The sequence below is a fragment of the Triticum aestivum genome, chromosome 2D (assembly GCF_018294505.1).
Source record: "Triticum aestivum cultivar Chinese Spring chromosome 2D, IWGSC CS RefSeq v2.1, whole genome shotgun sequence".
In the NCBI taxonomy this organism is placed as follows: domain Eukaryota; kingdom Viridiplantae; phylum Streptophyta; class Magnoliopsida; order Poales; family Poaceae; genus Triticum; species Triticum aestivum.
Window position 1 is genome coordinate 453,767,734 of NC_057799.1, and position 51,607 is coordinate 453,819,340.

General features: G+C 47.6%; 2 protein-coding genes across 2 annotated transcripts; one reads left to right on the forward strand and one right to left on the reverse strand.

Moving 5' to 3' along the window:
* Positions 1 to 5,845: 5,845 nt before the first annotated feature.
* Positions 5,846 to 9,999, forward strand: LOC123053784 (cell division control protein 48 homolog B). The gene is made up of 12 exons (XM_044477335.1): positions 5,846 to 6,468; positions 6,575 to 6,619; positions 6,707 to 6,762; positions 6,892 to 7,041; positions 7,109 to 7,216; positions 7,360 to 7,459; positions 7,758 to 8,042; positions 8,136 to 8,305; positions 8,651 to 8,779; positions 9,203 to 9,296; positions 9,388 to 9,465; positions 9,536 to 9,999. Exons 1-12 carry the CDS (start codon positions 6,289 to 6,291, stop codon positions 9,845 to 9,847), a joined length of 1,707 nt encoding a protein of 568 aa, XP_044333270.1. The 5' UTR covers positions 5,846 to 6,288; the 3' UTR covers positions 9,848 to 9,999.
* A 134-nt stretch (positions 10,000 to 10,133) lies between these two features.
* LOC123053785 (protein CHROMOSOME TRANSMISSION FIDELITY 7) lies at positions 10,134 to 12,210 on the reverse strand. The gene is made up of 6 exons (XM_044477336.1): positions 12,049 to 12,210; positions 11,587 to 11,803; positions 11,396 to 11,488; positions 11,093 to 11,167; positions 10,645 to 10,997; positions 10,134 to 10,405 (listed from the first exon to the last, which is right to left on the reverse strand). The coding sequence occupies exons 1-6, from the start codon at positions 12,105 to 12,107 to the stop codon at positions 10,270 to 10,272; spliced, it is 933 nt and encodes a 310-aa protein (XP_044333271.1). The 5' UTR covers positions 12,108 to 12,210; the 3' UTR covers positions 10,134 to 10,269.
* Positions 12,211 to 51,607: the final 39,397 nt, after the last annotated feature.

The following is a 51,607-nucleotide window of genomic DNA, read 5'->3' on the forward strand; positions in this document are numbered from 1 at the left end:
GGGCACCCGGGGGTACGGGGTGCGGGTGCCCGGGGTGGTCAGGGGTGGTGGGCGAAAATTGCCTGGGGATGCGGGCACCTGGGGGTTTGGGGTGCGGGCACCCGGTGGTGGCCGATTTGGGCGGAAATCTTTGGGAAATGGCCAAATTCGGTGGATTTCGTGGTGGGAAAGGTGGTGATGGAAGGGGGAAGGCTAGATACACTTGCCAAATAACAGATTTGTAGACCAAATCAACAAAATCTCACAAGAACCAACAAATTGCAAGAACAATTTTTGGGGCTATTTTTGTGGGGATTTTTGAATTAGGACGAAAAAACAACAAAATTAAGCTAGCAAATGGGGGGTAGGGACTCCAAGGTGTGAATCAACCTTGCTCATGATACCAAGATGTTGTTCACCCTAGGGGAGGATGTTTTCACACTTGGAGGGGGAAAAGAGCAAGAACAAAAAAACTCAAGAGAGGAAACACTCAAACAAACCACAATCACACATCCACTAGAGTAGCATACAAGAGATCCACAAGCATACCAGATCAATCCAAGGAAAATAGCACTAGGGTAAAGTTCTTCGTACTAGGTGAGGTCTTGATGATCCTATGATGGGGATCCTTCTCCAAGAGGAGGCCTTGAAATCAACAAGAGGATCTTCTCCCTTAGGAGGTCATGATCTCCAAGAGGAGGAAGATGAGCAAAGCTCTCTCTTTGTGTATCCAATACTTTGCTAACCCTAACAATGAACTAGGAGAAGAGTACTTATAGGACGAAATTGGGGGAAAACGGGGGTACAAGGGTCAAATGCCCATAGTGCATGCAGGCACACCCGGAGGGGTCCGGGCACCCAGGGTAAAGGGGTCCGGGCACCCGGACCGGTCAGAGGCGGGCGCCAAGAAGGGGGCCGGGCACCCGGGGGTTGGCGGCCCGGGCACCCGGACAGGTCAGAGGGCTAGCACCCTTAGCGGCTAGTGGGGTCGGGCACCCGGGGGCATCTCCAGTGCCCAGGCGGGGGAGGGCCGGGCACCCGGGGATAGATGGTGCGGGCACCCGGGGGTCCAGGCACCCGGGAGTGGAGGGTGCGGGCACCCGGGGGTGGATGGTGCGGGCACCCAGGGTGTCCAGAGAGCCTCCGGTGCTTCATGTCTTGGAGCTCCTTCTTCTCCTTGGGGCTCCATGTGGACTTGGTGAGCCCTCCATGCTTCCTCACGATCTTCTCCTCGGTACCTAAGAATGCATAACATTTCCGATTGAGGTAGAAGCCGTTTCTTATGTGAATCCAAAGGGAGCTCGAAGAGGAAAGAGGTAACCTCATTCGATATCACGTGCATGGGCTCTCGTTATTGGTCCACTTGGTGTTCGAGGTGATGATGAAATGTCCTTGGGGATGACCGTAGGATGCTCCGCATCAACGAGCCAGAAGAATAACCTGCACTTTGTCTCCGCCTGAATGTTAGAGACTTTGTTAGTGGAGAGCTTTAAATGGGATCCAAGGAATTTCACCTCGTAAGTCGACCTGGACGAATATTCTCCACTTTGGTCTCTAATCCAGCGGATGGAGTCTTGCACGAGTGGATCCAAAATTGTGGAGTTGACAACAAAAGCAAGGACAACGAACTCACCTAGCTGCTCAAGGCTGTTCAGCCTAGCCACACATATAATCCAGTTATCATTTAGAAGATCGTCGTCGACTGGTTTGTTCTTTTGGGTTGCGGTGGTGAAAAGGTCCGGATAACGGTGGCACAGGCCCCCCCATTCCTGTTATCCATGCCAAAATGCAGCCTTATGCTCGTCGCCGATTGTGATGACCATGGACGCCTTGAAGAGGGACACATTAGAAGCATCACACGAATCTCGGAACTAGCCTGCGGGCGATGAGGGTCATCCCATTGCAGCCAGAGCCAACACAGCCTTCTACCTCGGCCTCATGTTTTCTCCTATTTGTGTCTTTAATTCACGTGGTTTGAGTCCTTGCGCTTCAAACAGGCCTACATATATGTGAAAATGTAAAGAGATCTTGGTTTCCCCATCAGTTTTTTATGCTCCAAAAATGTTTTCTAGGGTTATCATCTACTACTCTTTTTTGAGTTGAGGTTATCATCTACTACTAGTCTGGTCAACTCCATCTTGGATCAGTCTTAGTCGACTTTGTGCAAATCTGAACCAATCCAAGACGAGAATGAAATGGGCCGGCAATCTCTTCAAATGCAAAGAGGGTTAAGGGCATCTCCAACGCTAACCTGTATATTTGTGCCGCAAATGTCCGTTTTTCACGTCTGGACAGAGGTCCGGACACTGATGCGGAAGCGTGCAATCCAACGCTAGTCGCAAACTTCGACCTTCATCTTTTTTAACATTTTATCAAACACTTGGTGTGCAGCGCCGCGACTTGGGAAGGATACCGACAAGGGAGCTCGGCGAGCTCAGGGGCGTGACCACGACGGCAGGGGCGCCGGGCGCGGCGACGGAGGCCGGTGAGCTCAGGGGTGCGACTACGATGGAGGCCGGCGAGCTCGGGGTCTTCTCTTGGGTCGGCCACAACGGCAACACCGTCGGGACGCGACCTCACCGTGTTGGCCATGCTCGAGAAGGCGGCGAGCCGATTGGGCACGCTGGCCTTCATCTGGGCTCGGCGGCGGCCATGGGAGGAGAGGTAGGAGGAGGCGGCGACGGGGATGGAGGACTTGTCGGCGGCCATGGGGAGGAGAGGTAGGAGGAGGCGGCAATGGGGATGGAGGGCTCATCGGCGGCCATGGCGGATTCCATCATGGTGGCGCCAACGCTCTATGTGTTATCTCTTTTCAGTGTCTTTTTTTAGGATGGAGAAGAGAGAGGGGAATGGATACAGGTTGACTTGTCGTCGGTCAGCTGGATGTCCGGACTCTCTCAAAGCTCCCCTATTTTTGTTCCTAAAATATCAGTCCAGACAGAGAAAAGAGCATATACGAGCCCCAATTGAATTACAAAAGTGATCCGAACATTGCAGTCCGAACATATACGGGAACTACGCGGGTAAATCTTATAGATGCCTAACTACCAGCCCTTTCGGCCAACTCCCCGCACTACTTGTTTGGAGCCGTTGGAGCTTGCCAAGGGTGATCTGAACTATCTCTTTGTTGTGATGACACATGGCAGTATCCGTTCTTTGTGTGACAAAGCCTCTCGCTCTTTATTGAGCCGACGGTTTAGCGACATGGGTACCTTTGAGCCCGCGAGAATGCCCGCTTGCCCTATCACATTATGCTAGGCCTTGTTGGCGTCCACAGCGACACATACACTATGTACTATCATTTATTGAAGGCAATACATAACACTCGCTAACGGGCGACAACTTACATGAGCTGACCCGGTACTGTAAGAGTTTCTTTTCCCCGTTTATTTATTTTGTTTGTGTGAGTGTGTGTTTTTTCAGTTTCTTGTTTCATGTGTCTTTGTGTTCCTTCTGGAAAATTCTATTGCGTGAACATTTGTTTTTCAAAACATGAACATATATTATAGATATACATGATTTTCATATTTAAGAATAGCTTTAAACATACATAGTCATCTATTCACATATAATTTTTTTTCTCGCAACATATGAACTTTTCTTTTCACATAAAACATTTTATAAAATTACACAAACATTTTATACAAGCACATTTTTTACAATAATGCATTTATTTATTTATTCTTAAGGCGGTTACATCAATTCAGTGAAATACAATATTTTCAAGATTTATAAAAATAATTAGTACTACCTCCCTTCCAACTTACTTGAAATTATATGTTTACGTGAAGTCAAACTTAATATTTTTTTACACACTTGGTCAAATTTAAAGAAGTACTTTTTAGGAAAGCCATCATGATGACTCTATTAATTTTCAAACATAATTACATCCTCTATTAGGTTAGATAAAATGAAAGCCGGAGGATCGCCCATCCATACACAAGTCTCGGATCCTTCCAGACGGGCAGCTAACAAATGAGCTACAACATTCCTCTCCCTCAGATAATGTTCCATGATTACACGAGAGAAATTCCTATCTAGGAACACACGCTCTTCATATATTGACGAATCTTATATCATTGGAAAACCTTCATCATGCATAGTTTCAACAACTCTCAAGCAGCCTGAGTTGATTATTATCTTGTCGCATCCAACTTGACCTGCGAGGATGAGCTTGGCTTTCAACGCTCTAGCTTCAGTTGTAGCCATCAAGTTTATATGTTTTCAATTATGCTGTTACTCGCTGCCACAAATTACCAATGGCCATCTCTGATCACAATACCAGTAGCTCCCTTCTCCTCGTGAAGGCAGAAACTAGATATGTCCTATTTTGCGGGTATTGGCTTTCTGCTTTATGATTCTCTTTTGCTTATGTACCTGAGCTGAATTTTGTACTTTGTGATATTTGATTAATAAAGAGATTGTGTGCATCGCTTGATGTAGAGGTTGTCCTCATTTTTGAAAAAGGGAAATGTTAACGTACGGCAGACCGGCCGAACGCTCGGCCGGTCGAGTACGAGTCGCATGATCCCTCTGGATCAAACGACGTGTGACAGCCCACATGGCCACGTCGGTACCGCAGCCTCCTGGTCCACCACCGCTTCCCACCCCTCTCGATCCCTCTCGATGGTCTTATCCGTCTGCTCGTCCACTCATCCCAGTCCTTTCTCATCCCCTACCTCCAGCACTGCTCCTCATCCCCTACCTCCAGCAGGAGCGCCCAAATCAAGTCGCTGGAGAAATCACATCTGTTCCCCACTTTCCTTTTTTGCATCTAGATCGGGTTGAGACGGGGCTCTGCTCTTCCACTCATCCACTACTTTCTGATGTGAGGAGTACTTAGGGGCTGATGCAACCGGGGAAGCCATGGTCGTCCATCTCCTCACCCCCCCCCCCGGCGTTCTGCAACCGGCGAGGTTGGAGGTTGGTGCTGCAATTTGCTGCAACCAGCACCGAGAAAGCTACCACCGGCGCCGGAATTTGCTGTAACCAGGATCCACATTTTTTGAGTGATTTTTTTTGCCGCAACCAGTCCAAAAATTTGCTACCATCGTTTTGCTTTTTGCTACCACAGTTGGCTGTCCGTCTTTTGATTTTTTTGCTTAATCAGATCCATCTTTTTGCTGGAACTACTCAAAAAATTGTTACCATGGTCTTTGATTTTTGCTACCGCTGTCTTAGTTTTTGCTCCCACCTTGTTTTTGAATTTTTGCTGGATCCATCTTATTTTGCTGGAACCTCTCCAAGTTTTGCTACAACGGTGTTTGAATTTTGCTACAACCGTCTTCGTTTTTTGCTACACCCCATTTATGATATTTTTGCTAGATCAATCTTTTTTGCTGGAACCACTCAAAGAGAGAGAGAGAAAGAAGGCTGTAAATGGCGTGGAGGGAGCTGCAAATAATACCAAAAAAATGCTACAACCAGCGTCCTACAGAGCTTCAATCGAAGGCGACGGATTTTGGGGACCGGCCACCACGCAACCGCGAAAGCTGGAACCGTCCATGGAAAAAGCTTCAACCGTTTTGTGAAAAAGCTTCAGCCATAGAAAAGCTTCAGTGGGCGTGAGAAAAAAGTTGTAGCTGACGGCATGGTGGTGCGGCGAGGACAACGACCGGCGGCGAGCTGCTGATGCTTCAAGGCAGGCCTCGGTGCGTCCAAGGCGGGTGTCTAGGACGAACAGCTGGATGCAATTTTTGTTGAGAAAAAAAAGATAAAGAAGGCTAGTCTGACGATGGACAAAAAGACAAACTAACGCCCAAGATGCGACCGGCCGAACCGTTGCACCGGTGCGCCGGCGCCTATCATTCACCTTTGAAAAAAGACAAACTAGAACTTCGAGTCGTTTGAAAGGGAGGGGTACTTGTTAATGTGCCGCACTGAAGGCCGGCCCATCTTTATACCGCTAAGACGAGAGCTGGGCTTGCTGGGCCGCCATCGCCGTTCCACCCGCTCCTCTCCGAGCGACGCCGCCGCCGCCGCCGCCTTTCACCCTCCTCTCCCCGTGCGCCTCCGCTTCCTCTTTCTGGGTTGCAGCGACAGCGGCGAAGGCGAGGGCGGCGCGTGGACCTCCCCGCGGCGAGAGTCGCATCCTCTCCCTCCCCGCGAGCACCGTCGCCGCTCCACGCGCGTGGGCCAACAGTGCCTGCGGCGTCCTAGGGCTCACCAGGGTTTATCCCGGGTTCTCGCTCGCAGCTCCGGCGATTCCCTACGACTCTCCGTTGTCGGCGCGGCTTACCGTCCCGCCGCCTGCACGAGGACGACTTGAAGTCCCCCACGCGGGTCTCGGAGAGCACTGAAATAAGCGTAATGGGCGAGGTAATGGCCGCACGGAGCAGAGGCGGCACTAATGGGGAGGACGGCGAGCCGGTTGCACGTTGGCGAGCGGAGGAGGCTGTCGCTGGGAACCGTATGGCCCTTCAGGCCCTCCGGGAGCTCGTGATTTATCCCTTCCTCTACGCTCGCCAGTCCCGCCTGCTCGGGCTTAAGGTGCTACCTCCTGCCCCCTTCTCTTCAACCCCCAGCAATTTCATCGTCTGACGGGCCTTCTTTAACCAATTTGTGCTCCTTGTGCTGCGTGTGCTTGCGTCTGCAGTGGCCCAGAGGGTTGCTGCTCTACGGCCCCCCTGGCACCGGAAAGGTACTGCATTAGCATTGGCATGTCTTGATCGTCCTACAAATGTTGACCAGTGTGGTTCGTAGGATTGATTCTTGTTCTTCTTGTCAGACAAGCCTGGTTCAAGCCATTGTTCGAGAATGCAGTGCCCACCTGACAATGATCAAGTACTACCTCAGCTTGATGGCATCCATACCTACAATTTTAGTCTTAATCTGCCAAATAGGAGTACCATTTGTTTCTCAGTGTGTATTTGGGCATCATCATTAAGTGCTCTAATCTGCCTGTCTTGACAGTACGTATTCTGTGCATAAAGCTCATGCTGGAGAGGGTGAGAAATTCTTGCGTGAAGCTTTCTCTGAAGCGTACTCTCAGGCGTCACAGGGCAGGCCGGCCATTATTTTCATCGATGAACTGGATGGTATATGTCCACGGCGTAACAGTAGGTATGCTTATCATGTTATCATTTTTGGTGCTTGCCCAAATCTGTTTTTCTCATTGTGCTTCTCACAGGAGAGAGCAGGAATCCCGCATTGTTGGTCAGCTGCTAACTCTGATGGATGGAAATAAGAAATTGTCGAAGAAGCTTCCTCACGTAGTTGTTGTTGCGTCAACTAACAGGTTAGAAACGCCAGTTGGAGGATTGTAATTGCTGCTTTAACTGCCATGCTTAAAACCTCTCCAATAGGACACTGGTTGTAGTCTATATATCATCTCACGAAAAGTAGTTGTACTGAAACAATATCTTGTCTCGTAATGTGTAGGGTGGATGCCATCGATCCAGCATTGAGAAGGCCAGGACGTTTTGACTCAGAGATAGAGGTCACTGTTCCTACGGTAGAAGAAAGGCTGCAGATTCTTAAGGTAGCATAAACTTACTATTTGGGTCAATATTGATTTCTTCTTATCTACTATCTTTGTGATGACTTCTACGTTGCATTCTGCTTATTACTCCGGTTGTATGGTTAAATCTGCAAAGTGCTATGCTTTTGGATACACGCCCTAGGATGCCTGCATAAAACTGAGATCACTTGCCACTGCTTGATACTTTTTGTACCGAGCCTAAAATGTTTGTAACATAACGCTGCAAAACCTGCATTGTCTGAATCCATTAACTGATATGACGAATTTGCTTGAAGTCTAATAGGCCTTATTTTTGTAGCTCTATTCCAAAAATCTGCATCTTGATGAAAATGTTGATCTTCAAATTATCGCTGGATGGTGCAATGGTTATGTTGGTGCTGATCTAGAAGCTCTGTGTCGAGAAGCTGCCAGACTTGCTTATCGTAGATTGTCAAACTCATCCGAGGATGGGAAGGTGCTCACACTACTCATGGAAGATTGGGAGTCTGCGAGATCTCAGATCAAAGCAAGCATGATAAGAGGGGTAACTAAAGAAGCTCCAACTGTTTCATGGGATGATATTGGAGGTTTGAAAGATCTAAAGGTGAGATATGTTTTGCTTTAGGCTTTCTTATCATATATGAATCCTATCATATAATACAAACATGTTGTGATGACGATTGTCCCTATGCCGCAGAAAAAGCTTCAGCAAGCTGTTGAGTGGCCCATCAAGCATGCCGCTGCCTTTGCAAGACTGGGGATATCACCAGTTCGTGGTGTGCTTTTGCATGGTCCTCCAGGGTGCTCCAAGACTACCCTTGCCAAGGCTGCAGCACATGCCGCCCAAGCTTCTTTCTTTTCTTTGAGGTTTGTCATAGAAAGATCGATTACCGTGTACATTGTTTGAATCAAATCACGAGTCTATACATTTCTAATCAAGCTGAGTCCAACTAATCCCAGATATAGAGGACGGAAAAAACATGAAGTTTTTCTGGGCACTAAAACATGAAAAAAAAATCACTTCGTATGAGTGTATGACATCAAGCTGGTTTATTAATAGGAGTGTTTGCTGGTTTAGTTGTAGTATGTTTGCTATCCTGCAGTGTGTGCAAGCTTAAACTAATGAATAGAAAAGCTCCACGTAGCCATCTTCTGTTCAAGATGTACACCTCATCGAAGGTCATCTAGGTTTTGAAATATTTTGTTGACCAGTGGTGCAGAACTATACTCGAAATATGTTGGAGAAGGTGAAGCTTTGTTGCGAAGAACATTTCAGAGGGCACGGCTGTCGTCTCCAAGCATCATATTCTTTGATGAGGCTGATGCAATCGCCCCTAAACGGTATGAGATCAATGTGTCTTAAATATAGAACATAAACACTTAAGATCTACATTATGTGATGTGCAATATTAGTAAAAGAGAACTTGTATAGAACTCTTATGAGAATTGGTATATACTTTTCTATCCTTTTGCAACTATCTGATCAAGAAACTTACATCTGATATGGTGCAGATCCATGAAGAAACTTGTTGTATTTCGTGTGTATCTCACAGGTGGATTTTAAAAATTAGGAATTAAGAGTGTTAACATATGTTCTTAGAAACTGTTCCTGAATTTTGTTTATCAGGACCAGAACCGAGATTGATGTGAACTTCAGTTGTGCACTTGCGAATCTTTGCTTTTTTTCAACCGAGTACTGACCGTCCGTCGAGATGCTAGTTTTGCAACGAAATAACTTAGGTTGACACTTGTGTGATCTTGCAGAACTGGTCCTAGTGGGGACAGTGGCAATGCCACAGTAGGAGAAAGACTCCTATCAACTTTGTTGACTGAAATGGATGGTTTAGAACTGGCTACGGTACATCTTAGCTTGCTGATAGTTTTCAACTTGATTCTACTGAATCCCTACTTCTCTTTGTAATAAAAGGCTATCTTGATATATGTTGTAGGGGATTATTGTTTTGGCTGCTACTAATCGTCCCAAGGCAATCGATGCAGCTCTTCTCCGTCCAGGGCGTTTTGATATGGTACCCACCTGTCTCTGTGTCCCTCTCTAGCATGCACATCTGCAGCCACCATAACTTTCTTGAACTGCAGGTGTTGTATGTTCCACCGCCAGATGCGCAAGGCAGGCACGAGATACTACGCATCCATACACGGAAGATGAAGTTGGGGGAGGATGTGGACCTTGGGGAGATAGCGGAGCGCACCGAGCTGTTCACCGGTGCTGATCTCGAAGGCCTGTGCAGGGAAGCAGGAATGGCGGCACTGAGGGAAGACCTGTCAGCCAGTTCAATACACAAGGCTCACTTCGAGGCCGCGATAAGGTCGCTAAGGCCATCACTGACAAAAACAGAAGTTGACGAGGACGCAGCTGCCGCCATCCATGGCCCAGCTAGGAAAAATTAGAATATGATACATCTATTGAGCTTTTGTTCAAGTTCGTGTTACACAAGCATTTTGGATCAGTCAAGCCTTGGATAACGCAATCACTGGGTGATTAAATGATATATTTGTGCGGCTCTCTTTTTTTTTTAATGAAATATGAGAATTCAAGCGACTCTGGCTGTGTTTGCCCACTGCTATTTTTCTCTACAACCGTCTAAACACGACGGCCTTGGCTATATTGACAAACTGATAATGAAATAGCTTGTTACAGAATTACACTATCTTTGCTGAGGAATAACAAAACATGTTAGGAACAGGAACTTTATGTGCATTGAATCATCAGCACTAGGAGAGCAGAATGCCCTATTTAAGTGTCAAGTATTCGACATGACGACTTTTGCAACTGTTCAACACATGGGTTTCCAGTTTTGGGAGCACCTCTCCTATACATCTCCATCCCTGTAGACTAAGAATGCACTGGTCTTGCAGTAGGTCGATGCCAGCTCCTTCCCTTCAGAGGTTGGAGGCGTGAAAGCACATTGTGAGATCCCCAACGTGCCGCCTTCACAGAAGCTTTTCCTGTAGGAGATCAACGGAAGCGACGTCGTCAGGACAGGGGAGGCAAGCTCGATAAACCAGCAATCTATCTTTGCAGGGTGATATCAGTTACAGCTAGTCTAGCAAGAATGTATGCAATCTGGTGAAAAATTGACACATGATGCTATCATGTCCCCTTGTTTAGGAGAAGAGTGCATGCTTCATAGTGATGAGTTTTCAAGGCATGAGAAAGCTGCAAGGAAAGGGCCTGGATAATGTACCTTGCAGCGTCCACAAGCTGGGACGCTATTCCCTTTCTTCTGCGCGATGGCACCACCCAGATTGCCCGGAATCCGCAGAGCGCGGGCACAGCTTCTTCTTCACAGACTATGGCACCAGGGCCCTGGCACTCTTCTTTACTCTTGTCGGGGTGATTATGCCGTCGTAGGACTTCCCTCTTGAAGCTTATTTTCCCAAACTCCAATGTATGCTTTGCCTGTGCTGATTCAGTTTTATTGTCCGGCAAATTGCTTCGGTTTTCCGATGCAGAGCTTGGAATAACTTCGTGTGCTGCTTTTATCGGTTCGGCAACTAGACACCCCGCTATCCTCCCGCCAGATACAAACAGATACACCTATGCAACAGAGATGTTCTTTTTTCAGTAACACAAAACATATTGCATTTATGCGGTTATATCTTATATACACAGGAATTACGACTGTAACTTACCTTGCAGAGCTTATGAAGGAGCTGGCCTTCACCAAACCCCAGCTCCTTCTCCACCACTTTGATCACCTCCTGAACCTGAAATATGTACATGATATTAAATGGTTGCATCCTAAATCTCAAAATCTGTGCAATTTGCATCTGCGTTTCTAATGTCAAAATGTGGATTGATTGTGAAGTGGTTCAGGCTTTCAGCAGTAAGCACAGACGCATACACACAGATTACAGCTACCAGTTAACTTACAGTCTGCACTTCTTCAGAAAGTCATGGATCTGACATGACAAAGTGAGTTTGGCAAAAATTACCTTGCTGTTCCGTATGCATGAGTTTTCACCGCTTGCTAGAATTATCCGGTCACCACCCTCGGACCTCATAACCACGGTTTCCTCGCGCCAACCCTGCAACTCGTCGATCAGAAACTCTCCAACCATAGAAACACAGGAACCAAGGGCAATGTCACTGCAATTCACAAAAGAACAAGCGGGGCCTAATGAACCTTGAACGGGACGCCCTCGAGGTAGCTCTTGTGGTAGGCCCTGTGGACCTTCTCGTCCTCGTCGTTGCCGCGGGCATACATCATGCCGCAGGCCGCGCACATGTGGAGGAGGAAATCAGGCTGCCCCAGCTCCAGGTGGAACTGCCCGTAGTTCCTCTTCTTGTTGAGGACCTTGCCGTCGCCGCAGCTCTTGAGCCTCTTCGCCTCCGTCGCTTCGCTGCCCAAAACAATCGACACGGATCAGTCCAAAGGTGAATCTGGAAGGCACCAATTCGGTGTAGAATACTTCCAAGATTTTGGAAGCATCAAACACCCCTCCACTTGGAAGGAAATGAGAACGAACACAGGTCAAAATTTCGCGTCGGGGGGTAATTCTGCATCAATTGTAAGGCTAGGCTCCGAACCGGCGAGATTTGTGGTACGAGCGGTGGTCGACTTCAAGCGGGGAAGGAGAAGAAGAACCTGTTCGAATCCGGCCCCGTGGCCTGGCGCTTGAAGAACGTGTTGATCTTGGGCTGCATCTTCTCGCGCTCTCGGGGGGGTGTGTGTGTGTGTGGGTGGGTGGGGGAGGCGACGGCGGCCGGCGGAGACGAGGAAGACGGGGAGCAGCGATTGGGGGGGACTGACCGGGGGGCAAGCGGGCAAATGGACGGTGCTGATGAGAGGATGACGCCGCGAGGGGAGGAGATCGGACGGGCAGGGAATGGGAAGGCCGTCGCGCGGGTTTCTAAGATGAAGATGTGGGATTCGGGCGCCAAAACAACCGCGAAAGGCTTTTTTTTAATAGTACATTTATTTATTTTATTAATTTACAGAAATAATACGCCGATTTTTTCTTAAAATAATTTTTATTTTATCTTTATGTAATATTAAAGGAAGGATTGTTTCTCCACTTTTTTTCGTTTGCGGTGGGACCAGATATATTTTCGTCCGTCATGGTACCAATGATTTTCGTTCGTCCAAAAATAATCTGGCCTCGCGCTGAGTTTTTCGTCCTATAAAAAGACGGCTCGGGTGGGAATCGAACCTGCAACCGGCAGCATGTAACCCCGCGCTGCTAACCAGTGCGGCCATATATGTTTCAGTACTAAAATTGCTGCGTGACCTTTAATTAAAAGAAACAACCGGCAGTGGCGAAACATAAAAACAACTAGCAAAAGTCTATGTCTAAAGTGCAATCGAACACAACACCTAGCGCGAGTTAACCACGCCCCTAAAGCAGTGTAGTTCTTCAATTTGATGTCTAAAAATTGCAGCTCCGCTTATATAAACTATATGCATTGAAAGATGTAAACTTTTTTGAAATTCAAATGTGATTTTATTTCAAAAAGAGTAAATAGTTCTGAAAAACAAACATTTCCAAAATACGTTAACAAATTTTCAGAGACTTGAACATTTCTTGAAACTATGAATAAAAACTATTTTAAAATGCAAACATTTATTGAAAAACAGGAACATAATTGAAAAGGGGAACATTTTCTGAAATTATGAACATTTTTTAAAATGCGAAAATTTTGTTAAATTCCCCTAAGAATTTACGAACAAGTTATGAAAACACGATTTTTTTTAATTTATGAGCAAAATTTGAAAACAGAATTTTGTTTCCTAAATAAGTGAAAATATTTTGAAATTGTGAACAATTTTTCAGAACCCAAATTTTTTATGAAATCCCCTGAAATGTTTTTGAATTTGCGAACAAATTTGGAAAATATGGACTTTTTTTAATGATTCAACAAAATTTGAAACAGAAACATTTTCTGAAATCACAAACATTTTTAAAATCTATCAAAATATATAAAAATGCGAATAATTTCAGAAATTTCAAACTTTTTGGAGTTTCCGCAAACATTTTAAATTTTTGAACATTTGTTGAAAAAAGAAAAATATACCTTGAGTGAGTAAATTGAGCTAGCTCTTACTTGTGTCTATCACCTCCGTCCATTATTATTAAGCCAGGTGCAATGAGTAGGTTCGTTGTTTTTGGGTCATTCGTGAAAAATGCCTAATTTAATCTCTTTAGAAAATCGTTACAGAGCACCGGCCAATGTATGCGATGGGTTTTCTTTCCTCCAATTAGAAGTTGCTTCTCCATGCGGTCACCGGTTACAATGCATTTAATCTTCATGCGAGGTTATCACTTGGTCGTAGAGTTTCGGCCGTCAAGCCCTTTAAATCCAAACGAGAGGGTTTGTTTACTTATCAAATTAAATAATCGCCTTCTCATTTTTTTACACTAAATTTCATCAATTTATATACATTTGCAAGTTGTATAGAAAATCAATAAACCGCTCCAGGAATCGATAGAGTGAACAGTGGGTCCTGATTATCCCTAGAGAAACGAACACACCATTGTGTTGTTAAAAATGAGCAGGAAGGATTTAACTCCGCATTTCTCAAAAAGAAGAAATTAACTCCCAATGATTTGGATGCTTTGTACGTGGATTGTAGGTGAACATGAGATAGGCGGTATATTACGGGACAGTGGGAGTATGATATAACTTAACATATAATTGCAATGGGACTGTGTTTAATTTGGCCGGATGGTCAACTTTTCTCCGGTGCAACGCACGGGCATATGTGCTAGTAATAATAATATGGCGTCGGCTCCGACTGAAACTTGTCACCCGACCGGTGGCCGACTGGGCCCCGTCGGCCTATCGGAGGCCGACAGCTTGCCACTCGGCCACGTGGCAGCCGACGAGTGGCCAGGCCACGTCATAGTGCTCACCTTCGGCCCGGCATGTGCTGTTGGTGGCTGGGGCCTAGCCGGCACGCCCATGTCAGCCACCTGCAGGCCGATCGGCTACCTGTAGGCCGACAGGGTGCCATCCCCGCACCAGCCCACTTTTCTTCCCCCTCCTTCCCTTCTCTTCCTCTTCCTCTATTTCTTTCTTTTGTGTTCTTTGTTTCTTCTCTCTACCACTCAGAAACCTTCTCTCATTTGTACATCAAAATCAGTTGTTTTTTTGCCGAATTTCCACCATGGATGCATTGTAGATAGTTGGGGGAGGCAAGGGTGTGACGCCCCCGATTTGACCGTACACTAATCATGCACGCAAAGGTGTACGACCAAGATCAGGGACTCACGGGAAGATATCACAACACAACTCTAAAACATAAATAAGTCATACAAGCATCATAATACAAGCCAGGGGCCTCGAGGGCTCGAATACAAGTGCTCGATCATAGACGAGTCAGCGGAAGCCACAATATCTGAGTACAGACATAAGTTAAACAAGTTTGGCTTAATAAGGCTAGCACAAAAGTAGCAACGATCGAAAAGGCAAGGCCTCCTGCCTGGGACCTCCTAACTACTCCTCGAAGCCGAACTCCACGTAGAATCATCCTCGGGATCTCTAGCTCCTGGACTCCAGCATCTGGTTGCGACAAACAGGTATAGAAAGGGGAAAAGAGGGAGAAAAGCAACCGTGAGTACTCATCCAAAGTACTCGCAAGCAAGGAGCTACACTACATATGCATGGGTATATGTGTAAAGGGCCATATTAGTGGACTGAACTGCAGAATGCCAGAATAAGGGGGGATAGCTAGTCCTGTCGAAGACTACGCTTCTGGCCACCTCCATCTTGCAGCATATAGAAGAGAGTAGATTGAAGTCCTCCAAGTAGCATCGTATAGCATAAACCTACCCGGCGATCCCCTCCTCGTCGCCCTGTTAGAGAGCGATCACCGGGTTGTATCTGGCACTTGGAAGGGTGTATTTTATTCAGTATCCGGTTCTAGTTGTCATAAGGTCAAGGTACAACTCCGGGTCGTCCTTTTACCGAGGGACACGGCTATTCGAATAGATAAACTTCCCTGCAGGGGTGCACCACATAACCCAACACGCTCGATCCCATTTGGCCGGACACACTTTTCTGGGTCATGCCCGGCCTCGTAAGATCAACACGTCGCAGCCCCACCTAGGCTCAACAGAGAGGTCAGCACGCCGGTCTAAACCTATGCGCGCAGGGGTCTGGGCCCATCGCCCTATGCACACCTGCACGTTGCGTACGCGGCCGGAAGCAGACCTAGCCCCCTTAATACAAGCGCGAGCTTACGGTCCAATGCGGCGCGCGCCACTCAGTCGCTGACGTCAAGAAGAGCTTCGGCTGATACCACGACGCCGGGATACCCATAACTACTCCCGCGTAGATGGTTAGTGCGTATAGACCAAATGGCCAGACTCAGATCAAATACCAAGATCTCGTTAAGCGTGTTAAGTATCCTCGAACGCCGACCAGGGCCAGGCCCACCTCTCTCCTAGGTGGTCTCAACCTGCCCTGTCGCTCCGCCACAAAGTAACAGTCGGGGGCCGTCAGGAACCCAGGCCCACCTCTACCGGGGTGGAGCCACCTGTCCTTTCAGCCCCCTCATCAGAATCACTTGCGGGTACTCAACGAGCCGACCCGACTTTAGTCACCACATGTGTCATGTATATAAAGTATATAGTATATACCCGTGATCACCTCCCGAAGTGATCACGGCCCAGTAGTATAGCATGGCAGACGGACAAGAGTGTAGGGCCACTGATGGAACACTAGCATCCTATACTAAGCAGTAGGATAGCAGGTAAGGGTAACAACTGTAGCAACAATGATAGGCTATGCATCAGAATAGGATTAACCGAAAGCAGTAACATGCTACACTACTCTAATGCAAGCAGTATAGAGAAGAATAGGCGATATCTGGTGATCAAAGGGGGGGCTTGCCTGGTTGCTCTGGCAAGTAGGAGGGGTCGTCAACTCCGTAGTCGAACTGGGGGTCGTCAGTAGTCTCGGGGTCTACCGGAAAGAAGTAACGGAGGGGGAACACAATAAATAACAGAGCAATCAAAGCAACACAAAGCGTAACATGACAATACACGGTGCTAGGTGTGCCCTAACGCGGTAATAGGTGATACCGACGAAGGGGGGAAACATCCGGGAAGGTATTCCCGGTGTTTCGCGTTTTGGACAGAGGTACCGGAGGGGGGAAGTTGCGAGTTCGATAGGTTAGGGAGGTGTGGCGGACGAACGGGCTGCGCATCCGGATTCGTCTCGTCGTTCTGAGCAACTTTCATGTAGAAAACATTTTCATCCGAGTTACGGTTTAAAAGATATGAATTTAAAAAGATTATTTGAATTTCTGGAATTATTTGAATTTAGCAAAAATGAATTATGACGTCAGCATGAGGTAACGCTGACGTCAGCAGGTCAACAGGTCGGCTGACCAGTCAAACCAGACAGGTGGGTCCAGTGGGACCCACATGTCATTGACAGGGCACTAACAGTGTTTTATAACTAACTTAAACAAGGTTATTAGCAGGTAGGCCCCACCTGTCAGTGCCTATTTAGATTAATTAATTAGTTTTATTTATAAAAAACATTTTATTTAGTTTACTTACGCGGCGGCGCCCGCATGACAGTGACACTGGGCTGCCCAGTCAGCAGTTGACTGGGGTCAACCCAGTCAACTGGGCCACCAGGACCCACTGGCAGCGACCCAGGGGGGCCCACTTAGCCACATCGGCGGACGGCGCCGGAACAGCTCCGGCGAGCCAAATCGCGGCGGCGCGCGGCGGGCTCGGCTCGGGTTTAGCGCACAGGGGGTCCCAGGGGCCGCGGTTGCTTGCGTTCGACGCGGCTCGACGCCGCGCGTCGAACGGTGGCGGTGCGGGGTGCTGGGGAGGTCGGAGCGGAGCGCCAGGAGCTCGCCGGCGGCGGGGTGGTTCGGGCGTGCGGTAGAGGCGGGGCTACGGTGCGATCTGGGGCAAACCGAAGAGCGGGGCGAGGCCTACACGATGCGGCCAAGGCAACGGAGGCACGAACGGGACCAAAAGGTCGCCGTGGCCACGCCGGCGATGAGGCCAGGCGGCGGAGGGTGCGGCCTAACGCGGCGCGGTGGCTACGGCAAGCTAGCGAGCTAATGGAGAGGGGGAGGAGGAGCAAGAGCTCACAGCGGGCGTAGCCATTTAGAGCGGGCGCGGGGAAGGCGTGGTGCAGTCGGAACCGACGGCGAACGGCGGCGGGGATCCGACGAGGAAGAAGATGGCGCGGGGTCGATGCAGGGTTCCCGGGGCTCGGGCCCGTGGTCGAGGAGGACGGGCTCGACGCGACGGAGCTCGTGGACACGTCGGGGAGGAGAACGGGGCTCGGTGGCCGCGGCTATGGCGCAACCATGGCGACGGCGGCGCTCGGTTGCGGTGGGGAACGAGGTGGAGCTGAGGGGGGAAAGGCGCAGGGGCCGAGAGGGAGAGCGGGTGAGTGGAGGGGAGGGCTCGAGGCGTCGAGGGGATGTCGCCCTTATCCCCTCTCCGACGGGGACGGCGACAGGGTTCGGTGGCGACCGGCGAGCGCGGTCGCTGGGTCGGGGGAACAGGGAGGAGGGAGGCGACCGGGGGAAAGGTGGGCTGCTGGGTTGGGCCGCCCAGATGAGCCGGCCAGCTGGGCCATCTGGCCCAGTGAGAGGGGGGTTAGGTCCAGGAAGGGGTTTGCTCTTTTTTTGTTTGTTTGTTTCTTTTTATTTTATTTTCTTTTATCTCTTTTCTGTTTTATTTCATTTTAATGCATTTAGGCATTTTCTAAAAATATGTTTTCTCCACAATAATTATCAGTGCAATATTTGGCACCCACCGAACATTTTTGTTTAAATTTTTGAAAACTTTTATTATTGACATTAATTTGAATTTAAATTTTGAAACGGTTTCGAATCATCGCGAGGTTAACAACAGTAACCGTGGTGACGTGGCATCATTAGCGTGGGATTACTGTAGCTTAATTATCCGGGCGTCACAAAGGGAACCTCGATCTAGTGATGGGGTAGCTCGCGGTGGTCATGGTGAGCATATTGGTGGAGGTGGTGGTGAGCATATTGGTGGAAGTGGTGGAGGTTGTGTTAGTGGTGGAGGTGAAGCTCCGACAGTGTGGTGGAGATGAAGCTCCGGCTCCGGCTCTGGTGACTAAAGGCCACCATTCGTGGTTGCTTCGCATGCTTCAAGGGTATAATTAAACAAACATTTTTCTGTCGTAGTTGTTCGGTAATATGTTTAGATGTCTAATATTTAGTTATGTGAATATATTTAGTTGCTCCGGTAATATTCGTACTATATGTGGATGTCAAATATTTAGGCCTGTCAGTATTTTTAGTTGCTCTGGTACAATCCGTAATATATTATGTCAAATATGTAGTTCTGTCAATATTTGAAGTTGCTCCGGTAATATCCGTAAAGTCCATTTTACTCCCCTGAACAAAGTGGGTGGTTCGCTTTACCCCCTGATCTTTATTTTCGCTCCTTCTACACCCCAAACAAAACCAAACCGGACAAAAAACCCCCCGACTGGTTTGTCTCCATGCGATGCTGATGTGGCACAGTCAAAGGGCGGTTTTGACCGCGGTGGGGCCTACTTGTCAGGTAGGACTGTTATAGAGCTGTCGTTCCCCGTCGCGATCTGGATCAGAAATCCCCCACTTCCCAGTCCAAATCCCTAACCCTATTCTCCATGGGCGGCGGCGGCGTGAGCTCCAGCACCGTGTCACCGGACGCCGTGAGCACCGCCGACGGTGGAGGCGCGGCCCCGGTCGTCGCAGCAGCCCCGGCGAGCCGTAGCTTGCTGGAACAGTGGTTCTCGCAGGAGGTGTGGCGGCGGGGAGAGCCGGAGCTCCGTCGAGAGGCGAGCCATGTCCTGATCTCCCGCACTCCGGCCATGGATGCGTTGGAGCTGCGCTTCGGGCAGTACGTGCTTCTGGCAACTGCGGTCGGAGACGGCAAGCAAGCAGTGACGCCGGTAGCCATGCTGGCGACCTTGCGGCAGCATTGCGGGGTGGTGCCGTCCGAGGTGGTCATCGAGGGCGCGTGCCCACCACACGACCTGTGGCTGACGTTCTCGACGGAGGAGAAGTGCTCTGAGGTGCTCTTGTCGTCAATGAAGATCAAGTGTTGCCGGCGTTGGATTCAGTTTTCGCGTTGGTGCAGAATGGTTCGTGCTCAGCCAGGTGCTCTGAAGTACAAGAGCAAGCTCGGCTTTGAAGGCCTCCCTAACCAGGCCTGGACGACGGCGTCCGTGAAAGATGTTCTCAAGCAGCTGGGTGGCGAGCTGATCGAGATCCTGCCGCCGGCAAGCCGCCGCGAGCTTGAGGTAATGGCGTGGCTTCGTGACCCTTCGTTTGTTGGCAAGGTGGTGACAGTGGAGATACCTGAGCCGAAGCTGACAAACAAGCCACCCGAGTCCATGTATGAGTATGAAGCAATGCAATTTGAATTGGGTGACTACGGACCGTCGTCGCCGAGGAAGAAGAACAGCTTACTGTATCCTGTCATTTGCCACATGAAGGAGGTTGTCGATCGTGGTCCTCTGCTTGCTGAAGGACTGCCTGATGAGTGGCTGCCAGCAGAAGGCAAGGACCTGACTCGCAAGCGTATCTTCAAGACTGTGCTGGGCAAGATCGATGGCACTGACGGTGCTGAAGGAGTTTGAGTTTGTATCCTGTTATTTGGCACTTGGTTTGTTGTACTATGTGTTAAGAATCTGTAGTGTTGTACTGTGTCTTCAGTTCTTCTTTGTGCTGGTTGTTGTGGTGAAGCAACTGTACTACTTGGTGTGTACTGAATTTGTGCCAAATATTTGTGTGAAATTTCTATTTGTGTAATGTGCTGGTACTATGCTGTCTTGTGAAATGGTACAATTGTGAGCTTCTTTGTTTGTGCCAGAAGAGAACATATTTTGCCAAGCTTCTATCGAAAGGAAATTTCTTTCAACAGAGAACATAGTAAACAGTAGCATTTTGCAATTGAACACAAATTATGCAGCTTAACAGTAACAAACAAGAGTTCATGAAAGACAAGTTCTACAGCTTAACAGTAACAAACACAAGTTCATCAAACACAAGTTCATGCAAGTAGCACATCACCAGCAACCTACTAACAATTTGAAGGCTCTAAACAACATAAATTGTCCTGCTTAACCCCTCAGTTCATCAAACATGCTAACCCTGGTAGATCTCCTCCTTCTCTGACTAGAACTAGCACCAGGTGCTATGTTTGCTTGCTTTGGAGGCCTTCCCCTTCTAGGCTGTGCTGTCCCTCCTATAGCTTGCTGTGAAGACTGGGCTGTAACGCCCCGGATTCGATGCGCCAAGTGTCTTCCAGTTATTCGTCGTTGTTGCCATGTCGTTTGCTTGCGTGTTGCATTTTGCCATGTCATCATCTGCATGTTTTTCAAAACTTGTATCCGTTCGGGTCCTCCCGGCTCTCCCCGTTGTCCGTTCGGAGTCCAGACACACTCGCACGCGCCCGCGGCACCTCCGAAATATTATTTTATAAGTGGCATAAAAAATGTTCTCGGAATGGGATGTAAGTTGGCATGCGGTCTTATTATAGTGTAGGTAGGCCGCCTGCCAAGTTTCGTCGCATTCGGAGTCCGTTTGACTGCCCAACCGTTAAATGTATAGCGGTACCGCTTCCGGTACCTGCGTCGGATGTTTCGGTCTCCGAAACCGTTGCCGGGCTGCATTTCTCCTCTCTCCTCTCAGCCCAAGCCTCTCTCACAGCCCACAAGGTCCAACCTAACCCCCCCTCGCGTCCGGAAACGTCCGATCGAGATCGGAGGGCTCCAAACCCCCCCTAAACCCTCCTAACCCTAGCAAAACTGCTATATTTAGCAGCCCCCCTTGCCATTTTTGGCCTCTCCTCCCTCCTCCTCAAAACTCGCACCCCCCTCCAATCATCAGCCGCCGCCAGCCTCCTCCCTCCTCAATTTCTGCCGCCGGCCACCTCCACCTCGCCACTTGGCAGCGCCCCATTGGTCAGCCGCCACCGCGCCATCACCCTCCTCCTCTCCCTGCGTGCCACGTGTGCCCCAGCGCCCCACTTCGCCGCGGCCCAGATCCAGCCCGCCCCCGGGCCGCACCGGGCCCGCCTGGCCCGAATCACGCCGCCGCACTCTCCCGCTCGCTCTGCCCGAGTCCCGCTCGCCTCCCCGCTCGTCCCGCTCCCCGCACTGGAGGCCGACCCCGCCGCCTCGCCGGAGGACGCGCGCCCCGCCAGGCCTGGACCTCGCCGCCCCCTCTCCTTCCCTTCTTTCTCCCCCTCTCTCTCTCACCATCTCTCTCTCTCAGCGCAGGTCGCGCCGCTGCCCGGAGAAGCTCGCCGCCGTCCCCGTCCTGCCCCGCCTCCGTGCTGTCGCCCCGCTCCGGCGGGATCCGGCCCCTGACGACCAGATCCGCCCTCCCCGGCCTCCTCCGCGCCCCACAGCCTCACCGACGATCGGGCCGCCGCCGGACATGGCTCCCTCGATGGCAACCTCCTCTGCCCGTCCAGTCAACCCCCCCGCGAGGTTTATTTTTGCCTGTCTTTTTCTGAAAACTTCATGTGTGCATGTTTGGATGGGTGAAACTCTGTACATGTGTGACCGTTTTGTGCGTGTAATATATCGAAATGTTCGTCTCGAGATGCTCTTCATTTTGTTCCATTGTGCCATGCTCGTTTGAGTCCATCTTGATGCCCAAATCTCTGGTGCAAGAGTGCTATATGCTGTTAACTGCTGTTACTTATCAGCACTTGGTGATTTGTTATTTTTGTTGCATTTAATGTGTGCATCTTATGAGTATGAGCTCTACATGTGTTTTGATCTATGCCATGCCATCTTTACAGAGGTGTATGACATGTATTTTTGTGATCTATGTGGTGACTAGCACAAGCATGCAAACTAGGCTTCGTGATGTTGCTGATTTCTGTGACTTAGTCATTTCTGCTAAGTCAGAGTCTGTTATATTTTGTTGCCATGTAAACCTGCTGTCACCATGAGTTCTATGCATAATCTGGAGATGTTCACTAAGGATGTTTTGTTATACATGTTATGGTCTATCCATCCATATTCCTTTTTTGCATTTATAGTCTGCTGTAGCTTCTTGTTATCATGCTCCAAACTTGCTAAATAATGTTTCTGTCAGCCTGTTGACATGAAGTTCGTTATTGCCATGTGTTTTGCTAGTGACCCATGTACCCTATGACTATGCTATTGCCATTCTTTGCTTCATATTTATGCCATATTACTGTTGGTTACCTTGTCATGCCATGTATTGCTCTGTGCTGAGTGGTTCAAGCTCACGAACATGCCTACTTATCGTTGTTTCTGCCATGTCCTGTTATTTTCACCAAGTCTGAATCTGTCATATAACTTGCTATGTTTATATGGGTGCCATCATATCTTCTGTGCCTTTTTAGCTCATGTTCAGTAAGAGACTTTTGTTCTATGCAATTAGTAGATTCATGCCAGGCCTTTGTTTGCTATGATCTCTTTCTGTAGCATGTTGTTTGATAGCTCTAAACTTAGCAACCTGATGTTATTTCTGCTATGTCCAGTAATTTCTGCTAAGTCTGAAACTGTTATTATTTGCAATCTTGCCATGTCCTTTTGAGCATGTTCTACTGGTTTCTGGAGATAGCTCAGTGTTCATGTTTTGTAATGCTTTATCTGTACATCATGCCCATGCCTTTTGTTTTCATGTTGAGTTACTGTAGCATATTGTTTTGATGCTTTCTAGATGCCTAGTTGCTGTTTTGGACAGATTGTTGCTATATCTTGTTTGGAGTGTGTGTTGCACCGTTGCTCCATTTTGAGCATGCTCTATATGTGTCGTGGAATTGTCACGGCAGATGTCCTCGTGCAAGGACTTAGTCGTGGAGCCATCGCAGCTAGGAAGCTTAAAGGGGTTAAACGGGACAAGGAACACGAGGGTTATACTGGTTCGGCCCCTTACGGTGAAGGTAAAAGCCTACGTCCAGTTGAGGTGGTATTGATTAGGGTTTCGACGACCAGGAGCTAAACCGTCCTGCCTGGTTATCGATTTGGTCTTACTTGTCCCTAAACCGCCGCCGGGTCGTCCCTTTATATAGAGAGGTTGACACCCAGCGGCTCTCAGAGTCCCGGCCGACTCATAACAGTGTCCGGCTCGGACTCTTAACTATTCTTGCCTTACACTACAAGTTTCACCATAACGACGGTTATCACTACGGGCTTTTAGCCATCTCCGGGTCTTAAGCCCATTATTGACCCGTCGTCTTCAACTTTGGTACTGGGCTTCGCGTGATGACCATTATGACGTAACCCGGCCCCTCCTGGGCGGGTGACTCTAATGGTTATATCCTCAACATTAGGCCGCAGATTGATTTGAACCGGTGCATGTCAATCTTCAATCCTTTTGAGAGAAAATCTTTCGGCTTATATTTGTGTGAAGGTTATAACCCGCCGTGACATCATCTTCTGGATTCCGGGTAACCCGCCATGACGTCATCTTCCATTAAGTCCATTTTTTTATTCTGTCATATTCCAACGGATCTTATCTTTAATGGCTATCCTGAAAATCGAGGCGCTTCTGTAGCGAGATAATCACGCCTTGGCCTCCTCGTTTCTCGCGCCCACTTACTAGCCGCACCTTATAAATAGGCCCGGCCCGTAAGCCTTCATTTACTTATCTCCTCCATCGTCTTCCTCCTCTGACACCCGAGAACTCGAGCTCCGCCGCCGCCGCCGCCGCCGCGCCCCTGGTCTTCCTCAACCTTGGCCGCTGCATCACCCTGAACTGATCCAGAGAAACGGCAGCGACTTCCGCGTCTCATCAGCGCCAGTAAGTCCTTGCACCTCCCTACAGTAGATTCGCATTAGGGTTCCGTAGTTCTTCCTCTGTTCTTCGCAGTTCGTCGCCATTTCTTCACAGTTCTTCCTACACGGCCCCCTTGGATCCAGAAACCATATAGAGCTCGTGCGGCTGTGGTTTCGCACCCATTTTCAACAATAGCATGTCCCCTTTACTTGCAAAGATATCTTCTTAGAGCTCATGAACTTCTCTGTGTCAGCTTTCTAGGTCTAGAAATTTTTTCTTTCTGGATGATTGTTTGATCCAAAATAATTACTGCGATCTGTGAAACTTGTTTATGCCACACTTAGTCAAAAATTGCATCTGTTAGCCACGGCGGCTCATATCTCCGGCTTAAAAGAGGCCAAGCGCCGTGAAATTTCCGGCTCATTTATGATAGAGTTTTAAATAACTTGAATGACTCAGGATGCCCACAACGGCTTAGATAACCCGACACAATTAGCCATATGTCATTAGGCCCCTTCATAAGCCGCCATCTTGAATACCAAACTGTAAACTTCCTCCGGCTTATAGTTGAACCGGACATTTCCTTTTGTCATAGGTTTTCGTCTTTCACAATGCCGCCCAAGGCTCCCAAGGCACCCATTACGTGCAACTGGATGAGATCCAATGTTAGTGATGATACTTTAGCTGATTTCGTGAAGACGGGTTACCTGCCTAAGAAGGAGGTCATGTCTTATCGTGCTCCTGACCCGTCCGAAGAAAGACCTCAACCAAGAGACAGAGAGGTTGTGATATTCGCTGATCACATGAGCCGGGGTTTTGCACCTCCCGGTTCAAAATTCTTTAGAGACGTTCTGAACTTCTTCGATCTGCGACCTCAAGACATTGGACCCAATTCCGTGTCAAACATTTGTAATTTCAAGTGTTCTGCGAAGTATACCTTGGAGAAGAGCCCAGCCTACTGCTCTTTAGGGAGCTGTTTTATCTGAACCGCCAGAATGAGTGCGCCAACGGGCCTAGCTTGGAACTTGGCGGAATCTTCATTCAACGACGAAGAGATTGCCTCTTCCCTTATGCTGAGCCGCCAAGCCACCCAAAGGACTGGAACCAGACATGGTTCTACTGCCAGGATACTTCTCCGGCTGATGAGAACCCTCTGCCCGGCTTTCGTGCTCTGCGTCTGGAACCAAATCACCCCCTGCCAGACAAACTATCTCAAGCTGAGCGTCAACCACTGATCCCCACCATCAACAAGATTAAGGCTCTCCTGGGAAATGGCCTCAATGGCGTTGATCTGGTCCGGGTCTGGATTTCTTGGCGGGTGATCCCCTTGAGCCGCCGCCCCGGCTTAATGTGTGATTACACGGGCTGGAAAGATGACCCTCTGCGGCACAGCCCCAACGATCTACCTGAGGGCGTCGTGGACGACATGACCAAGTCCCTCTTGAACGAGAGCTTAGCAGACTGCGGGAGGACCGGCTTAAGCCCCTTCTGCCAAGCTAACCCGGCTCCGGCGGTAAGCTACCAATCTGAGCACTTTACTTTCCATTCTAACAGTTTTCGTTTTAACCCCAAGGAAACCTTTGTTGCATTTTCCAGGCTAATGACAAGTTCTGGAAGGTCAAGTATGAGCATGAGGCTGCTAAAAAAGCCAGGAAGGCTAAGAAAGCCGCCAGGAGAGCCGCTCCCCGCAAGAAGGGAAGTAGGCCTAGCGCCTCAGAGCTGCTTCAGTTGGATGATAGCTCCGAGTCAGAGGTAGCCCTTGATTCGTTAGGCTCTTCTTTTGTTTTTCGTCTGTTTTTTAACCACCTTATTGACTTGTTTACCCACAGGATGATACCAGAGCGAGTAACCCGGTGACTGAAGAGGTAACTATACTTTCCTCCGACTCGGACCCCTTGCCAAGGCTGAAAGTCCGAAGAGTAACCCGGAAAGTAAGATTTTCGCATCCTTTAGCTTATCAAGATCCTCAATTTCTTTTGAAGCAACAGATTCATAAGAGCCGGAGGCAAACCCGGGCCAGCAAGGATGCAGACCTCTCCTCCGGCTTACCCGAAGCATCCAGAAAACGCCGGACTGAGGTTATCTCCAACTTATACCCTTTTCATCCTTTAGCGGGCGTCACTCGTCAACCACTCAATTCGTCTGATTCAAACTATCAGGAAACTTCACCTTCGTCCGGTGACTCCATGCAATCCAACTTGCCGGCTTTCAAGACCGCACCCGGGTAATGATAACCACCTCATTTTGTGCTTATCTTACTTATGTTTTTTGTACTAACCTTTGACTTTCAGTGCCCAACCCAAGCTCAGCAAGAGGGCCAAGACAAATAAGCCGGTCGAAGAGCTGGACTTAACTGAACCCAATGGCTCCGCCTCTGAGCCGCCATCTGCACCAGCTCCGGAAACCCCCGCCTCAACTGAAGAACAAACCATGGCGGGTTCTGACAACCCAGAGATTCCCAGCTCAGCTCAACCGGCCGATGACCCGGATGTGGTGATTACCCGGACTGAATATGTTGAGCCGGGAAGACCCACTGTGCTGGCCAGATGCTCTACCAAAGAAGAACTGCTGGAGCGCCGCAGGGCTAGACTGGAGATCACTGACTATGCTAACTTGAGCATTGGAGACATTGTTTCTGGTTACATTGGTCAAGTGCACAACAGCCGGGACCTAGAGATTGATATGGTGAAGCAGATACAGCAAAAATCTGAGGTACAACTCTCTTGCTTACTCCATAGTCATCCTTACCATGCTAGCCCCCAAGTCTATTACTTATGATAGAATATGTTGTAGACTTAATTTCCGGCTTACCTTCATGAACCGGCAAATATAAATAGAACCTTTCAGCATACATTAGCCCCCAAGTGCCAAGTGTCTTTGCTTGCAAAGTGCTTGGGACTTTAATGTTGCATAATAATCACTCACACTGTAACCCGGAATTCATATAGGCTGCCTGCAAGAAATTGGAATCTGAAATCTCTGAGCTGAAGAACCGCCTGAAGACTCAGGAAACTGAGACCCGGAAGGCCAATGCCAAATTTGAGTTCAGTGTTGCTGCCCAGGAAAAGCTGAAGAAGAAATTTGAAACAGAAAGAAAGACTTGGGCCGAGGAGAGAACGGCCTTGCTCAGCCGGGCCGAACAAGCAGAGGCTGCTCTGACTGAGAGAACCGCCGAACTCTCCGGCTTAAAACGGCATGTGTCACAGATGGTCTCCGCAATCTTCGGTGAGTCATTTTGCCAGCCTTTAACAAGTTTACATTTTTTATGTCTTATGAGTCCCACCATTGCCATTCAGCTCACCTGACTTTGTTAAACAGGTCCCAGAAGCTCCAACCTTAATCAGAATGTTTTGACCAAGCTGAAGGCCGTGTACACTTTGGTGGAGTAACTCTACACCGGGTCACAGCGTGCGTTAGCCGTCGTGGCTCTGTCCAACGAGGTTCCGACTCACCTGGCGGACGTACTCAGGCGGCTTGCCGTTCTTCCTCAGCGCTTCCAAGAGCTAAGACGGGCCTCTGCAAGAGCCGGAGCCATAGCTGCGCTGAGCCGGGCCAAAGCCTTTCTCCCGGAGCTAGACCCGGCCGACATCGCTCTTGGATACCCCAGCCTGAAAGAAGACGGCACCCCCTTTGACCAGAAAGATTTCGCTGCCTGTGTGAAGAGCGTGCGCCTGGTGGCCACCCTGATTGGGAATGACACCGACCTTACCAAGTATCAGCCGGGCTATGACGCGGAGAATCAGAGGATCCCCACTCCACGCTATGAAGCAATCAGCTTGATCCCTCCAACTCGTAAGCATACCTTCGCCCCAGAAGTTGACCCGGCCGGGTTAATTGATGACGAGGCTCAATTTGAAGCTTTGAGCGGCATTGACTGGAAATCATCAACCTTCCAGGTCATGGAATCAGCCGGAGGAGCGGAGAGGGATGAGCCGGAAGCTTCGACCCAACAAGCACCTTGATTTTTAGGCGGCTCATGGCTACACCTTAAAACAATGCCTCACCTTTTGGACTCGGGGAGTCTTGTAATAGAGTAGGACAAACACTTAATTTTGTCGTGCCATCGTGCACGTGTTGAATGCTTAACTCCATTTAAGCTTGCTTCTTCATATTCCTCCGGGTTATAATTGATCATTTATTTTCCTTAAGCTTGAAGAACTGTCTTTAATTGTTCTGCATAGAAAAATAAATCACAAGTCTCTAGGCGGCTTACCGCATGGAGAGTCACATATCTTACACTTAACCCGGAACATAACCAAGGTCATAAAGACCGGCTCCGGCTCTCAACCATATCTGGTGCTCCGGCTCTCAACCATATCTTCAGGATAACCACAATAGCCTACCTGCAAACTGTGCAAGTATATGTCAGGTTTATGTAACCCAAATAATGAGGTTGAGAACTCAACTCCGGTTCACCAGCATTGATAATGCTTTATTGTGTGCTAGTAACATTGTTAATCAAAGTTAAGCCGGCGGAGCAAAAACCGCCCTTGCACACTGTTGATATGACCAGAAGAACTTGTTGCAAATCAGAAGATCAAAACTTAGGGGCTTCCGGTTCGAATACGACCAGAGAACCATCCCAAAGGGGTTAAGCTAAGATTCGAATGCGATCATATAGCCCCCAGTGGCTTTGGCGTTGCCAATCAAGAGGGTACCGACAGCTATGTTCTCTTTGGTTCGAATACAACCCATGTTTGAACAGGAAGCCCCCAAATGACCTTGAGAGTTGTTTAACGACGCTGATTCGAATACGATCCACGTCGGTTCTCAAAGGGGGTTGAGCTGTGATTCAAATATGATCAAGAAAAACTCCCCAATGAGCTCGGCGATTTGCCAATCAAGTGGGTATCGACAGCTATGTTCTCTTGGTTCGAATACGACCAATGTTTGAACAGGAAGCCCCCAGGTGATTATATTGTTTACGGCTAGATTCGAATACGATCGTAAGCCGGATCCACCTCCAAGTGACCATGTGATGTTGTAATGGAAATAACACGTTTACCTTTGGAGGAGAAAAAGGACCGAGGTCCTGCTTTATTATTTATCATGGCTATAGAAATATGTACATTATGAGAGCCGGTGGCTCAAGTGTAATAAGGCCGAAGCTGAGCTATGTTCCACGGCCGACGGGTCTCTTCCTCCGACTTGCGTGAATCTTTGTGCTCCTGAACATCGATAAGGTAGTATGACCCGTTGTGCAAGTTCTTGCTGACCACAAAGGGCCCTTCCCAAGGCGGGGATAACTTGTGTGCATCTGTTTGATCCTAGATAAGCCGGAGCACCAGATCACCTTCCTGGAAGACCTGGGACTTAACCTGGCGGCTGTGATAACGGCGCAAGTCTTGTTGGTAAATCGCCGAGCGAGCTGCTGCCACGTCACGCTGTTCGTCCAACAAGTCAAGAGCATCTTGGCGCGCCCGCTCATTATCCGCCTCAACATAAGCCGCCACTCGAGGCGAGTCATGAAGGATGTCGCTAGGGAGGACTGCTTCCGCTCCATAAACCATGAAGAAAGGCGTGTAACCCGTAGATCTGTTAGGAGTAGTATTGATGCTCCATAACACGGAGGGTAACTCCTCCACCCAACAACCCGGCGTCCGTTGCAAAGGGACCAAAAGCCAGGGCTTGATGCCCTTCAAAATCTCCTGATTAGCTCGCTCAGCTTGACCATTGGATTGAGGGTCAGCCACTGATGAAACATCAAGTCGAATATGCTCTCGTTGACAAAACTCCTCCATGGCGCCCTTAGACAGATTGGTACCATTGTTAGTTATAATGCTGTGTGGAAAACCGAAGCGAAATATCACCCTTTTCATGAACTGAACCGCTGTGGCCGCGTCACACTTGCTAACTGGCTCTGCCTCAACCCACTTTGTGAACTTGTCAACTGCCACCAAGAGGTGGGTCTTCTTATCCTTGGACCTTTTAAAAGGCCCAATCATATCAAGCCCCCAGACCGCAAATGGCCAAGTAATTGGAATCATCCTCAGCTCCTGAGCCGGCACATGAGCCCGTCGCGAGAACCTCTGACAACCGTCACATTTACTGACCAAGTCATCCGCATCAGCATGAGCCGTCAGCCAATAAAAACCATGACGAAAAGCCTTGGCCACAAGGGATTTTGAGCCGGCATGATGACCACAATCCCCCTCGTGAATCTCATGTAAAATTTCTTGACCTTCCTCAGGGGAAACACAATGCTGGAAAATTCCAGTGACGCTGCGACGATGCAGCTCACCAATGATGACTATCATTGACTTAGACCGCCGGGTTATCTGTCTGGCCAAAGTTTCATCCTCAGGCAATTCTCCCCGGGTCATGTAAGCCAAGTATTGGACTGTCCAGTCTGGGGTAATGTGGAGAGCCGCCACCAACTGCGCCTCTGGGTCAGGAACAGCCAAGTCTTCCTCTGTAGGCAACTTAACAGAAGGGTTATGCAAGATGTCCAAGAAAGTATTAGGCGGCACCGGCTTTCGCTGAGAGCCCAGCCGGCTTAATGCATCAGCCGCCTCGTTCTTCCTGCGATCGATGTGCTCTACTTGGTAACCCTGAAAGTGTCCAGCAATGGCATCAACTTCACGGCGATAAGCCGCCATGAGAGGGTCCTTGGAATCCCACTTGCCCGACACCTGTTGAGCCACTAAATCTGAGTCGCCAAAGCACCTTACCCGGCTCAAGCTCATCTCCTTAGCCATCCGAAGACCATGGAGCAAGGACTCATACTCAGCCGCGTTGTTAGTACAGGGAAACATCAACCGTAGCACATAACGAAACTTGTCACCTCTAGGGGAAGTTAATACAACTCCAGCCCCCGAGCCCTCCAATTGCCTAGACCCGTCGAAGTGAATAGTCCAATATGTATTATCCGGCTTCTCTTCAGGCACCTGCAGCTCTGTCCAACCGTTGATGAAATCCACCAATGCTGGAGATTTGACAGCAGTACGTGGCACGTATTTCAGACCATAAGGCCCAAGCTCTATAGCCCACTTAGCCACTCTTCCTGTAGCTTCTCTGTTCTGGATGATATCCCCAAGGGGAGCATAACTAACCACAGTGATGGGGTGACCCTGGAAATAATGCTTAAGCTTCCGGCTTGCCATGAACACACCATAAACAAGCTTCTGCCAATGTGGATACCGCTGCTTGGACTCAATGAGCACTTCACTGACGTAGTAAACCGGCCGCTGAACCGGATAATCCTTACCCTCTTCCTTGCGCTCCACCACCACAGCCACACTGACGGCTCGTGTGTTAGCAGCTACATACAGTAATAAGGGCTCCTTGTCAACCAAAGCAGCAAGAACTGGGGGCTCAGCCAGCTGTCTCTTCAAATCCTCAAAAGCAGCATTAGCAGCATCATTCCAGACAAACTCATCTGTTTTCTTCAGCAACTGGTACAGTGGCATGGACTTTTCACCCAAACGGCTTATAAACCGGCTCAAAGCAGCGATGCGGCCTGCCAGACGCTGGACGTCGTTGATGCACGCCGGCTTAGCCAGAGAGGTGATTGCCTTGATCTTTTCCGGGTTAGCTTCAATGCCTCTGTTAGAAACCAGGAAACCCAAGAGCTTGCCTGCGGGAACACCAAAAACACACTTGGCCGGGTTAAGCATCATCTTGTAAACCCGGAGATTATCAAAGGTTTCTCTAAGATCATCTACCAGGGTCTCCTTCTCCCTGGACTTAACCACGATATCATCCACATAGGCATGAACATTGCGCCCAATCTGGTTATGAAGATAATTCTGCACACAACGCTGATAAGTCGCCTGTGCACTCTTGAGTCCAAAAGGCATAGACACATAACAGAAGGCTCCAAAGGGAGTGATGAACGCCGTCTTCTCCTGGTCCTTAACTGCCATTTTAATCTGATGGTATCCAGAATAAGCATCCAAAAAACTTAAGCGCTCACAACCCGCCGTAGCATCAATGATTTGATCAATACGGGGGAGAGCAAAAGGATCAGCCGGACAAGCCTTGTTTAAGTCCGTGTAGTCCACACACATCCGCCAGGTGCCATTCTTCTTGAGCACGAGTACCGGGTTAGCTAACCATTCTGGATGAAAGGCTTCAACAATAAACCCGGCCGCCAAGAGCCGGTCCACCTCCTCACCAATGGCTTTCTGCCTCTCCTCATTAAACCGCCGAAGGAATTGCCTGACCGGCTTAAATTTCGGATCAATATTGAGAGTGTGCTCAGCGAGTTCCCTAGGTACACCTGGCATGTCAGAAGGTTTCCATGCAAAAATGTCCCTGTTCTCACGGATGAACTCGATGAGCGCGCTTTCCTATTTTGGATCCAGATTGGCACTGATGCTAAACTGCTGAGATGAGTCACCTGGAACAAAGTCAACAAGTTTAGTCTCATCAGCTGACTTGAATTTCATCGCCGGCTCATGCTCCGTAGTCGGCCTTTTCAAAGATGTCATATCTGCCGGGTCAACATTGTCCTTGTAAAACTTCAACTCCTCTGCTACACAAACAGATTCTGCATAAGCCGCGTCACCTTCCTCACACTCCAAGGCTATCTTTCGGCTGCCATGAACCATAATGGTTCCATTGTGACCCGGCATATTGAGCTGTAAATACACGTAACACGGCCGTGCCATGAACTTGGCGTAAGCCGGCTGCCCAAATATAGCATGATACAGACTTCTTATCTTGACCACCTCAAAGGTCAATTTTTCCGCCCTGTAGTTGTACTCATCTCCAAAAGCCACTTCCAGCTCGATCTTACCAACTGGATATGCCGACTTACCAGGCACCACACCATGGAAAACAGTATTGGACAGGCTGAGGTTCTTGTCAATCAACCCCATACGACGGAAGGTCTCATAATAGAGGATGTTGATGCTGCTGCCTCCGTCCATGAGCACTTTAGTGAACTTATATCCCCCCACCTGAGGAGCCACCACCAGGGCCAGGTGACCCGGATTATCAACCCGGGGAGGGTGATCTTCCCTACTCCACACAATAGGCTGCTCAGACCATCTTAAATAGCGCCGCCGGCTCAACAGCATTCACAGCCCTCTTATGAAGCTTCTGATCTCGCTTACACAGACTGGTGGTAAACACATGATACTGTCCACCATTAAGCTGCTTTGGATTGGTCTGGTATCCCCCCTGCTGCTGTTGATGACCCTGGCTGGGCTGCTGATTAAAGCCCCCTTGAACATTCTGAGGATTGGAATTTGAGCCGCCGCCCGGGCCATGAAAGCTGCCGGCGCCTGAGCCGCCGCCCGAGCCATTGTTGCCATTGAAAGCATTGGAATTCTTAAAGGCCTTCATGATTGCGCAATATTTCCATAGATGAGTAGCTGGCTTATCCCTAGAGCCATGCCTTGGACAAGGCTCATTCAACAACTGCTCAAGCGTCGGGCCTGACCCGTCGGCTCGGGGAGGTGGCCTCCCCTTACGTCGCTGGTTGTTACCCTGTGAGCTGGCGTTGGCCACAAACTCTATGCTGCCATCAGCCTTACGCTTGCTACCTCCTTGGTTCGCCGGGTTATGCTGAGGACCCTTGCCATTGCCGTTCTTCTTTCCCTTCCCTGTCCTTTCATCATCCGACGCGGGGTCCTTGGTACTATCAGAGTCGGCGTACTTGACGTAGCCGCCATCAGCGTACCCATATCATTGCAATCGCGCTTGAGCCGCCCGAGTTTCATCTTCAGGGGCATGAAACGGCAATTCTGCTCCAACATTAAGACTGCAGAGCCAGCATCCATCTTATCAGATGAATGTATTATCTCTTTGACCCGGCGAACCCAATGGGTTGTAGACTCACCCTCCTGCTTTACAGTTAGTCAAATCCATAATTGACATAGACTGCCTACAGGTATCTTTGAAGTTTTGGATGAACCGGGCTTTCAGCTCAGCCCAAGATCCGATAGAATTCGGTGGCAGCCCTTTCAACCAAGTGCAGGCAGTCCCATCTAACATCATGGTGAAGTACTTGGCCATTGCCGCTTCGCTGACCTCCAGCAACTCCATGGCCATCTCGTAACTCTCGATCCAGGCTCCGGGTTGTAAATCAGCCGTGTAATTAGGCACCTTCCTAGGCCCTTTGAAATCCTTGGGCAGACGTTCATTGCGGAGAGCCGGCACCAGACAAGGGACACCTCCAGTCCTCGTAGGTATACCCACGTCGATGGAAGCCGTCGGATAAGCCGGGGGTGGCTGGTAAGCTGTCAACTGAGGCACCTGCTCCGCCTCTTGCCGTGCTCTGTCTTGGCCTACCGCGTGAAAGGCTCCATTATGAGCCGGGCCGTGGCCAGGAGGCAAGTCATGGCGTCGGACATTACTTGAGCCGGTCGCTGAGACCATGTGTCTGCTATAACTCGGGCTCCGGCCTGGACGAGGGGTTGAATGGATCCTGTCCCGGCTATAAGAATATGCCTCTTGCTGTGCCAGAGCCGTCTGAAGGAGTTCTCTGACCCGGCGGGTTTCAACCGCCGTTGGAGAGTCACCATCAATTGGGAGAGCCGCCAGCCGCGCCGCCGCGGCGACCATGTTTTCCAACGGGTTGGCATAATGACTCGGTGGTATTGGCACGTACTGAGGCAGGGCAGGGTTCACCCGGGGAGGTCCCATCACTTGGGGCTGAATTGACGTTCCAGCCCCGGGCCCTATGATCTCTGGCGGGTTACTAGGCCCTGCCCCAGGCGTGTTGAAGAGGTTTCGAGGATCGTAAACCGGAGGGAGTCGAGATTGGGCCTTTTGATGCCTCCTTCTCATGACCTCATTGGACGCATTTTGATCCATCGTGAGCCGGAAAGATTGTGCCTGGATCAGCTGAGTCTGGGCGTCGAGAGCCGCCCTCTCTGCAGCCATCCTGATCCCTTCCGCCGCTCGATCCTCCTTGGCTTTTGCTAGATCCAACTTTAACTGTGCCACCTCCGCGTCATGCTGAACTTGATCCGCCGGGGCAACCGTAGCGGTCAACAAGACCGTCATCTTGTCTGTGAGATCCATCAGCACCTGAGCCGGCGAGGGCACAGGGCTTCCTGACCCGGCGGCGGGGTTTTGAACAGGTTGTGCGCTGGCCATGAAGATTCCAACCCGGCTCGGCGGCTCAAAGGGGTCCGGAATGCTGTCGCCATCGGAACATCCCCTGAGCCTGCCATCTTGAAGTTGATACAACGAGTTTGACTCATCCGTAGACGACTCGCTGTCAGAGCCGGTGGCCGTCTCATCACCAGATCCAGATCCTTCACAGAGTCCTCCATGGACACATCCCACGAAAGCATGCTTCAAGGCAGGTAGAGCCCGGGCTGGTCGTGCACGCTGAGCCATCTTGATGAGATCGGCGCAGAGATCCGGCTCAGGGCCCGGCTCACCAATCTTGCCAATGAAGACATGAATTCCGCCAAAGGGGACCCGGTACCCGTACTCGATTGATCCGGCGTCGGGGCCCTAGTTTGCATCGTCGATGTAGAGCTTGCCGCGACGACTCTTGGTCATCCGGCCCACAGCGTATCCCTTGTGCCCTTCGAAGCTGCCCTTCAAGAACTCAAATCCACCTTGCGCCAGCCCCACGGTGGGCACCAACTGTCATGGAATTGTCACGGCAGATGTCCTCGTGCAAGGACTTAGTCGTGGAGCCATCACAGCTAGGAAGCTTAAAGGGGTTAAACGGGACAAGGAACATGAGGGTTATACTGGTTCGGCCCCTTACGGTGAAGGTAAAAGCCTACGTCCAGTTGAGATGGTATTGATTAGGGTTTCGACAACCAGGAGCTAAACCGTCCTGCCTGGTTATCGATTTGGTCTTACTTATCCCTAAACCGCCGCCGGGTCGTCCCTTTATATAGAGAGGTTGACGCCCAGCGGCTCTCAGAGTCCCGTCCGGCTCATAACAGTGTCCGGCTCGGACTCTTAACTATTCTTGCCTTACACTACAAGTTTCACCATAACGGCGGTTATCACTACGGGCTTTTAGCCATCTCCGGGTCTTAAGCCCATTATTGACCCGTCGTCTTCAAGTTTGGTACTGGGCTTCGCGTGATGACCATTATGACGTAACCCGGTCCCTCCTGGGCGGGTGACTCTAATGGTTATATCCTCAACAATATGTAACTTGCTTAGAATTGCATGTAGTTCCATATTATCTTGTTGCATCCTTGTTTTGAGGTGTTTGCTTGATGTTTGTATGCATTTTGCATCAATGCCATGTTTAACTTGTTTTGCTCATATCTTCTAGGCCGTAGCTCCGAATCTAATGAACTTTACATGTAACTTGACTAGAATTTCGTGTAGATCATCTTGGTGCATCTTAACTTGCTATTTAACAACTTGAGCATAAGGTTTATTCAGATCTGGACCAATTTTGAAATTTGCATATGAGGACTTACCGGATTTGTTATGTGTTGTTTCCGGCCTCATTTAAACTTGCTTTGATGTGTTGTTCTTGTATGCATCATCTCTTGTCATGAGTAGCTTCATGTAGCCTTGTCATGCATCATACTTGTTTGAGCATCATGCCTTGTTCATGTGTGGTGTGTTTACCATGTTGTGTGCTTCTTCTCGATAGTTCCCGTGTCGTTGCGATCATGAGGATTTGTTCGTCTTCGTGGCTTCATCTTCTTCATGGACTCGTTCTTCTTCCTAGCGGGATTTCAGGCAAGATGACCGTCACCTTGGATGTCATTGCTATGCTAGTTGCTTCGTTCTATCGCTATGCTGCGCTACCTATCACTTGCTCTTCAAGTCTCCCAAATTGCCATGAACCTCTAACCTTTGTCACCCTTCCTAGCAAACCGTTGTTTGGCTATGTTACCGCTTTGCTCAGCCCCTCTTATAGCACTGCTAGTTGCAAGTGAATATGAAGATTGCTCCATGTTGGATTATGATTATGTTGGGATATCACAATATCTCTTATTTAACTAATGCATCTATATACTTGGTAAAGGGTGGAAGGCTCGGCCTTATGCCTGGTGTTTTGTTCCACTCTTGCCGCCCTAGTTTCCGTCATACCGGTGTTATGTTCCTTGATTTTTGCGTCCCTTACGTGGTTGGGTGATTTATGGGACCCCCTTGACAGTTCGCTTTGAATAAAACTCTTCCAGCAAGGCCCAACCTTGGTTTTACATTTGCCTCACCTAGCCTTTTTCCCTTGGGAGTCGCGCATCCCGAGGGTCATCTTTATTTTACCCCCCCGGGCCAGTGCTTGTCTAAGTGTTGGTCCAAACTAGAGCATCGTGCGGGACCATCCCTTGGCAACTTGGGTTACGTCGGTACCTGTACGCTTCGCTTATCCGGTGTGTCCTGAGAACGAGATACGTGCGACTCCTACCGGGATTGTCGACACATCGGGCGGCTTTGCTGGTTTTGTTTTACCATTGTCGAAATGTCTTGTAACCGGGATTCCAAGACTGATCGGGTCTTCCCGGGAGAAGGAATATCCTTCGTTGACCGTGAGAGCTTATAATGGGCTAAGTTGGGACACCCCTGCAGGGTATTATCTTTCAAAAGCCGTGCCCGCGGTTATGTGGCAGATGGGAATTTGTTAATATCCGGTTGTAGAGAACTTGACACTTGACTTAATTAAAACGCATCAACCGCGTGTGTAGCCGTGATGGTCTCTTCTCGGCGGAGTCCGGGAAGTGAACACGGTTTTTGGGTTATGTTTGACGTAAGTAGGAGTTCAGGATCACTTCTTGATCATTACTAGTTTCACGACCGTTCCGTTGTTTCTCTTCTCGCTCTTATTTGCGTAAGTTAGCCACCATAATTGCTTAGTCGCTGCTGTAAACTCACCACCTTATCCATTCCTTTCCCAGTTAGCTTTGCTAGTCTTGATACCCATGGTAATGGGATTACTGAGTCCTCGTGGATCACAGATTACTACAACACCAGTTGCAGGTACAGGTTTTGCGATGATCATGACACGAGAGCGATGTTTACTTGTTTTGGAGTTCTTCTTCTGCTTCTTCTTCGATCAGGGGATAGGTTCCAGGTCGGCAGCCTGGGCTAGTAGGGTGGTTGTCGTTTGAGTTTCTGTTTGTGTTTCATCCGTAGCCGGATGTTGATCTTGTGTATGATGTATTGATGTATTCTTGCGGCATTTGTATGCCTTGTATGTATCCCCATATTTTATGTAATGTTGATGTAATGATATCCACCTTGCAAAAGCGTTTCAATATGCGGGTCTATCCTTGGTGGGACCTTCGAGTTCCTTTAGGATAGGGTCGCATATTGGGCGTGACATGGGCTCTCCCTCCTGTAGCTTGCTGTGATGCTTGAGCCGCCTGCTGTGAAGACTGGGCTGTAGCAGTTTCACTTTCTACTCTTTGAGATGTCATTGGAGGATTTTCCTACAAAACACACAGAAGTAACAGTTGTTAGGTATTTCACATTGCTGCAATTTCACAAGTACAAAACATATAGAAATGAATAGAAATCAAACACATGTAAAAATCATTACACACCTTTGTTTCTTTTTTCCTCTTCCTATTCTTGTACTTTCCCTTGTTGGGGTTGGTATTGCATTTCCTCATGTTGTGCCCAGGATTTCCACATAAACTACACTTGATCTTAGTTCCAATCTTGGAGAGTTTGTGTGCATGCTTAGGAGGCTCATCTGCACCTCTTATTCTCTCTGTCCTGGGCCTCCCAGGCATTTGCACATAGCTTGGAACTAAAGGTCTAGGCCTGTCAGCTATTGGCCAGCTAGGCATGCCCTCCATTGGCATCATGACATGTTCATATGTCCTGTTGTAAGCTTCAATTCTGTAGCAAGGTGCAATAAGTGAATCAATGTCATCAGGGCCACACTGTGAAGCTGCTAGAGCATGAACACATGGAATTCCTGACAATTGCCAGTATCTACAAGAACATGTCCCTGCTTGCAAGTCAACTTTGAATCCATGCTGTCCTAACTTTACCTCATATCCATCTTTTCCATTCCATATTGTCTCACACTTCTCAGTAAGTTGTATCAACTTGTTCACCTTTTTGAGGATTTTGGGACAAATTGTCCATTCCAATTGGCAGGCATAGCTCTATTAACTTGAATCCTTACAGTCACCTTTGCTCTGATTCCTTCAAGCATACTGATGATAGGAAGACCTCTATATTCCACTATCCAGTTGTTAAAACTTTCACACATATTGATGTCGACCGAATCACAGAATGATCCTTCTTTGAACCATGCTCTACACCAATGTTTAGGCCCAGATTGCATCATGTCTCTTGCTCCTTCTGGTGTGAGCTGAGCAAGCTTTTCCCTGTTTAAATTGAACTGAACTCTGTTAGAAGACTTTGCACAAGCCCAAAATCTCTTCTGGTATTTCTGGTCCCTATGTTTTTTCTTCCAGTTAGCATAAATGTGCCTAGCACAATTTCTGTGTTCAGCTCTTGGTACAACCTTTGAAATTGCATTGATTAGACGTTTCTGCTAATCCGATATAAACACCCAGCCTTCACCTTGATTTGAAATCTCCAAGTCTTTATTTAACGATGCCATAAACCAGAACCAGGAGTCCTTATTTTCCACCTCAACTGCTGCCCAAGCAATGGGATACATTTGCCCATTTGCATCTCTTCCAAGAGCACAGAGTAGCTCTCCACTTTGAGCCCCCTTAAAGAAGCAGCCATCCAAACCCACTACTTTCCTACACCCTTCTATGAAACCTCTCTTGCAAGCCTGAAAGCACACATACAATCTCGGAAAAACTGGTGCAGTTTCTTTTGGATTAAGCACAACTGCCACAGTGCTTCCTGGATTACTCCTCAATATTTCTAGCTGATAATCAAACACCCTGGCATATTCTTCATGCATTGCTTCTCTAACTCTCTTTTTGACTATTGCTTTTGCTTTCTTTATCTTGGAAACATGCACATCTGCAAACATCTCTAAGCTGACAGTGGCCTTAATACATTTCACTTTCCATCCTGGATTTGCCTTCATAATTCTCTCATATTTGTCTGCAATTCTAGATGCAGTAACCAATCTGTTGTCTCTCCTCTGTGGGCATATGTGGTTGTCAACAAGTGTTATGACTTGAAACCAATCATTTGAGCTCCTCTTTGCACCATAAATCAACCAAGGAAACTTAGGCCAAGAACATTTTGCCCTAATCCTACCAACCTCATCTTTTACAAAGCAAATATGCCTCTTCATAGCAAGGCCATACTTCACCAGTGCCCTCTTGAACTGAATTCTTCCCCTAAATGTCATGCCCAAACTGAATATTGGAATTGCAGCCTTGCTATCAAATCTAGGAAATCTAGATTTCATCCTAACTGAATTTCCATGCTCATCCTCATCATAACTGTATTCCTCACTGGAATCCATGTATGGAGTGTCATTTCCTTCATCCATTTCATCAAAAGGAATTAACTGTGCTGTACTTTCTTTCACTTCCTTCTCTTCATCAAGTGGCAACTTCATTCTGATCTTTCTGAGCACTTCCTTAGCATGCTTTCTGACCTCCTCTGCCTCATCATCTTCACCTGAACTATCTTCATCTTTAGGGCACCAATCAAGATCTTCACATTCATCACTTATTTCATCTGGTGCAACATCTACTGAAGGAACATTTCCAGTTTCAGGTTGCAATTCATCCTGTACGGCATACTCAGTCTTGTCAGGCTCATCCCCATCTTCCTCTAAACTGTGCTCCAGGTCATCCTCAGCAGAGCAATTGTCATGCTCATCTTCCCAATCACTGTCACTCTTCTCTTCTGTCTTCTCTTCTTCAATTGCAGCATTAGTTTCCTCTTCCTCTTTCTCTCCAATATTAGACACATTGTTCTGTCCATCTTCATCAACATCATCTTCGTAATTCACATACACATCCACAACCCCACAATCTGTAATACACCTATCCATGAAGAACACATTTCTATCAGTGTCCAGTCATCTCAGCCCATCTCTAACATTTTTTCCAGGAAACAACCAGTAAAGCCTATGCTTTTCTGTTAGCTCTTCACCATGGTAGGCCATCTTTATATCTGCTAACTGCTCCCTGACAGTAGCTAAGGATATATTGTACCTCTCAACATATGTGAGCTCTATATTACCACCAACATATGACAATTGCTTGTTTGACTTCTCAAATTGGCCATTGTAAAAAAAAGGATGCCTAACCAATCTAGATTATCCATTGCTTAGCCTACAGATTAAAACAACATCCAATCTTCAATTAGAACCTACATACATCAGCTAACTAGAGCAGAGCAAGTACACCAAGGGAAGGGGATTGGAGGGATGGGACTCACCTCAGTTCGTCTGCGCCACCGTGAAATCAGACAGACCGCAGCAGCCGCCGCCGCATCGACAGAGCCGTCGACTTAGGGTTTGAGGACGGGGGAGGATAGCGGCCGTGGGAGAAGGAACATGTCGGGGAAGATTCACGGGTTGCACCGCCGCCGCCGCCACCACCAACACTCCGACCACCGTTGCTGGTCGGAGTTTAGCGCCGCCCCGAGGGAGCCATCAACAGTGACATGGGGGAGAAGAAGAAAGGGATTTCTGATCCAGAACGCAACGGGGAACGGCAGGTCTATTACAGTGAACCTGACAAGTAGGCCCCACCGCGGTCAAAACCGCCCTTTGACTGTGCCACATCAGCATCGCATGGAGACAAACCAGCCGCGGGGGTTTTATGTCCGGTTTGGTTTTGTTTGAGGTGTAGAAGGATCCAAAATAAAGATCAGGGGGTAAAGCGAACCACCCACTTTGTTCAGGGGAGTAAAATGGACTTTTTTCTATCCGTAATATATTTAGTTCTGTCAATATTTTTAGTCGCTCCGTTAATATTCCGTAATATATGTACTTGTCAAATATTTAGGAGAGCGAATATTTGTAGTTTGTCATGCTGTTTAACAGTTGTCTGTCTATGTTAAATAATTTTATAGGTGAGCCGAGATGTCTGATGTAGTGAAGTTCATATTTTAGTACGGTCCTGGTAGGCTGGTATTGTCCAAACAAATGAGATTGGGGTTGATCTGAGTGAATTTGAGCACATAGAGGTGCCACTGACCGTCCCTCAAACATGGTGTGTTAGCAGTTGAAAGAATGGTTGACAACATGTTTAGGGCTGAATATTGAAACACACACCGTGGGTGTTCATGCATTGTGGGCCTAATCAAGTTCAAACATTTTCTTCTATTTGAGGCCAATAGAGCGGGACTCTCAGTGGGTGCGCTGGTTACAAGGTTGCGAAAGTAGGGGATGCAATCCTTGTGCCTTAGTGCTTCCCGCTGTGAAGGAGGTAATTGCACCTGAAGGAGAGGGTGGTTACGATCCTGGACAAAGCAGTGACGGGATTATGCTATCTATGTCAAATGCTGGAGATGATGGTTATGAACAAGGGCAGGGTAGTCAGGTAGAAGGAGGAAATACCGATGGTCATTACAATGGCGAGGCAGACGGTGACGAGGTAGATGGGTACATGCAGAACCAAATGGAAGATGAAGATACAGATGTTGACATTGGTCATGTCAATGATTCCGATGAGTCGGATGAAGAAGAGAACATAGAGGATGTGCCGAATCCTGCATCATGGAATCATGACTTCTCATCAGCAATGACCGTGAACGATGGGCATGATTCTTCCTGGCAATATCATCAGAACAACATTGCGACGGGTGCTATGTATCCCAACAAGGACGCTCTGAAGGACGCAATCATTCAATGGGCAATGTCCACACAAAGGGTTTTCAGAGCTCAGGTGTCAAGTCAGAAATACTTGACAATGGTATGCAAGAATGCAAATTGTCCCACCAGGGTGCATGGCTATCTTCCTAAGTATGGCACAAGTTGGGTGATCAGTGACCTAGTTCATCACACATGTCTTATTCCCTGCATCCCTCAAGATCATGCCAACCTTTCGTCCATGTTTATTGCTCGGTTGTTTTATAGTGAGATAGCGGAGAGCAAAGCGATGGAAGTGGAGGCTATCCAGAAAAAAGTCTTCGTTAGGTTCAAGTATATAATTTCTTATGGCAAGGCTTGGAGGGCTAAGCATAGGGCGCTTGAGAGCAGATTTGGTTCTTATTTCGATGCATATGACTCTGTTGTCCGGCTCCTTGATAACCCACAAGTATAGGGGATCACAACAGTTTTCGAGGGTAGAGTATTCAACCCAAATTTATAGATTCGACATAAGGGGAGCCAACGAATATTTGTAAGTATTAGAAGTTGAGTTTTCAATTCAACCACACCTGGAGATTAAATATCTGCAGAAAAGTGATCAGTAGCACAATAGTATGATAGTTTTGATAGAAGTGGTAACAGTAGTAGTGACAGTAACAATGATAGCAATAATTTTGTAGCAGTTGTAACAGTACCAGCAACAATAGTAACTTAGCAAGAACAATATATGAAAAACTTGTAGGCATTGGATCAATGATTTCGTTGGATAGTATTCATGATATAACAGTCATAACCTAGGGCGACACAGAACTAGCTTCAGTTTATCAATGTGATGTAGGCATGTATTCCCTAAATAGTCATACGTGCTTATGAAAAAGAACTTGCATGACATCTTTTGTCCTACCCTCCCGTGGCAGCGGGGTCCATAAGGAAACTAAGGGATATTAAGGCCTCCTTTTAATAGAGAACTGGAAAAAAGCATTAACACATAGAGAATACATGAACTCCTCAAACTACGTAATCACCGGAAAGAATCCGAATTATTGTCACCTTGGGGTATGTGGATCATAACACGTAATAGGTGCATATAACTTGCAAGATCGGATCACGAACATAGATATAATGGTGAAAACATAAACGGTTCAGATCTAAAATCATGGCACTGGGGCCCTAGTGACAAGCATTAAGCATAGCAAAGTCATAGCAACATCAATCTCAGAACATAATGGATACTAGGGATCGAGCCCTAACAAAACTAACTCGATTACATGATGAATCTCATCCAACCCACCACCATCCAACAAGCCTATGAAGGTATTACTCACTCCCGGCGGTGAGCATCATGAAATTGGTGATGGAGGATGGTTGATGATGACGAAGACTGAAGATTCCCCTCTCCGGAGCCCCAAATAGGCTCTAGCTGTGGCCTCCCGATGAAGAACAGGAGGTGGCGGCGGCTCCGTATTATAAAACGTGATGAAACTTACTCTCCTATTTTTTTCTTTATAGGATCGATATTAGGGTCAGTGGAGCCTCGTGAGCCCCACTACCCACCAGGGCACGCCAGAGGGGGTTGGCGCGCCCTGGTGCCTAGCTGGCAGCTTGGGGCCCCCCCTCAAGTGGGTCTTGGTTCCAACATTTTTTATTTATTCCAAAGTAATTCTCCAAAAAGTTTTGTCTGATTATGAGAACTTTATTTCTGCACAAAACAACACCATGGTAGTTTTGCTGAAAACAGCGTCAGTCCGGGTTAGTTTAATTCAAATCATGCAAATTAGAGTCCAAAACAAGAGCAAAAGCGTTAGGAAAAGTAGACACGACGGAGACGTATCAACTCCCTCGAGCTTAACCCATTACTTGTTCTCAAGCAATTCAGTTGACAAACTGAAAGTGACAAAGAAAAACTTTTACGAACTCTTTTGTTTTTGTGTTTATAAATATGCTTAAATAGCACCCAGGTTTTTAGCAAAGATCATAACTTACCATGCAAATGATAACTCTTAAAGATTAGATTCCCTCATATCAATGGCATAATCAACTAGCGAGAAATAATAAGATATTTCAAATGCCAACACTTTGTCAAATAAATCATGATATAATATAACAATAGTGGTATCTCGCTAGCCCTTTCTGAGACCGCAAAACATAAATGTAGAGCACCTCCAAAGTTCAACCAACGACTAAGCATCGTACTTCATGGTAGAAGAGATCCAGTCATGATGCATTCAACATTAACTATGCACAATGCATGAGGATGACAATAGTGCTCTTAGGACTGGAGCTTGTTTGAGAAGGTGATGACTCAACATAAAAGTAAAGTAACATGAAAGTAAATAGATAGGCCCCTTCGCATAGGGAAGAGGGGATTTGCAGAGGTGCTAGAGCTTGAAGTTTAAATCAGAGATAAATATAATTTTGGGAGGTATACCTTTCCTATCAACGTTACGACCAAGAGTTTTCAATATCTTCCATGCTAAACACATTAGCGGCGGTTCCCAAGGGGTAAAAGTAAATTTTACTCCCCCTCCACCATAAAACACAAGCCATGGCTAGCCGAATCCTCGGGTGTCCTCCATTCCAACAACAGTCCGAGGGAGTTTTGTTTAATTATTTGCAATTTTTCATGGGATTGGGCATCCCTATTACCGGCCCCTCTCGTGCAAGGATGAGTGAATAAACACTCATCATGAGAATAACCCGCTTAGCATGGAAGATACTGACCACCCCATGTCGCTCCATGAGCGGTCCGGGCACACAAAACAGATGTTCATTTGAATTTTTAGAGGTGGCACATGCAAATTTACTTGGAACGACAGGGTAGTACCGCATATAGGTAGATATAGTGGACTCATCTGGAATAACTTTGGTTTAAAGGTTTTGATGAACAAGCAGTATTCCCGCTTAGTACAGGCGAAGGCTAGCAATTAGGTTGAGAAGCGACCAACTATAGAGCAAAAACGGTCATCATCATGCATTATGAATAATTAACATTGAGTACTAGCATGAGTAGGATATAAACACCATGAACATAAATATTGTCGGATCTCGGGTTCCGTAGACCCTTGATAGGTTCGAACTCTGGGGTGCGTGCGAAGAACTAAATCTCCCAGTCTGCCTACTCGCCAATCTCACAGCCTAACTTGATGAACAGGAAGGAAATGGGACACATCAGTTTACCCAGGTTCGGGCCACCTTGCAGTGTAAAACCCTACTCCTGCTTTGTGGTGGATTGGCCTCGCGATGGGCTGAGGATGAACTAGTAAAGATGAAGAACAACCTCAGGAGGTCTGTTCTTGTGCTGGTGTGAGCTGGTGAGGGCTCGAACGGGTCGATGGGATCGGATCCCCCTCTATGGTGGTGGCTAGGCTATACTTATAGTGGCCTTGGTCCTCTTCCCACGAACTATGAAGAAGCTATGATGAGCCTAGATTTCGATAAATGGCTTGAGGCCATGAAATCTGAGATAGGATCCATGTATGAGAACAGAGTATGGACTTTGGTGGACTTGCCTGATGATCGGCAGGCCATTGAAAATAGATGGATCATCAAGAGGAAGACAGACGCTGATGGTAATATCACTGTCTACAAAGCTCGAGTTAACTGCGATGAGAGTTTCTCATTCATAGCGATGCTTAAGTATGTTCGAATCATGTTAGCAATTGCCGCATTATATGATTATGAAATATGGCAAATGGACGTCAAAACTACATTCCTTAATGGATTTCTTAAAGAAGAGTTGTATATGATGCAACCAGAAGGTTTTGTCGATCCTAAAGGTGCTAACAAAGTGTGCAAGCTCCAGCTATCCATCTATGGACTGGTGCAAGCATCTCGGAGTTGGAATATGCGCTTCTATGATGTGATCAACGCATATGGTTTTATACAGACTTATGGTGAAGCCTGTATTTACAAGAAATTGAGTGGGAGCTCTATAGCATTTCTGATATTATATGTGGATGCCATATTGCTGATTGGAAATGATATAGAATTTCTGGATAGCATAAAAGGATACTTGAATAAGATTTTTTCAATGAAAGACCTCAGTGAAGCTGCTTATATATTGGGCATCAAGATCTATAGTGATAGATCGAGACGCTTAATAGGACTTTCACAAAGCACATACCTTGAAAAAGTTTTGAAGAAGTTCAAAATGGACCAATCAAAGAAAGGGTTCTTTCCTGTGTTGCAAGGCGTGAAATTTATTCAGACTCAAAGTCCGACCACGGCAGAAGATAGAGAGAAAATGAAAGTCATTCCCTATGCCTCAGCCATAGGTTCTATTATGAACGCCATGCTGTGTACCAGACCTGATGTGTGTCTTGCCATAAGTTTGGCAGGGAGGTACCAAAGTAATCCAGGAGTGGATCATTGGATAGCGGTCAAGAACATCCTGAAGTACCTGAAAAGGACCAATGATATGTTTCTCGTTTATAGAGGTGATGAAGAGGTCGTCGTAAAAGGTTACGTCGATGCCAGCTTCAACACTGATCCAGATGATTCTAAGTCACAAACCGGATACATATTTATATTGAATGGTGGAGATTTCAGTTGGTGAAGTTCCAAGCAGAGCCTCGTGGCGGGATCTACGTGTGAAGCGGAGTACATAGCTGCTTCAGAAGCAGCGCATGAAGGAGTTCATATCCGAGCTGGGTGTAATACCCAGTGCATCGGGTCCAATGGCAATCTTTTGTGACAACACTGGAGAAATTGCCTTAGCGAAGGAATCTAGGTTTCACAAGAGAACCAAACACATCAAAAGACGCTTCAACTCCATTCATGAAAAGGTTAAGGATGGAGACATAGAAATTTGCAAAATACATACGGATCTGAATGTAGCAGACCTGTTGACTAAACCTCTTCCGCAGGCAAAACATGATCAGCCCCAAAACTCCATGGGTGTTAGATTCATTACAATGTAATCTAGATTATTTACTCTAGTGCAAGTGGGAGACTGATGGAAATATGCCCTAGAGGCAATAATAAAGTTGTTATTATTATATTTCCTTATTCATGGTAAAGGTTTATTATTCATGCTAGAATTGTATTGACTGGAAACTTAAATACATGTGTGGATGCATAAACAAATACCGTGTCCCTAGTGAGCCTCTACTACACAAGCTCGTTGATCAAAAGATGGTTAAGGTTTCCTAACCATAGACATGAGTTGTCATTTGATAACGGGATCACATCATTAGGAGAATGATGTGATGGACAAGACCCATCCGTTAGCTTAGCATATGATCGTTCAGTTTATTGCTACTGCTTTTCGAATGTCAAATACATATTCCTTTGACCATGAGATCATGCAACTTACGGATACCCGAGGAATACCTTGTGTGCTATCAAACGTCACAACGTAACTGGGTGATCATAAAGATGCTCTACATGTATCTCCGAATGTGTCTGTTGAGTTGGCATGGATCGAGATTGGGATTTGTCACTCCATGTATCGGAGAGGTATCTTTGGGCCCTCTCGGTAATGCAACATCACAAGAAGCTTGCAAGCAAAGTTACTAAGGAGTTAGTTACAAGATGATGTATTATAGAATGAGTAAAGAGACTTGCTGGCAACGAGATTGAACTAGGTATGAAGATACCGACGATTGAATCTTGGGCAACTAACATACCGACAAACAAAGGGAATTATGTATGTTGTCATAAGGTTCGACCGATAAAGATCTTCGTAGAATATGTAGGAACCAATATGGGATCCAGGTCCCGCTATTGGTTATTGACCGGAGAGGCGTCTTGGTCATGTCTACATCATTCTCGAACCCGTTGGGTCCGCACGCTTAACGTTCGTTGACGATATAGTATAATATGAGTTATGTGATTTGGTGACTGAATGTTGTTCGGAGTCCCGGATGAGATCACTGACATGACGAGGAGCTCAGGAATGGTCCAGAGGTAAAGATTGATATATAGGACAATCCTATTTGGTCACTCGAAAGGGTTTGGGATGTACCGGGTATTCATCGGGTCACCGGAAGGGGTTCCGGGAGACCTATGGGGATTATATGGGCATAATGGGCCAAGGGGAGGCACACACACCAGCCCACAAGGGGCTGGTGCGCCCTCTCCCTGGCCGCCGGCCCTAGGGAAGGAAAGGTGGAGGGCTAGCCCCTCCTGCATTCCCCTCTTCATGGGAGAAAGGAAAGGGGGGCGCCACCCCCTCCTGCCTTTCCCCGCGTGCCTAAGAAGGCAAGGGGGCGCGACTAGGGCATGGGCTAGGAGTGGCCGTCGGCCCCCTTGGGGGAACCCTAGGCTGCCTACCTCCTTCCCCCCAACTATATATATGTGTGGAGGGAGAGGGGCAACACACACCACGATCCCCTAGCCGTGTGCGGCGCCCCTCTCCCTCTAGTTCGTCCTCGGTCATATTTTCGTAGTGCTTGATGAAGCCCTGTGGAGATAGTTGCATTACCACCGTCACCACGATGTCGTGCTGCCGGAACTCATCTACTACTTTGCCCGTCTTGCTGGATCAAGAAGTCGAGGACGTCATCGAGCTGAACGTGTGCTGAACGCAGTGGTGTCGTACGATTGGTACTTGATCGGGCGGATCGTTAAGGTGTATAACTACATCAACCGCGTTGCTAAACACTTCCGCTTAACGGTCTATGAGGGTACGCAGACACACTCTCCCCTCTCGTAGCTATGCATCTCCATGGATAGATCTTGCGTGTGCGTAGATTTTTTTTGTTTTCCATGCAACATTCCCCAACAGTCTTTTCCTGGTCTTCAAGCTTCATCTTGATCTGATGGTAGCCAGAATAAGCATCTAGGAAACATAAACATTCGCAACCAATGGTAGCGCCAATGATCTGATCAATTTGAGGCAGAGCAAAAGGATCAGGACAAGCCTTATTCGAGTCCTTTTAATCAACACACATCCGCCAAGCCCCGTTCTATAGCGACCAGACCTCAAATGGTCTGTGCTGCTGTGCACCAGTGTCATCCCTGGATCAGTAATGCTGACACGCACAGTACAAATGGAGGATTTATAACAGAGTAGCAATCACACACTTATTACATCGAATATCTCCAAAGAGAATAAGTATGATAAACATGGCTTAAGGCCATCTAATAACGATAACAACGGAAGACTTGGAAGATAAGTGAGTCCATCAACTCCAGCGGCATCACTGAGTATAAGACCACGACCTAAGGCACCTTACTTGTCGTCTGAAAAGTCTGCAACATGAAACGTTGCAGCCCGAAAACGGGTCAGCACATAGAATATGCTGGCAATGTAACACATAGAGAATAATGAACAATAACAATGCTATACTACATGCATATATGGCTGGTGGAAAGCTCTATGGTTACAGTTTTGCGAAAAGCCAAATTTTATCCTACTCCAAAGGAATAAATTTTATTTAACTATCATGGTGGTTGTGAAACATTGAGATGGTTGACAGCATCTCAATCCCAATTAAAAGTCATCAATAACCCAACAAAATTAATTAGAAGTAACATGGTGATGAGATTCACATGATAATCCAAATACTAGATACTCAAGATGTCCATAACCGGGGACACGGCTAACCATGATTAGTTTATACACTCTGCAGAGGTTTGTGCACTTTTCCCCACAAGACTCGATCGCCTCCGCTTGATTCTCGCACTACATGATGTTTGAGAAACGGATGACCGAGATACAGTCTTTCAGAAGTGTTTGCACCTTACGTATGGGTAGACAGTTACACCTACTTTCCCCTACATCTGCTAGTCTACCACTGTAAGAGTTCACACAACTTAGTCAACTATGCTAGAGCCCATAATAGCTTGCGGCTGCACACGGAAGTTTCTAGCATGAATAATCTCATGATCCCTTTGAACCTGGGTGGCGGTCCAAAAGAAAAACAGGCAATCCTGGAATACCCAGGTACCTCAATCCACCCAGATGTGAGTTTTAGTTACCACCTTAAGTAAACCATTAATTAACAATCTCACATCTGTCATGGAAATCTCTCAAACCCAATCCATGTCTACGAGCATAGCATGGCAATATAATAGCAAACGTAGAAGTAACTCCCAAGGGTTTGATAAGAAAACAGGTAATAGGTACTACCACAACTACTTCCCAATACCCACAATTTAATTAGATCCTAATCATGCAATTGTTTGAGGAAAAAAGATCTAATGCAATAAAAACTGGGTATGGAAGGTATATGATCAAAGTGTTACTTGCCTTGCTGATGATCCGCAAAACCTAGCGATTCGAAGTAACAAGCGGCACACTCCGGGTACTCTATCGCAAACAAACAAGCATACAATCAGTACTCATCTAATGCACAGGTAAAACTCGAGTAAAAGATCCAACCAGAAAGTTCAACTTAAGAACTCCGGTTTGCAAAAAGAATCAACTCGAAAGAAGCAACGAAAGTCAAACGGCGAAAGAAAGAAACTTCGTTTGCTAATCTGGATCTAGGTCAAATTTTACTATAGCAAAAACTTGTTTGAGTAGGTTAAACGGAAAGAGAATTTCGAGACAAAACTCTAGGCGCTTGAATCGCCTGATTCTGATAAACGAGCGAGAAGTTAAACAGAAACGAAGATTCGATCAGAAATCGAATCTGAGAAAAATAACGGAAAAATCCGACGAAAAAGAAAAAACGGACGAACGGTTAAAGAACGGACGTTCGTTAACAGAGAAAAACCGACGAACGCATTCGTTAAAACGAACGGTTCGGTGAACGCTCGCAAAATAACAAAACCGAAAAAACTGATCTAGGTTTTTTTCAAACGAAGGTTTTTTTTAACAAAAACCGGCAACGACGAACGGGGCAGCGAGGCAGTACCTCGTCGGGGCAGCTCCGGCGGGGGCGGCGAGGGTGC

Bases quoted from the DNA above. Each gene is read 5' to 3' on its own strand.
- LOC123053784 (XM_044477335.1), top strand. From the start codon at position 6,289: ATGGGCGAGGTAATGGCCGCACGGAGCAGAGGCGGCACTAATGGGGAG. The intron at 6,620-6,706 runs GTACTGCATTAG...TCTTCTTGTCAG, and splicing joins GCCCCCCTGGCACCGGAAAG to ACAAGCCTGGTTCAAGCCAT. The intron at 7,217-7,359 runs GTTAGAAACGCC...CGTAATGTGTAG, and splicing joins GTTGTTGCGTCAACTAACAG to GGTGGATGCCATCGATCCAG.
- LOC123053785 (XM_044477336.1), bottom strand. From the start codon at position 12,107: ATGCAGCCCAAGATCAACACGTTCTTCAAGCGCCAGGCCACGGGGCCG. The intron at 11,804-12,048 runs GTTCTTCTTCTC...TGTTTTGGGCAG, and splicing joins ACGGGGCCGGATTCGAACAG to CGAAGCGACGGAGGCGAAGA. The intron at 11,168-11,395 runs GTAATTTTTGCC...TACATATTTCAG, and splicing joins CATGCATACGGAACAGCAAG to GTTCAGGAGGTGATCAAAGT.